Source organism: Ammodytes marinus, assembly GCF_949987685.1.
Source record: "Ammodytes marinus genome assembly, chromosome: 4".
Lineage (NCBI taxonomy): Eukaryota > Metazoa > Chordata > Actinopteri > Uranoscopiformes > Ammodytidae > Ammodytes > Ammodytes marinus.
Window position 1 is genome coordinate 25,168,746 of NC_137233.1, and position 65,024 is coordinate 25,233,769.

Here is a 65,024-nt window from a genome sequence, read left to right on the forward strand (position 1 = left end):
AGAAGTCACTTAGAAGACAATTGAAACATTTGGCATATCAAAAGATAGGCATGCCATACGGTGCAGGAGGCATTCCTGATGCTACATAGATAAAAGAATACCATTAATCTTGAATGTCTGGTCGTGTACATCCATCATCGCACCAAAAGATGAAAAAGACACATGTTATCTGTGACGCTTTCACCCATCAACCCACAGTGGATCACCTTAAAGGTGCACTGTGTAACTTTGGATGTGTCAGAAAAGTGAACATTTGGTATATTCTCAGAACTGAATGAACAAACTTTCCTCACAGGGAATTTGAATCTCTTGAACATTCTTTGAAGTTACTGTTTCACTGTTGTTGTTGTTGTTGTTGTTTACAGCAGCAAGGCCCACAATTTTGTTTCCAAACATATTCTAGTCTGATAGAGTCTAGATTTTTAGGGGCAGGTTCCTCAATATCATTTTCATTTTAATTTCTGAATATAGAATTATTCACTACTAACAATCATATGTAGAGAAAAATCTATTTTGTATATCAATTGTAGGCTCTGCAAGTCAAAGAAAAATACTCTTCCTCTAAAATGGCATAGTGAACCTTTAAACCCTTATATTGTGCATTTTTTACAAAGATACTGTATTTCTGCAGAGTTTACAGAACTTTTTCCCTCCAGGGTGGAAGTGTCCGATCAGCAGGTGGTGGCTGGTCTTGGGCGATTGACATCTGAGCGAGATGTGATCACAGATAGCGCTCTGTCTCTATTCCACCTGGAGCTGGGCCCCCACACACTCGTGACTGACAGCTCTGCTCTTAATAATTAATCCCGGCCCTGGGTGTCTGAAGGTCAGGAGCTCATCTGCTTTGGGCTTGGGCGAGCTGACGCGAGGTGGTGGCACTGTCATCAAATATTCATTGACCCGCTGTACTCCCAATACACTCTCAAAATACACAATCTCCCTGCGCTAAACACAGCACAGATTCACACCCAGCAACTTCGGCGGAAAAAGCGACAAAGCCGGTACTGTTTGTTGGCCTGTGTGGAGAGGGTTGCTGGTTGTGGGATACAAAGGAGTGTGGCCATGATATGATGACAGTGTCTGCATATGTGCTGCGTGAGTGTAATGAGTGATGAGTATTGTTTTGCTTGGTTCACACATGGATTATAATGAGTCAGTGAACAGATGTAACAACTGACAAGATGCCAGGGAGTTGTCCTTTTACAATTGTACAGATGGAAAATAGCATCAAACGTGCAGAAACTTGACATTACGATGCTGGTTATCCAGTATTTTTTCTGCAATCACAGAGAAAAAATAATTTGTCAATCCGCATAATGTTTCTCATATCTTTGTCCAATATCGTAATTTGTTCGTAACAGTTGTAACAAAGCATAGCATAATGGACACACACCAGGTTGTTTCCATTAGCCTGAAGCATTGCTTTCAAATTAGCTCATGTGTATGCTAGAGAAGTAGTAGCAAACAAGATATGGTGATTTGGCTTTTGAGTTTACCCAACTGCAAAAAAATAAAATAACAACGCTACATGCGGTGAAGTTTTAATTACTGCAATAATATTTTAAAGCAAGTCTCCAATTTAGGCTAATGCTCTACAACTGCCAATCAGTTTGCTACAACAGCCACTGTACATATGATTTCAAGAGAATGTACCTTCTGGTGGGGCTCAGCGGCAAGTTTTTTTTAAATTTATTTTGTTACATTGGAGGTATTTGGAAAGCTGTAGGAGGCAGATTCTCCCTGTCCGTATTGATTTTGTTCTTGCAAGAGTCTGGTTCCCCAAAAGTTTAAACAACAAACGGGTGAGTGAAACATTACCATGATCAAAGTTATCACAGACAAAACTATGAGAATATTTTGATAAATACTGGAATCTCCACATATTGACAACGTCTCTTGTACATTGGAGCAGCATTCAAGAGTCCATACACCGGCCACATCATTAGTCAATTTCATATTTGCTATCGAGAGAGTACTATAACAAATCTCCAAAATCTGTAGTCGATCATCATACAACCTGGAACGTCACATTTCTGGTTCCAATTCAGAGCAAAGTGCTGTTCATATGAAATATTTTGTGAGCAGCAAGAACCTCCATATGTGGACATGTCTCCGCCAGTCAGGCCCAAGCAGCTGTAGAGACGCCAGCAGAACCGATGACCTAATGCTAGTCCTGCTTCATCATGATCACTCCTGAAGGAACATACATGCGAACACACACACACACACACACACACACACACACACACACACACACACACACACACACACACACACACACACACACACTAACACACACTGAAACACACATCGCCTCCACTGAAGCCAAGGCATTACGCTCCACTCACTCCCAGATTTCAGGCAGGTGCTGCTGTTGTTTGCCGTAGCGTTTGGCAGCGCAACCTTGGATTGCAGCAGCGTTTCGGTGCATCTGTATCAGCTTGATACGAGCAATTACGTCTTCCTAGTGGTATGCTGTAGACTAAACTCACAGAGCCTTACTTGTTCCAATACAGGGTTTCTCAATCTCAATGAGAAGTCTACGAATGTTTCATGTCTCATCTGTTTGCACATGACACAATACTACTCTGCTTTCGATATACATGCGTGTGAGCACTTGTGTACGTAGGCTATGTACTGCCAAACTGTTATGGACTTATGTGAGTGTACTTACAGTGTGTATGTGTGTGGTCCTTCCGTGTGGCTATACCACATCACCTAGGTGTGAAGAAAAATAGTGTGTTTCCTTTATAGGTTTCCAAGAATGAGCTAAGCAGCAACATTCAAAGGTGCTTGCTGCTGCTTATAAATCAAATGGCAGAATATATGTTGATACACTTGGTTGTGCAACGGGAGGGAGTTCAAATCTCTAACAATTATAGTCAGCCTGTAAGGAGTTTCCATAGTAAATTAAAATGTTGGTTATTTATTTTATGCCTTAGGGCTAGACCGGGGTTGTTTACCTGCCTCAGATTGAGTGTACTCATGCGTGAGTGCTGAGTCATTTTCTCCCACTTAGAGGATAAATAGGTTGGTATGTTTGAATTGTGGAGGTTAATCTGTCCACAATGACACAGTCGGTGAAGGGCCAGTGAATGGAAGAGGGTTAGAAAGAATAGAGGAGAAAAAGAAAAAGAAGAGAGGAGAGGAGAGAGTATACTAGCTCCAGATGTCTCTTGTTCAAAAACACAACCCGACCTCACATAAATCTCTGGGGGCACACGTCTGCATATCTCTCTAATGCCTTTGATCAGCTCTCTAACTTGCGTACTTTCCCCCCACATATTATCACCAGCCAACACGTCCCTGCTTTACACCTCTCATTTAAATATATGTGAGGCAGGGTTTAGAATGCTACCTATCCTAGTCCCACTATTACATCAAAGAGTTGATGTTGCTTTGCAGTGTGTTTTAATGGGGATGACCTTTCAAATGCAGGCAATATAAGTATGATCTTTGTAACTTTGTCATATTAATTAGTCAAATAAATGAATCTGAAATGCTGAGATTACTATAGGCAGTGAAATTATTTTGTATTTGGCACCTTGATGTGGATGTCACAGCTGGAGGTAATAATACAAACAAACAAAGCCAAGCAGAATGATTTACAATAACCGTACATAACATAGAAATTGCTAGCTGGTACTTACAATCGTCATAAAAGCGCAATAATTTTTGATTAATTTTTTTAAGATATCTTTTTGGCATTTGTATGCGTTATTGATAGTGTAGAGACAGAGTTGAAATGGGGCAGAGAGGGGAGTGACGTGCAGAGAACGACCGCGGGCTGGAATCCAACCCGGGTCTGCTGCTGGCCGAGGCCCATGGGGGGGACGCCCTACCAACTGAGCTAAGGGCGCCCCAAGCGCTATCATTTTTAAGTCATATTAAAAAAAAGTAAGTATACGAATGCACACTATTGTACATCATACTTTCCTTTGTGTTCTGCTTGATGAATGTGTTTCGTTTATGTTAAGTTCCTATGGCAGACGTCACTCTGCAGCTCATGCCGTTCTCTCAATAATCTGACAAATTGTGGCGGCATTCAGGTGTCCGACCAAACAAGCATGACAAACGAGTGTGCATTGTGCGAGGATATGTGGGAGATGTGCAGCAGTTGTGTTCGGAGCTCAACGGATGGAGCCACAGGTGTTAAACAGCTAAGCGCTTTAGCTGCTCCGGGGGAAAAGATGTTATTGAACCAGGGAAGGCTTTTCTCAAACTGTCCCCCCCCCCCGCCCCCCCTCTCTCTCTGCAGGGCAACTGAAAGCCCCTGGGGTCAGAGGTCAGCGGGTAGCAGCGAGAGAAGCCATTTGTTTGGTTGTCACGGCTCAACAGGTGAGGGCCATGGCTGGGGGGGGGGTGGGGGGGGGGGCTTCTCAAAACATCTCACCCCGGCAAAAGAAGAAAAAAAAATAGCACCACAGGGCTCAGTATCAGGAATGTCCACCACACACGGTCACTCACTCACCACACACGTCACAACAAAACCTTGTTTACCCTTATTTCACCTCATGTTCACACCCCTCTGTTTGCTTTGTGAGGGAGAAGGCTGTGCCCCCCAGAAAAAAAAAGAAAAATGCTGAAACGCAGAGGGAAAAAATGGAAAGAACAACCATGGCCACCATCGGCGCACAGCTCACTGCTTGTTTTTGTTTAAATGTCACAGGGTCGAGTTTTTCTCTTTTCTCTTTTTTTATAGTTTAGGGAGACACCAGAGCTGCACCTGTGCTTCAAGTGCCTCCGGACTGGTAGCTGCTACCCCCTCTAGCTGGGCTTGTTTTGTATAGGATCCAGGCTAATCATCACACCGAGCGTGTTGCTGCACACATTCCTCCTCCCTTTTCCCTTCTGTCTATCTATTGTACCAACTGTGTGGCCAGTGAGGCATTTTCTATAGAAGCTGCACAGCTCATTTATACAGCTTTTGGGTGACTTCCATGTCTTCACAATGAGGCCTGATTGCTCGGCGGCCGCAAGTCATTTTCTAAAGCTAATTTTAAAATTTTCCGTCATTTATGAGCAATTGATTTGGTGTGAATGGTTACAGTGTCCAAGTGTATGTATTAGAAGGGAGTCCAGAGCTGTCAAGAGAGAACAGTTGAGCTGTGATGAAGTTACGTTGACAGACTTTTATTTTCAATATATGTACAAAGTAAAACAAATAAAATAAAATAAACAATTATAGCTATATATGTGTTTTTTTTTACATTGCTACTACTTAAATAGGTTATCTGAATAATTGTTCCACAATAGTGCCAGTGGAAAATGTATTTTCAGAAACACCTCATAGGCTGCCTATAATGGCTAACTCAACATAGCCAGTTCTGTCAGATAGCAGATCAGTCGACTAACAAGCGTGAAGTCATGGTCCGAGGCCGAACACGACAGCACATTATATCAATTATCAGAAAGGGGCTGTGACTATTTCAAAGCTGTATAAACAAGGCGGTACACACAAAAACATCTGTCTGTGTGTGTGTGTGTGTGTGCGTGTGTGTGTGTGTGTGTGTGTGTGTGTGTGTGTGTGTGTGTGTGTGTGTGTGTGTGTGTGTGTGTGTGTGTTACTGAGCTAGACTGAGTGAAAAATATGACAATTTCAAACCAGGACAAATACATGGAACTTCATCATCTCAATTTTCCAGCAGTATACCCAGGCTCCACACGCAGCACATATGCAAGAGAACACATGCGCGCACGGACACACACACACACACACACACACACACACACACACACACACACACAGATGTCCTATGTCGTCCTGTCCTGATGGGCTCGACATAGGCAATAGAGATAATTATGTTTAAATGCAGCCCATTTAAAGATAAATGAGCAATAGTAAGTAATGGTGGCTTAATTCCCATCTGTCCTCCTAGCATCGCTTGGGCAGCTGAGCCTGGTGAATGAACGTCAGTGTTCTGAATGTGTTCGGAACTACTTCAGAGAGCCTAAATTTATCCTCGCTCATTACATGTACGTATAACACCAGGCAGTTCAGAGGCTGTTTAGCGCCTGACTACGATTAAAAAAATAAATAATGATTCCACCTTGAAAGAGAAGATTGTTATTTTCATACGAAAGACAGAAAAGAAACAGAAAAGATTGGAGTTGTTGATCTTTGTTACCACAACAACAGTCTTCCCTGGTCGTGACTCATCATCGTGGGCCTGTAAAGCAGATAGTGAGAGGGAGAGTGTTTAAAAGAAAGAACTTAATGCTTTGCAGAAGAAGAGCGAGGGAGGCCCTGACAAACAGTCCGCACGCACACTCTCTTAACAGAATGGTTATACAGCTTCTTCCAGCAAAAGAGCGTGGGAGAAAATGGCCGCCTGGAGCCCAGAGCCACCTGCACACAGTCAGATCATGCGTTATTATTCTGTTTTCGTTTGCCTTGGTTTCACCCATTTTACCGTCTGTTTCCTTTAAATCTGTTTCCCTCCTTGTCCATTTGTTTCTTTCTTTCTCATGGCTTTTTTTTCTCTTCCTCCCATTTTTTCTTCTTCTTCTAATGCAAACAAACACACACACACACACACACACACACACACTCTCACACACACACACACACACACACACGCACACACACACACACACACACCAAACAAGAGTACGGCACGCAGGTGTGAAGGGTTGTGCATGTGACTATGTCCCAGGTGCGGATCAAATGTTACTGTGACGACAAACGCTGCATTGCATTTCCACATTCCAGCACATAGTTAACCTTCTGTCTCCTCGGAATCTAATTGTTTGAAAAGTCAGGCACTGAAAGAGGCAGATTTGAACATTTGATACATCGGTTGTTTATGTCATATGATACAGAAACTTGACAAGGTTAAGCTGGCTGTTGTATCTGTTTGGGGAAAAAACAGTTACTTACTTTTTTTCAGGTCAGTTAAGTTCGAAATGAAGCCTGGCTGTTCTCCCTCGCTACAATCATATCAAAACCTTGTATTGCAAAAAGGCATGCTATACTGGAAAGAGCACAGAATGAGCATTTTTTTGGAATTAGGTGAAATATGTGCTTAAACCACCTCATGGAGCCTGACGGGGGTTTGTGTCTACACAGGCTGACCTGCGTTTAGAGGAGCAGACCACGGTGTGATTGATCATCTCCTAAAGAGGAATTAGATGGAAGAGGTAAGCCTGACACATAGACACACAGACTCCCATATGACACTGTCTTGAGTCCATATAACTGTCACCAGAAGCAGAGCTTTCATTAAACCCTGTGGAGTTATGATGACATAATGGCACTAGGAGGAATAACTCTAATCACAGTTTAATGAGGGACAGTAAAAGGCAATATATTTATTAAAAAAAAATACAGGTGAAGCAAACCTATCTTTTTTTTGTTTAATGGACTAATTTCCTGCAGCATTCTTTTAAAACTCAGCATTAAAACGACAGGAACAGATATTCCAGATAGCACAACATAGAACAGTTGTTATAAGCCATGCTGCCAAAGTTTCTCTGTGGATGACAATCTCTGTCTTTGGATCCATTTTGGTTCAGACTGGAATATCTCAACGAGTGTTGGGTGAACTGTCCTGACATTCAGGGTATTCGTTCGTTTTGTTGGCCTCCTTTCTTGTAGTGCCACGAGCAGGTCACAATTGTTCTCTCCAATACTATAACTTGTTTCCAAATACCTTCAAAGAATAATGAATTAGCCTCAGCTGTAGGCTTCTTATGTTTAGTGGTATAGTATATAGCAAATATTAGCATGCTAACAAGCTAAACTAAGAAGGTGAACCTGCCTCAGCCATATGTTCCCTTAGTTTATGACATCTTCACCCAATTTAAACAAGACCTTTCTTAGTCCTTCCTTAAGTTTTGTCAGGTCATTCTTTTTTAAATTATTGTTATTATTGTAGGGTCATTTTTCCCAGCCACTTTGTTTTCATCTGTGAAAAAAACGCATGAAAAGCAGGTAGAATTATTTATTTTATTATAAACCGAGGTAACATAGACACTCTCCCTCACATATCTACTAGCATGGCTATAGAACCTTAGAAAAAAAACATACATGCTTCCGGTATTCACAACCTTTTTTTGACTTTTTTTTGTGCAGAGTCCTCAAAAATCTTCCTACATGCTTGCATCTTTTAATCTCTTCAATCAGACAGGGATTTCCTGTCCAATCTACTGTCAAAGAGAGCGGGGGAAGGCCGCTGATGGAGAGAGGCTGAGAGAAACCTTCAGGAACCGTTTGGTGTAGTTACCGCGGCAAATTGTCCGTGTCTGCAGGCACGCACACACACATATTCACACCTGCAAATGGGTCAGTAACCCGCAGACCAAATGTTCATTCGCATGCCTGCATGTAAAGCGGTACAGCACTCATGCATGTTGACATACACACACACACACACACACACACACACACACACATAACGGGGCAGGGCGTGTGCAGAAACCCAATACAGCAAGCATGCATGTCCATAGAAACCTGAAAGACAGCAAAAAGTAAACATACGCTCACTTTTGGAATCCTACTTTTTAAAACAATTTTTTATAGGCCACAAATAAAAGTCTCTTTTAATTCATTTTCATCTCCATCTAATTCATTCGAGCTAAAAATGACATCGCAAAGTAGGGGAGGCCCTCGCTCCAAACGGGTCCAAGACGAAATCTGAGAAGAGTGGCTTTAATCCAACACAATCAATCTTTCTCCCCTCAATGACTGCCAGACTTCAGCGCTCCGTATCTCACCTCGGTCCACCAGTTTGATTTCCACTGCAAATTTCCTGTTATGGTCATGTTTTAATCACCCTTGGTGTGTTTGACTTGGAAGCTCCTCACAGGTGTAAAAAAAACTGATCTCTCTGACTTCCCCCTGCATGAGGCGAAATATCCAGCAGAGGCAATAACGCACTTAAATGTTTGATTACCTCGCGGGGACCAGTGTTTTAAAGGAATTAAAATGCCTGTGTGTGCTGAGCGTTTTTCTGCTCTGTTGGTTTTTGAAATGGTGACTGTTCATTACATCATTAATGTAATATTATTTTCCATTTTATTTTGATATAGGGACGATGCAGTTTTACATAGTCCCATTATAAAGAATGTAACTGATGTCCTGCACAGAGAGTTTATAGCTTTCGCTAATTTACAATTACATTTCCCTGGGCAACTTAACTTAACTTAACATACAATCAACATACAAAGCCTTCATTGATCAACATATTAAAACCAAAGTACAATACAGAATACAACAGAATACAATAGAATACACATACAGCAACACGCACACTGTACTATATCATCACATTGCAAGACACTATAACCGGTGACCAACAGAAGTAAGCTAAAAATGGGTACAACCTTTGTTGTGAACAACTTTATATGTAGTATTAATTTGATTTCAACGGGTAACATGTTCCAGACTGTTCTTGTTGTTTACTTTATATAGCATTTAAAGGCCCATCATAGAAATTTCACTATTAGGATAGCAGGATATCAAGCAAAAAAACCAAGAGGGAGACAGAGAGAAATTGGGAGAGTCTGCTAGGAGTTAGACATGCGGAACTGTGGTGCATCTGCCTTGTCACGCTTCTGGCCCTAGAACTGCCTGAGGTGTCCATGCTAAATAAGCACAGCAAATTCAGCACAGGAGGGGGGCGGGCATGTGTGACTGTGTGTGTGTGTGTGTGTGTGTGTGTGTGTGTGTGTGTGTGTGTGTGTGTGTGTGTGTGTGTGTGTGTGTGTGTGTGTGTGTGTGTGTGTGTGTGTGTGTGTGTGGGTGTGGGTGTGTGTGTGTGTGTGTGTGTGTGTGTGTGTGTGTGTGTGTGTGTGTGTGTGTGTGTGTGTGAAACAGGAATGGAATGGGGAGGAATGGGGAACATCAGGGAAGTTTGACACGTAGCAGCACCTTACCAGCAAAACTAATCACCTCGTCGTGTCTGCAGTGCAAAAGGTTAAAGTGATCTGCAGGAGTTAAGTCAAGATGGAAGAGGTCCAGACTAGCGTGTCAGTTTGCCGTCAAGTGTTCGAAAATGAGCTAATGAGAAATACTGTATATGTAACCCCGTGCGTTGAATGACTTCAGCAGTGAAATAAAGTGATGTTCATAACATACAGGTCTCACGTGTCCATATCTCATTTTAAACTCCCATCTCCTCCTCCACAAAAAGACTCCCCATCCAGACATCTGCTCCTGCGTGTTTCGTATAGCAGCACAGAACCACAGAGAAACTTAGAATTGTGCACTTCTTGCATCAAGCCAAATGCTACCAGCTTGGATAGAGGATAACCATTTGGGAGTATGGCGTGCGGAAGAACATAGTCAAGATGATATGTAATGTTAGACGTAAAATGATTACATTTGACGCCATGGCAAATTGGATTTTTGCAAACTCTAGCATAGCATTTCCAATTGGTCAAGGCAAGGGTGCTAGAGTAATGTTAATTTACACCACATGGCCTTTATTCTTGTTCTTGGGATGATTTGAGTTTTTTTTATATGATTCTCCTCTAATGAGTTTTGCTATCTAAAAACTGTTGACAAGTCCAACAACTTGCATGCGGTATCTTATCTTTAGTTTTTGTGTGAGAGAGAGAATGTGTTAACGCGTGTGTCTATTCGATTGCACGCAGTTGTAGGCCTATGTATTTTGGCTCTGCACGGGAAACTCTCTTGAAGTGAGTTCGGTACACTGTGTTTCTCCAGCATTCTTCCAGCATCAGCTCCAAAGACTTAAAAAAAGTGGAGGTGCATGCTAAAATGTTATGAGTGTCCATCAAGAACTTTTCCAGCTGGACGCGAAAAAACCCTGACAGTTTCTGGCAAGGCTCTCCGCTCCACTTTATCTCCAGAGCTTGCTCTTTTTTTATTTTTTTTTACGGGGGAGAAAACACTAGCAGAGAGGGGGAATCTCACTTTCCCTTTCACTCATTCTGTGAGTCTCTGGTCATTTTTCCTTATACCTCTTTGCCTTATTGTGGTTTCACATGTGAATGCATTTCAGGGAGGAGAATGCCTCAATGCTCCGTTGCGTGGCGAGGGGTCCCCCTGCGCTGTAAAAGAGAACTGGACATACATCAGACAGACGCAGTGGACATCTGCTATGTAGTTTTAAACAGCACCTTCAGAATCTGGCCCCCAAAAACTCAGAGAAAGCCTCAAAATGTCTTTTGTTATTGCCCACTCGTTTTTCCAATAGACAGATGCAGATAAATTTAGTAGATTTTCAATACAATATACAGTAAATCAGGCTACATTACGCCATTTTCACCATTCCATACTTTCAATGTAAAAGTGTAATCCAACTTTTTACCTACCGTACTTTTACAGATACCTAAAAGTAGTTTTGTATGGATTAAAAAACTAAGATTATACAATTCAGTTTCACAATTTGAAAACCTTACTCAGTACCGTTTAAGTGTAAAGAAAACTCAACTCAATCAGGCTATACAGTTGTCATTAGTTTGGGCACTTAATTCCGACTACACAGTATGAGTTATAACCCACAGCACATAGGGCCACTCAGCTCAAGTGAATGGTGGTTACAGAAAATGTCTGCAGATGAGGGCTTGAGCTCCTTTTAATGGGCTGCTAATAAAAGCCTGAGCCTGAAAAATAGTGAGGAGGGCTTTCTCTGCGGTCTTCAAAATGCTTAATGCCCGAAAAATCCTGAACGTAAAAGCTAAGTGTGAGCAATTTTCTTAATTTTCACTTTGGAGGTGATGTAGAAATGCACTCCCTGTGTGATCCCTGCAAAGAATTTTACTTAGTTTTAAACACATCCTGCACGCCCAAATGCTTGACAGCGCAGGCACGACATACACACGCGCGCACACACGCACACACACACACACACACACACACACACACGCACGCACACACACACAGACACACACAGACACACACAGACACACACACACAGCCCCTCAGAGCTGCTCTGTGGGTCTTAAGTGTGCATAACATGGCAGCCATTATCCTATTAACAGCAGCAGAGGCCTGGGGGATGGCAGGGGGGGGGAGAGAACGAGCAAAGAAAATGGCATTTAAAAAAAGGAGGTACAGTCAATGGAAGGGTGGAGGGTGAAGTAGAAGAAGTCTATGGGTGAAAGAAGGGAGGCAGATATTGATGAAGGGGGGACGGGGGGGGGGGGGGGGTTGGAGAGGAAGGAATGAGAAGAGGAGCACAAGGGAGGAAAACAAGCGGACATAAGCTTTGCAGCTGTGGCTATAGAGCAGAGCAACAATGCCAATAGTACTGTGGAGACTAGAAAGACCAAGATAGCGATTAACAAGGGATGGATGGATGTGTGCAGGAAAAGGGATGGAGAGGGCAAAGGGAGACAACTGGACTTCCATAAGGACATGCCCACAAAAATGTCCAGATTGCCACCTGCATTATTAGAGCAGTGGGGGAGACCTGCATTATTAGAGCAGTGGGGGAGACCTGCATTATTAGAGCAGTGGGGGAGACCTGCTGCGTGGATAGCATCACTGCTGTACCAAGGCAAAAACTCCTTAAAGTACTTAGTTCCTATTTGAGCTTTAGCAGCGGCTGCCTGCCAAGTTTGATTTGGCCAGCGTCCCCCAGATCCCAGCTCCCAAGTCAATCTCCCCTTTGAACTGCCCCTACATTAATGACTTCTCCTATAGCGCTTCATTATAACATGCTAATTCTCCATTATGATTGATTAAGTTTAATTAAGTGTCTCTTCTTCTTCTTCTGACCGACCACAAGAGCCCTGTGTGCGCACAGTGGGGGCATAACGATGGGCTTATGCAAACTCTGTACCCTCTCTCGCCTCCAATACCCCCCTCCCTTTTTTATTCTTCCTTCCTTCCTTTCTTCCTTCCCTCCCTAACTAACTTCCATTCCTCACTCTCTCTCTCTCTCTCTCTCTCTCTCTCTCTCTCTCTCTCTCTGCATTCAGCTCTCCCCTGTTCAGGTTCCTTTTCACAAGGTCTCTATTGAAGCTCGGGGGGAAAAAGACTCAGCGGTAGCAGCTGGCCCACTCTTTTCTCCAGGGCAGGTATAGAGGGGCTGGGAGCTCTCTGCATGAGCGAGCCCCAACTCCTCCACTTCCATTCAGCTCTCGCTTTTGCCTCTCTCTGCTATTCACCCAGGGCCCTATACTTTGTCAAGGAGCAAAGGGGAGCACGGAGAAAAAGGAGGGATCACCCTTTTTCTCTCTCTTTGTACTCCACATAGCTATACAAGCGCTCCCAAAGCCTTCGCTAATGAGTTGGCCTCCGCAGTGTTGTGTGTGTGTGCGGAAAGAGAGAGAAGCAGGTCTGCGAGAGAGAGAGAGAGAGAGAAAAGGGATTGATTAATAATACGGGGTCCATTCTCTTCACTGATGGAATGTCAGGCTTGTGTTCATTTAGCCTACCGGGTGGTTTTTTGCTTTTTAAGTACACTTGTGTCGTGCATGCCCGCTTTAGAATATTTAATAGGGAGAGCCGGCCAATTAAAAGTGTTTTTATTATTCAATGTACAAGCGTCAATGCAGCGAACTGTTTTATTGAATCACAGTCATTTGGGTGGTTCAGAGGGACAACTTTTTTGTCCAAGCAGTTTTCCCAAAAAACATGCCACTCTGAAGATTTCCTGTTTTTCCCAGTTGCTGGCAAACACAAACACACACAGACACAAATGTATGCTAGCACAAACACACAGACACACAAATGCATGCTTGCATACTACACACACACACACACACACACACACACACACACACACACACACACACACACACACACACACACACACACACACACACACACTCAGCTAACGTACCATCTAATTGCCATTTCTCCACAGTTAATAACACACTTAAGATAATGTAATGATGCTGAATGAATTGCTTGTAAACAATATACAACACACACCAAGGGAGAGGCCATATGGCGCACCGTGCAGTAAATGGCTATCCAGTTACCTCAAATAAATTGAATTTTCCACCTCTGGCCTGCGGTGCCATTGAGTGTGTTTGAAGACCCCAATTGAATTTAGGCCGGCGGACCGTTCTGATTTAGCTGGCTAATTAAACCACTCTGTGGATGTCTAAACACGGGGTCTGTGTGTAGCCAACCATGAAATGTGACTGTTCAAAAGGTATAGGTCTAGTGATTTTATATTTCACGGCTTTAAATAAAGTAATTTTACTGAGTTTACTGAGGAAAAAAACTGGGGTGGTAAATGGCTTTTTTCTTGTGTTTAGAGTAAAAGGTGCATGGTTGAGTACAGAGGGGACACTGGGTTTAATCATTCTGACAGCAATAATTACATTCTATACAACAACAAAAGCTGTGTTCCAACTCCCTTCAGACACTCAAAGGAGAGCAAGGGTGAGCGACAAAGACAAAAGAGAGAATGAAATGCCTTCTTAGTACAAATGCATCCGCACTAGAAAAACGCAGAAACAAAGAGTGCTGGCAGACAAAAAGCTGTTTGGCTGCCACAGCCGTGCACCACAGAAGTCACCTTTCAGAGAGTGAAACAAGCACATTCCACTTCTTGCGCTGAACAAAAACTGTTCCAGGCCATCGCTTCTTTTATGAAATGCCCTATTGACAAGGCTTATTAAAACAACCATAGCCAAATACACAAGAGAGTCACCCTTCCCCTACCCTGCCTGTCAAAGATGCTGTAAACCAACAAGCCATGGCTTCAACTTTGTCTTTGCAGGGTGAGGATGTGAGCGATGTGGACACAAGCAAACACCTGTTGAAAGGACCTGGAAACTAACTGCCATTTTGGCCCTACTGTCAACAATGCATACCTTCATTGCGCCTGACACAGGGGCTTGATGTGTAAGCATAACAGACGGGGTGAGCACCTTGAACCACGCCTACCTCATGATGGAACAGGTTAGGGAGCTGGCATGGTTTGTCTCTAATCGCCTGCCGTTGGGCCGCCAAGCCACAAGTCTTATCTACTGACAGGAACTTGGCACAGCAGAGCCTGATTCACTCTCCTCTTTAGACAAACATCGATGAACATTGTCAATGTTAGCACACACTTTCAAAATAGATTTAAAAAAATAAAATAAAATAAAACATGGGAGAAGAAAAGCCCGAGCTGTTGTGTTTGGACACCTGGAGGTCATGTGATTAATGTTGAACACTAACAGCCACACCACGGTTGGCGCTTCTTTATTCAGGCATCACATTGTTTTCACCTCCTCCAATGACAGTTGTTTAGTTCATGACCCGGGTGAAATCTCTGGCCCTCGTGAGCAGTCAGTTCGTTTACATGACGTTAGAGAAAATCTATATATAAAATGTAGTCCGACATAAATCGTACTACATTTTATTTCTCAATCCTAAGCTAACACCCCCAGGTAATGCGATCGGGAGTCAAATTACTTCTGCATGTATACAGTCATTGTGTCCTCAACTGGCCTAGGCACTCTGCGCATGCCCTACAGGCTCCCGCCAAGGGCTTCGACCTTGATGTGGAATAGCATTCAATGCAAACAGAAAACAGAACAGCACTGTGAAATGTACAGAGCTTTAGAGATATCCATGGATTCCATACCACCACATGACATGATAACGCTACTGTTTGCTGCTGGCTAACCGTTTGCTACTTGCTAACAAGTAAGCCGGTCGCTAACTTTTTTGTCGATTGTTTGGTCTGTGACGTAATAGGTCAACTAGGAAAGGGTCCAAATGTCAGGAAAGATACGACAAAAAGTAGGAAACTCCTTGATGTAGTCTTACCAGCAGGCAGTGTTAGCAAGCTAGCATAGAACACACAACATGTAAATGCAACAATTTTGACCACAGGTTATCTTTTGTCATTTTGATTGCTCGTATGGTCTTATCTGATATGAACCTGTCAGAGTGCAGATGCCCATAAAAGAGATGAAGAAGACAGACGTGTTGTTTGCTTGAATTTATTTGTTGGTGGTGCAGCGTTGGATGAAGGTTTACCCTCATCCCCAAAGTGTTTTGGTTTAGTTTCTGGTGAGAGCGTCTACTGTATTTGTTTGACCTTTATGAATTATGGAAAGCTCTGCAAAGGATAAAAGGGACCAGAGCAGACGGGCCCCAACTACAGCTTCAGGTAAGGCCCCCATCCTTTTATTTTTGGTATCAACCAAAGGTCCTAAAGTAGTGTTGTGGCTTATCAGCAGATGGAAGGTATTTGTGGAAAATAAAATCAGCTAGACCTTACAACAAATCCTTTTTACTGGTCCCACCTGTGCCTTGACACCAGCAGTTGACTTATTTTGGCAAAAGATAGCCAGCACCCCCCCAACTCTACTCCGAAAGTACCCTTACTTGTCAGGTGGGTTATATGCCAGATGGCGGCAGGTATGTAACTATCGTGGCATCATAGCAGTGGGACACAGTGTAGCCATAAGCATTGCCCACAAATGAATTAAATTGAGAAAAAAAACAAGACACAAACGACAAAGGGCTGCACACAGACATTGTTCTCTAAATACAAAATGATTTACTCTTGCCACGGATATTACACAGCAGTTAATCTCTGACACGGAAATGACCAATAAACTGATTATAGTGTGTAGCTCCAACCTCTTGGGACCCCTGGGACCGCTTGGTACCCCAAGAAAAAGGGTGACCAAAATAGGTAGGGTATACGATACGCTTATTTTGGTAGCCTTCCGAACTTTCAACAGTGAAAACGCAAATAATTGTGTGCCATACTGTACCAAAACGATCTGTACCGCTCAGTGGAAACAAGCTCATGATGTCCATTATCCATGGAACCTCTGGTAAGGCAGGGAACACGATAACCCCCAAAATTGGGCCTGGAATTAACTGTATAGTTCCTTATGTTTGTTCTGATCAAACCCTGGAGGAGGCTTTTGATCCCATGAACACACCATGACGCCCAAAGGCAGAGGAAAGGAGTGAGTGTGTAAGGAAGATTGTGTTAGACAGAAGGATTTGTATACATGTATAAATTGGCCTCTTGCCAATCATGCTGCATGTTGTCTTCTCACATTTTCTGGCGTTCTCTGCATCTGTCTTGCTTTGCTTCTCCCCCCTTCGTTGCTCACACATTGCCCCTTGTAAGGCCACGCATCAAGCCACTTAGCAGCCAGCCGGGTATTGACAGAAAATGCCCAAAAAACTGTCCCTGCTTCCTATTAGCCAGGAATCTCCACGCTCCTGCAAACACCCGTTAGCCATCCAGTCCCAGTATGATGACTTGGCCGGGTTTCACGCCTCTCCATTTTATAGTTGATGAATAGCCACAGCAGATGGTTCCTTATCTTTGAAGACTCCAGTAAGACGAGCGTGATGAATCGCTCCAGGCCTTACGCATCCATCCGCCCTCTCACCATCCCCACCGCCATCAGGTTACACCTCAGGCACCAAAAAAAAAGTTAAATGTGAACAATGTGTAGTTGACTCGTCAAGTACACCTATGCAGCTTCTGCTTTCACTTTACTTATAGCAGCCCCTCCAAAAAACTTTAGACATGTCTGACACTTTCATTCCATTCCAGCTGTGTAAACAGCAATATGGTTGGTGTTAAAAACATCTATACAAAAGCAGAAAAAAAGAGGACAAGGGCTCATCTGGTGCAGTCATTATCCTCTTTACAATGCACTCTCATGACAGACTCACGTCCACTCGTCTCATCAGTCACAACTTCACACAGTGGAGAATGGGTGAGGGGTGAGCATGAGGAGCCGGAGCAGTTATGGTAGCAAGAGACGTTAATGCTTTCCTTACAATGTGAATTCTTTGTAGGGCTCACTGTTTCTCAGATTATAAATCAATCCATGCCCGGGGAAAAATATCCCTCACAATGGTGACATGGGAAATGTCCAAGCCCTCAAGGAAAGAAACCAGTTTATGAAAAAACTTAGCACACTTTGTGTGGCTCCGTGCCATGCATTCTTGGTATGACTTGATGGTGATAGAATGAAAATGTGCATGCTCAGTTTAATACAAGTATAAAAAAAAGAAGAAGCAAAACATGTTGTTCTGTGACACGGAAATTGGCATGAGCTGTTATTGCTTAATGCCAAACACTTTTGTGAAAAATAAATTCCTTGGCGTTTTCTATTGCATCAGTGAGACACTATCGGATTAACTACACTACAACATTTGAGAACAGTGGAAAAGAAAATGTCTATGAAAATATAGAAATTATATTCAAAATCCACTGATTGTAGATTAGATTTGTTTCATCAAATGTGTTTGTCAGAGTAAAAATTCAAATTGTGCAAGAGGAAATCGGTTTATGTTTATTTGACTTAACTGTCGAGCTAAAATAATTCCAACACACTGTGAAGACCCTCTGTTGGAGCTTGGTGTATTTGTCAAAAGTTTAACCGGGTATTTGCCTGCTGCATTAGTAAAGTTATTTCTGTGCCAAGTCGTCCAGAGCAGGTCATCCACCAAATGAATCACATTAAAAGACATGTCAACAGTCCTCTCGAAATAGGCCCCCAAAGTACCTGGTCCACATACCCCTATCTGTTGAAGGAAACATCAAAACGCAGGCTTGAACATATTCAGGATCGCTGCAACTGTAGACATCCTGTCACATGTGTCATGTACTGAAGAAGGTATGTGCAGCAGAACGAAGCCAAAGACCAAACATAATATAGATTATGAGGCAAGGTATACAAATACTGTATTCCTTAAAAACAAATTTAAAAAATATGTTATAAATCCTGACATGTGATTTAAAACTGCACCACACCATGTACTGCAGAGACATACAGTGTTATAATTATATAAACTACAACTAAACTTGTGGGAAATCTTGTCACACCAAATCTTCCTATCAAAGCAAGCATGAGTTAATAATCTCAAGAGCCTAAATGAAAAGAATGCACATCAATCAAATCCTGACAGACTGTTTTTGTTCTCATGTCTTAAAGTAATTTCAGGACAAACTATAGAAATTGTTTGTCCTCCATTACTCACTTTTCCATCACCAATGAAGTCATGTTTTAACAGGGTCTTATTTCTAAGATGTTTTTACTTGTGTCTATTGAGCCGGAGGCCTCACCTGTAGGCTACTGTGCTCACTCACTCACACACACACACACACACACACACACACACACACACACACACACACACATGATGCAATGCGAAACCTTCGCCTATTCACTGGAAAAGGAACGAGGAACTGTGCCACTAAAAGCGCCCGCAGTGCTGCAGGTGTGAATATCTTGAGTCCTCGCTACTGTGATTAATAGCAGTGAAATCTGGGCCTTCTCCCAACACCAGGCCATCACAATAGCTCTGACAAAGTCAATCAATCTGAGTTGTCAGTGCCAGGAAAGAAATGTGTTGAAAAAAAGAAGTGTTGATGGTGCCAGGAGGCTGACAGCCCCGCTGATTTAACACAGATGTGCCATTTTTAGGAGGACATGCGGACACACAACTTCAACATTTGGGAAAGATTTTGTGCTGTCAAGTGGCCATTATAGGGCACGCTCAATTGGTTAAAAAAAGATCAGTCTGGATGCACAAAACACACGGACATGCATGCATGGGTGTGCCTGTACGCATACGTGTACACACCTAGTTAGCACATAGTGGTGTACACAGATGCTCAGGCACACCTGCACAAAACATCTACTTTTGCTCAACACTCACAGACGGTATTGAAAGTATTCAGATCCTTTGCTTTAGTAAAATGTAATTTGGCACAAGATAAAGGTATATACCCCATTTCAAGGAAAAGTCCTGCATTCAAAATTGTACTTGAAATCGAAAAATGTAGCAAATGTTCAAGAGTAACATTATTCAATTGTAAAACAGAGTATAATTATACCACTATTTTCACCTGCATATCATTCCCGATGCAATTATTTGTAAATAACATTTTAATTGTGGTTTCTGTAATTAGGAGCCCATTTTAACTTTTATACGCAGTGGTGGAATGTAACTAAATACATTTACCCACGTTATTACTGTATTTTAGTACTTTAGCTTTAGTTCATACTTTTACTCATTTAAATTTTTTTCATTTTTGCCTACTTTTTTATCTATATTTTTTGACAGTTTCAGTTACAAGTTACTTTGCAGATTAAGTCCACCAATACAAGCAGATAATAAGTATAAGTATTATTATAGATTAGAGTATATAACGTAATACAACAATTTTCCTGGTATATTAATATTTTTGTATCGATAATCTGAAAAAAACCATAGTGAACAATATGTTTCACACTGAAATGCAGAGGAAAAGTAAACATAAATGGATCGACACAAATAAAGTAGGCTGCTGTAGCCTTGAACTGAAGCCTACTAAAAACGTAGGGTAGCCTACTTGGTTTCATGCAACAGTTGATACTTCACAGAGCTGATGATGAGTGAGGTTATAGAGTCAATTTGTTGAGGCACACACAACTCATGAATACACAAGTTATCAAGGACAGTTTTAATACAAATGTTAGTAGAATTAGGCCAAGAGACACTAGTTGCTTTCTCCTTCAAATTCCCCCGTGTGTGTAGCTTGGAGAAAACGTGGCGGACTGCTCACTGCTTCCTCTCTGACTTCTTCTTTTAGGCTACACGTAAATCTTGATTTGAGACTTACCAATAAACACTTTAAATGGCATTGTTGTGGCATCCAAACCAATTATGTTATTATGGCTTGTTATAATGCGATTACAGAGCTTGATCCCAGTGATTGTCTCTTTAAGAAGCAGTGAGAGTGAGAGGAGGTGGTGCGGTTTCACACCCCGGGGTGGGAAACACAGGCGGGGCCAGCGACCGCTGACTGACAGCCGCTCAAAGGCTCTCCAGCTCCGCGGTGCACGGAGGGGCCCGCAGCGGACCAATGAGGTGGGAGCTCGACCCGCCCATCAAGTCGCAGCAGCCAATCACGGCGAGCAATGGGAGGGCCCTGGAATCGCTGTTGTGCATCCAACGTGGGACTACGGAGCGATCGCCCAGAGGAGAGAAAAAAAAGGAAAAGTAACTCAAGAAAGGAAAAAACTCATGGTGGTGGGACACGGTCGGAAGGAGGGGGGACTCTATTTTGCTATTAATCGGATCGTCGAGATTTTGCGACCACAGACTGCACCTGATAAGCGGTCGGCGGAGCTCTCCCGGTGCGGACCTTGTGTATTTCAAAGTTGGATTTTATTGGTGTACAGCGGTGAAGTGCCTGTGAGATTGGGACGGTATGCAGCGCTCGGTTTGAGAGACCGACGCCGGAGTTGTCGGCACTGTTCCTGCGGGTCTTAACTTATTCGTTACACCTTCAAATTGGTGCTGGACATTTTAAATAACCCCGTCGGGACCGTGTAGCGAAGTTTTGAACGAGTTTGGCTGCTACTCCAACAGTTTTTATTTTTTTAGAGCTACCCGGGGCGCACTGTGTCCTCTAACATTTTCGCGTTGCATGTTTTCAAAACATGTCACCAAAAGCAGCTCTCCTATCAGAAAGTAGTTTTTTTGCCCTTCACGAACACATTTCTTCAACTTAAATCCAAGTTGAGGACGACAGGCAGGCTCACTGTGGGCTCTGCTGCTTCATCTGTGATTTTCTAGCCCGCGTCCGACACCACGGGAGAAAGTTGGGACCTGGGAACTTGTGTCCTATATGACTGTTGTTGGGATGGGAAACGGTGTGCAGCGCCACAGTCGTTCGTGCTAGCCCCTGTGTCACAAACAAGACATTTAAATGTTCCCCAAAGGGCGTTCAGTCACCCAGAAGCGACATTAATATTCCCAGTTTGTGGGTACGGTGTGAGGAGCTCAGCGGCCGCGCTATTAAAACTGGATACAAAATGGCGGCGTCCCTGGGACGATTTGGATATGTTTCTCGTTGTATTTTCTATTTAATTTTGTCGGTCGAACTGTTTATCGGCCATGGATTGTGTTCAGACTTGCCGTGTGCACAGAACTGTACCTGCAGCGGAGATTCAGTGGACTGTAGCAATGTGGAGCTGACAGCTACGCCTCTGGACCTTCCACTCCGGACTGTTTCCTTGTAAGTAAAGCGCTCACTCAGTTGCCCCCCCTTGCCTATTTATTGACCAGTCCATAACGGGGTAACAATGTCTGCAAAGATAGGAATAACGTGTATAACAGCGTAATAGCAAACCTTTCTCTCTCACACACACAACTAAGCGGCCACATTAGCCAGTTTACTACGGCTTTTTCTCTCGAGGAATCTCGTCCGAGAAGATTTTTGTGGTTATGCCTTTTAGAGTTGCATAATTGCCTATTAACTGTAACAGAGGGAGTGAGGCCAGCTGTCACAGTAAGTTCTGTCTAGGCCCTCTTCGGCTAACTAACCCAACTTTAAGTAAGTTTATTTTCTTTCAGGAGTGAAATTAAACTTTTCTCCACTTAGCCTATTGCCGGGGACCCCCTATAAAGCCCCCCCTCCCCCCACACACAGGTCCCTGCACCCCACTAACAAGCGACCAGCAAACCCCCGGCCCTGTTTGCTCACACAGTCCTGACACATCCCCCTGGTAACTTCATTAGGATTGTTTGTTTGTGCAATTCATGAATGGAGTTCTCACCAGGAAATAAGGCCAGATGACCTTAATAAAACTGATTTAATCAGGTCTGTATTTTACAGCAACAGGTGCAGAAGAGGGATGCATTGTATTCTGTTAGTGGACATCAATTATGTAGGGGTAACAATGCCTTGCTCGGGGGCACATTGGCATTGGTGGTATGCAAATAACAAATCTGTATTGTGCCTTCAACTTTTAAAAGTCTTGTGTGAGACTCCTCGTGTGTTAAGACTTCAGTGGCCCCTTGGAAAGCCTTGTTCTGTATTTTCATTATCATTAGATAGATAGATAGATTTCAGACATGTGCTCAAATATAACAGGCCACGACTTTAGACTTTTGTATCCGTCTAAAAAAAATGTTTCCATTCTTTCTTATGAACAAAATATCCCTTCAGGGCGATTTCGACAAATAGACCCGAACATGTCATAACAAATATAGCTCTGCGTTATATGCAGTCAGATTTATTGCAGGTATCATTACCCCAATTCCTATTTTTCTGTATCGCTATAGTCATAAGTTCAACAATTAGGTGTTCTTGTAAAGGAAGCCTTGTCCTCGGGATGTGAACCCTCTCTGCCAGCTCATGTAGGAGGTGATGGGAGATTTGGGGCGTTATTTTTTATGGAACATCCTCCAATCTTTATAACTATAGCCCTTTTTCAAATGTAATAATGATTTATTTAAAGACGACACAACTTTCTGCGCTCTCTCAATCAACATGTTTAGTTCTCAGCGCTGAACATTGCAGCCACTATGTCCACTAGTGGCACTTGTGAATCCTCAATTAGCATCTAGTCACAGAATCTTTAGCCTCTGTTTGTGTGAGTGTGTTGCTGGGAATGTGGGGTTAAAGACCAAAGACCCAAAGACTCCTCTGGCTCCCAGGTTCCTGTTTTAGGCGGTTTATCTCCCCCTGGGAAAGTGAGGAATGCAACTTTTAAAAAGAAAAAGTCCTTTTTAAAAACATGAATAACGGCACTTGTGCCCGGCTAGCCTCGTTGCCCTGAAGCACCACTTAGCCATGTTCAAGTGCGCTGTTTACCGTGCATGTCGTGTACGTGTGTACCCACGCTGCTGCTCCTGTCCTTATAACGGACAACTACAGTGGACCAAAGGGTCCCATCTGAAAGCAGCTGTTCTGAACCTTTTTGGTTTTTATGTGAAGATAGGGTCCTGTGTGTGTGTGTGTGTGTGTGTGTGTGTGTGTGTGTGTGTGTGAGCCCCGTCTGGCTCCAAGTTTGCTGCCATTATCTCCAGCAAACCTTATCGGTCAAGATTTAAGGACCCGCAATCTTGCTGTTTTCAAAGGGAATGGCTTTATGGCGTTTGAATTATCTTTTGAAACACCTAGGTTGCATATTTCCACACCACTTGAGATAGTCACATGATGTTGGCAGGTTAACTCAAAGGGAAGCCTGCTCTATACCTCTGGGGGTCTGTGAAGGAGCTCAGATTAGCTGATGATTACTGGAAACCCAACCAGCTTGTACGGACAATTTCACTTGTGGCCCAGCGACGATTCCAATTTTATATATACGCCAAGTCCTGTCCAATGGACTGGATGAAATGACTTTTTTGTGATGTTGGTGGAAAGTTGTGATTGTGGCTTTTGAGTGCTTCCTGTGCGCAATATTGTGTGTGTGTGTGTGTGTGTGTGTGTGTGTGTGTTACTCTATTATGAAAGGGAAACAGCAGTTTTGTTGCAAATGACAAGTTCATACAGCAATGGTTTTAGTACAGTTCAGTAATGCTAGTTGTATTGTTGTGTCAAAGGAGCTGAGTGAGACTGTTTTGCACAATGCCTTTGTTTTAGACAAACGTGCCTTTTTTCTCCATCTTTACTTTCTGGCATCTTTAAGCCAAGTGAAATCAGTGTTGGAGCAGACTGTGTCCCCCTATTATGTTGACCCCCGGGAGGGAGCAGTAGCTAGCAGCAGTGGGTGAGGTGGTAGGGAGGATAATATTGGTAGGTGTCGGTAAACACAGGCCAACTTTCCTCCCACTGCCCTGTTGAATAATGCAGATGTAAGGCTTGAAAGAATATCTCCACAACCTGAAACACCTGTAGGATGTAACTGTTACCAAGTAGCTCAAAAATGTGCGTGTGACTGCAGTTGTGAATCAAGAAGTCACACATGTTTGTTGGTCTTCTTGTACACATACTTACAGCCTTATAAAGTCCTCTATTCTGAATTCTGCTTTGCTATCTGTGAACTTGCAGTAGATCAAGCAAGAGAGGATTGAGAGTATAAATCCAGTTTAATTAAAGGGATTTTTCCCACCCTTTTGTGTGGGTGAAGAAGAATTGCGCTGTCATCATGTATTTGTTGCAATTATCTTAATACTGGCTCTTTTAATTGGGATTACAGTAATGATCCCAGCAGTACTACCTACCTAAGGAGCTGCATTTTATACAGCAGCGGACATAGGGACATGCTTCTCAAGGAGAGTAGTGGGGCGTTGCAGAGCTTTTAGGACTTCTGTTCTGTCCAGGCGGCAAATTATGAGATTGGCATCACGCTCACACTTTCTGGTAGTCACAGGAATATAAAGTGTCTACCTTTTCAAAAATTCAAATATTCCTTTTTTTTAAAAACAAATTTTCTTTGTTTCAATGAGAAAGTGCCTCTACAACACAGATTATTTCCCCAAATAAGTTGCATAAAGTGGCCGTTGGACCTTCACAGCCTCCTGCTCTGAGGCCTTTCTGTCGTTAGTCACTCTCAGAGCACTGTGTTGGAGTCATTGTGGGGAACCTTGATTAGTGTGTGTCCGGTGGGGAGATGGATAGCTAGAGGAAAGGTCTTGGCAGTGTATCCATCAGTAGTAAGTGCATGCTGTGGCTGTAGGTGAAGGTAAACGGCCCTAGTGTTTTCCACTTGTCCAAATAATCATCTCTCTTTTCGGGGCCCTCAGTTTAATAGTCCCCTGTGAGAAAGTGGCCTTGATGAGTAATCAAGTAAAATAAACACATTGGCACATCCTGGAAGACCTAACAAGGAGAGCTGGAGAATTATTAAGGGGGGGGGGGAGGCTAGGGTCCCTTGTTCACATACCAGTTTGTAGTTCACGTCATAGTCTTGCTGCTTTACATCAGTGCCTCTAACATTTAACAATGTGACCAGCAGCCTCCGATGTTTGTCCATTGTTTCTGATTGATGAAAAGCCTAATAACATTCAAAGTCAAGTTTGCTCTCCCACAGTCACATATTCCCTCTCAGGAGTGGCGCCTTATCTTATTTGCTGCCACGGTAATGTGTATAAAAAGCATTTTTGCCCACAGTGCCACGGGCGTAATGGGATTTTGCAAGTAAATAAAAGCATGGGCATCACTCATTTTGGCTGAGATTGTGGTGGTTGGATCGAGATAAAGCACATATGCTGGGTGTCTGTTTGCCAGCGTCTTTTGGCCTTTTCTCATCATGGGAGTTTTTTTAAGGCCTTTTTCGTTTTTGTGTTTTCGTGTTTTTTTATGGGGTTTGCCTTTTTTTATGTGTCAATGTTGAGTTCTTGTTCCACCCTGCTTGTAGCCACTCTGGTAAAAAAAAAAAAAAAACAAGAAACAGCCTGGATCTTGAATGGTTCCTTTTTAGTAACCCAGCATGTTTAGAGTGGTTTCCCAGGTTTCCCAATGTCCTGGCCATAATGTTATGGTGTGTTCACCAAACGTTTTACTGCGACTCAAACCCCAAAGCGGGGGCCTTAAAACGTTCCCGCTGCTGTTGCCCTTATTGGTAAACAGTAACACCACCCCCCCCAACAGTTACTTTTGGCTTCTGCCCTCAGGAAATGGGGTTTGTGTTGGTGGTTTCCTGGCAGAGGCTCAGACTGTGACTAGTGGGCAGTGGGTTGGGCTGCAGCAGGTCACCTGGCCTGGGGGAATATAGAATGTGTGTGTGTGTGTGTGTGGGGGGGGGGGGGGTATTTTCCGCCCACATGCATGGAAGTGTTTTGTCAATGTCACGGTCTGTTGCTGCTGCCTTGGGGCTGGTTCTACTAGTTGGTGAAAGTCTTGTGTCAGTGGTCAGAAACCTCAACCGCTGTCACACATGTTTTTTTAAAATACTTGACAAAACCCTAGCGGATGTGAAACATTACAGCAGCAGGACTGTCTGCTTGTATGTCACATATCGTCAAGACCAATGCTACACTCAATTGCTACAATAGGACTTTGCTTGCCCTTGGTTGCATGTGTTTTATCATCTATCACACTTGAACTTGATAGAGGGACTGGCTCAGGTATGAACAGGTGAACATTTCAACACTTTGGGGCAGAGAGGCAGAGGCAGCACTCCTTGTGGTTTCCAGGGCAATTTCTTGGTTACGCCGCCTTGTAATCTTGTGGTGTTCAGAGTGATTATACCAACGTTTGTTCAGTGTCATAGTTTCTTAAGCCTTTTTGACTCGCATGTCCTCTAGCAGATATTTTAAAAGTCATGTGTTTGGAAGGTTTTAGGATGATGTTATCATTGGCACTGATTTTTATCGCCTGCTTATCAAGTTTTTGTTCCCCCTTATCAGGCTGTTTGGTGTTCATTTGAACACTAAGGGAAAAGGGACTTCCTATATGGGAGTGGTAATCTATTTCTATTGTAAATTATCTTTTTATACTATTGCGGATAAACCATGCAAAACATTCTCATTATTAATTATTCTCAAAATTAGGCATGGATAGCTAAGGTTGAGCCCCTTCTCTACTAAGAACAGATAAGGTCTGACATTAACATGAAGACATGGAATGAGCTCATGGCCTCGCCAGTGGCGTTAATGACAATCAAACAGCTGCTGCCGCAAGTCATTCTGCTGGAATCCAGTACGCAGAATAGATGGGCCTTTTGTGTTAAGACACTTTAGAGCGCCAAATTTTTTTCTTTTCTTTTTTTTTCTTTCACCTTTCCCTCTCTCCCTCGAAGTCGGTGTCTACAAAGTGGGCCTGATCGATGAATCATCTGTGAATTCTCTACATCTGGTAAAGGTTTGGAAATCTGGAGAAGATGTTAAGAGAGAGAAAAAAGCGTGACTTGGACAGAGAGGCAGAGGTAACTGTGGTGCAAGTGGTGAAGCAGCGTCTCCCCTTTGTGTGTGTGCTAAGTTGGGCCAACCATGTATTTTTGTCCTCCCCCCAACCCCTCAATATTAGCCTCTGTATGTTCTGATACTGGAGAAAGGGAAGAGGTCCACTGTCTAGACAGCCACACACACTCACACGCAATGAGATTGTAAAGATAGCACAGTCCACTATTTAGACACCACTGGCCGGAGCGCAATTATTGCAGAATTTTGCGCTGCTAGTATAATAAACAAAAAGCAGGGGAAAAAATTTGAGTAACGATCCTGTCTTTTAGTTCACTTTGAAGCTGCGAACATAAGGTCAACTGTCTACACAGTCCTAAAACAATAGCCCCGCTAAACAGACATACAGTACTTATGTTATTCCCCCGGATTAATTGGGGACGCTCATTTCCTTTTACCCATAATGAAGTAATCTGGTGCCATTTGTAACAAATTGTTGTCACGCAAGAAACCAGTTTTCAATGCAAGAGCACAATCCTTTGTGTGTGTGTGTGTGTGTGTGTGTGTGTGTGTGTGTGTGTGTGTGTGTAAGAACAGAGTGAGCATAATCACGGCGTACATTCATAGTATGCAGTGTGAATAGCACAAGTGATATTGTGTGTTTTCTCATCTGGACTGTCCAGTCTGGCGTCTTGGGGCCTGGGCCGTATAGGTTGACACAGTGCCTGGGGCTAGTGCAGACCCTTCTCCCAACCTTCTCCCTGTTTGTTTGGACTGCCCTGCTCCATCCCTTTGCCTCAGCCCCAAACAAGCAGCAGCAGCATGAAGAATATGTGGGCGCACATGGCCCCAAGATGTGGCCCGCCTTCCTGCCTTCGGAAAAAACTTCAGAAACTGAGTCACGCTCCCTCCTAGCCTGACTGATTTCAAAGGCTAGAGCAAACTCCTTTGTTGAGTTGTGTGTGTGTGTGTGTGTGTGTGTGTGTGTGTGTGTGTGTGTGTGTGTGTGTGTGTGTGTGTGTGTGTGTGTGTGTGTGTGTGTGTGTGTGTGTGTGTGTGTGTGTGTGTGTGTGTGTGTGTGTGTGTGTGTGTGTGTGAGTGAAAGAGAGTATGTGTGAGGGGGAGACGGTGGGAAATTGTAATGCAAATGTGCAAATGTTGAAAATATGCTGATCCCCAATCAGCGCTCAGTTTCTATGATCTTGCACCTAAGTTCTCCTCAACCTTCCAAGATCTTCTATTGACTGGTGCTTTACTCGGAGCTCATCACATTTATCATTATTATTGCAGATCTTGTTCGGGGCGGCTTATGCTTTTAACCTTGTCAGAAAGTTGATAAGATACGGCCTTTGTTCTGCCCGTGGTTTCCTTCCTCTGTTTGGCTGCTGTGTAAAATGGTGGGTCTGGACGAAGCTGCCATTGTTTAGCTTTGTGTATACACTCTCACTGCAGTTGCCTGGCTATAAACTGGCTCCTTTTAATGACAGTGGTGTGTGTGTGTGTGTGTGTGTGTGTGTGTGTGTGTGTGTGTGTGTGTGTGTGTGTGTGTGTGTGTGTGTGTGTGTGTGTGTGTGTGTGTGTGTGTGTGTGTGTGTGTGTGTGTGTGTGTGTGTGTGTGTGTGTGTGTGTGTGTGACACTCGGGTTATTATTTGACTAGTTTTTATGAGGCTCTGAAAAGGAGCACATTAAAGGGCCTTTTGTCTTCCCATGATAGAGACTACACAAGGCTCATCAGCCCTGACATCACTTCACACTTTCGCTGAGCAAGGTTCACACACACACTGCGGGTTTATCTTTGATTAGAAATGGGGAAAGATAATGATGATGTATGTCTGTATGTGTAAGGCACTGCTCTCTCTTCCTCCCTCCCTCTCCCTCTTCCTCTCCCCCCCCCCCCCCCCCCACACACACACACACACTGACTGTGTGCTGACATACAGGCATAGTGTCATATGCTATGACCTCACCACTCCTGTACTCCCTGCTTTTCCTGGACTCCCACAGCACTCATAAGACAGCTATTTTTTAAAGGCCTTTAATGAGTTTTATATGTCAGATCAGCTTCATGGTCCAGTAGTGACGGCTCTACTGCAGGCCCTATTTGTCTTCCTTTAGACAGTTTGCTTAGTCAGACGGGCCCTTTCTTTTTATGAGTTTATCACATTGTCTTTCTGAAGAGCTCTTTTCCAGGCAGCCTCAGATTCAAGCTCATGTCTCCGTTTGCTCACGATTATGAGGTTGATCCAGCAGACATTTTTGTTACGCTGTAAAAAGTAAAGAAAAAAAGGACTATGATAAATGCCTTTCAGGAGTTACTACAGTGTTAAATAAATTCAAGTGTTACAAATAGCACCTGTTAGTTAAGTGTATTTTAATACATTTAATACTAAGCCCTTTTTTTTGCCTTGAGAAGCTGTAGTGTGCCACTAGTATACTCTCACTATGTTTCTGTGGTTAGTAAAAATGGTTTGTTTTTGAAACTAATAAAGGGATCGTTTAAATTATAATTTGTAAAACAAACTTGTTAAACGTCGTTCAAGATAATTAACATGACCTCATTTTAACAAGAAGAAGATTTTCCTTTGTAGCCATGATGAATAATTCAATGCCTTTCAAATGAAGGTGCAACATGCTCCCCATGCAGCAGTAGTGCACTGTAGTGAGAAGTCAGAATTCAGTGTGTGAGGGAAATGAGTATTTGGCTCAGGATGCAGCATTAGATTATCACACACTTTCTTAGGTTAAGTACCTGGCAGCAGGGAGTGCTTTGTGATTTTGATCCTGCTGACTAATGTCAAACAGGTCCTGCCCATTTGTAAACTAATTGTAGTGCAAAGGATACAAAGGAGAGCAGTGTTTCAAGCATTAAGGCAAACTGCTCTGTAGTGTTTGCCCTGGTCCATCACAGCCACTGTTCCGCCATCTCAACATAACACCCTTTTTTCCCCACTTGCTTGAATGATATAATGTAAACTTATGGAAGCCGTTCTCTGAGATATTGTATATTTGGTTATTCAGGTTATTTTGAAAGTTCTTCTCATTCTGACCTGTCTGTTTGAAAGATGTAGGCACCAATACATGCAGCAGAAACAAAGTGGAAAAACTCTAAAGACTTCTAAAGTCTAAGGGCAAACTCTTCCAGAAACAGCATGATTGTAAGGTCACTTTCTGGAAAGCATTAGCCATGCTTAGAACCCCCCCGCCCCCTACCACCTTCCTTTCCACAGGAGAGAGAGAGAGAGAGAGGAGGGTTAGGCAGGGATAGACCAGTGTTATCACCAACGCCTCATACAGTAGGTGTGAAAACACTGTGAAACTTATCTCATCTGATAGGTATTAGGCAAGAAAGAAAAAAAATGATTCTGTCCGATTGAGATGGTGGAGGAATAAAGACTTGAGTTGTGTAAACACCATAGCTGACTAAGAGAGAGAGAGAGAGAGAGAGAGAGAGAGAGAGAGAGAGATGCACTGGAATGCTTGCGTACACACATAGAGGACCAGTTTTGTTTGTTGCCGTGGCCTTTAGCACCAGTACGGCAGGTTTGGCTCTCAAACGTGACATGTTTTTTTTTATTGTTAGTCAACCCTTTGTTCTGTTATGCACTTTTTTCATTTCAAGCTGTGAGCCTCATGCCTATGAATATGCACATATACACAGCCAGTTTCCTCCACTTTTAAATGCTAAAGAAAAGCTCTTAAGAGATGTGATTTGCTCATTATGCAAGGTTCCCCAAGTATAAATGGCTTGACCCCTTTCTGTGCCAAAAGCGGCTTGATACAAACTAGTGATGACAGCTTCCAAGTTCATCTTCTCTTAGCTGATTGTGTGTGTGTGTGTGTGTGTGTGTGTGTGTGTGTGTGTGTGTGTGTGTAATTTGTACATATGTGTTGGCTTAACATATGTATCTCCAGGCACAGACAGACGGCCCATAGGAAAGCGGTGTGATTTTTCACTTAGCTTCAGCATAACGAGGTAATTGCCTCCTGTTGCAGGGGACGACAATTTAGTGATTCTAGTCCACAATGGGAGGTGCCCCCGAAAAGAATCATAACGTACTAGACACTCACAAGCACACCTCCCCTGTCAGACCTGTGCCTGGAGGGCAGACACATGCTCCGCTATTATCTCGTCACACACACACACGCACAGACACACACACACACACACACACACACACACACACACACACTAACTGCAGACGGAGAAAGCATTGGGGAGGGAGACTGTCATTATCTGCAATCAAGCAGGGAAGACAAGAAAGGGAAATCTGTCAAGAGAGACGGAGATTGAGATTGATAGGAATAGAAAGTATTAAAATGTAGAGTGTGTATGACACACACACACACACACACACACACACACACACACACACACACACACACACACACACACACACACACACACACACACACACACACACACACAGAGCGGTCTTTTAAGGCCATGAGGGAGAGGAATGTGTAGCATCAGGTAAAAGTGTCCCCAGTTCTCTGTGAACAAGCGTCCATCTCTGGTCCATGGGCCTGTGAAACATTCCTGGTCTGTCTCTCACGTCTGGACCTCTGGGCTGGCAGGGCGGGAGGCTCTGAGCTGTGGGCCGCCTTTGTCTGGCCTGGCCTAACCCCACCACCACACAAACACAAACACCACTCTGCACTGCTCTCTGCCAGCAGACAGGCGGCATGCCAGCCAGGGAGTGTGTGTGTGTGTGTGTGTGTGTGTGTGTGTGTGTGTGTGTGTGTGTGTGTGTGTGTGTGTGTGTGTGTGTGTGTGTGTGTTGTAGGTGTGTGTGTGACAGAGATGGCACTTGTTTATGCGAGAAAATGTAATTTATTTTTTTCTTTATTTGGATCCACACTAGCTTCCAGACAGAGTGGTCGCTATAGTCTACCTGGGGTCCACACACACACACACACACACACACACACACACACACACACACACACACACACACACACACACACACACACACACACACACACACACAGAGCAACAGCAATTAAAACAAACAATAATAACATCACAATATATATCACAACCACGCCATATTAAACAAACAATAGTAACTGACGGTAATCAACAAGCACACTTAGTGCAGATCTAAATGGGATTGTTTGAAAGTAACTGTGTTTGATGTGTCTGATTCTGATGGGGAGCCTATTCCAAGCAGAAAAAGCCCTATAGAGAACAGGTATCATCATTACATTTCTTAGTAGACTTGGCATCACCAAAGGACCAGTGTTGCTCATATGTGGGTTAGGTAGGTACACATACTAGCCACCTCCTCCTCCTCCTCACTCTTTCTCTGACGATGGTAAGGCTATATATCGCTGGACAAATCACTCTAATAAGCCCACAGTAGAAGTCAAGTGCCAGCTATTAAACACACGGTTAGGTTAGCCCTAAAGTGCAAATTGACTGCTGCAGATGAATAGCCTGTGGAGTTCATGTTTTGGAAAGTGAGCCCAGGAGAGAGAGGCACTCTGTATCCATGGTATCGATCCCAACCCTCTCCTCCAAAGGCCAGGCTGAATGGATGTACGGCACAGTTTTCAGTCACATACTTAATGTGGACGGATGAAGCTGTTTGTCAAATGACGGAGATAACTGTTGTTATCGATTTTGGACCCCTTACTTGCACTATACTGAAAACAAAATACAATAGAGGTTATGAGAAATATTGTTGCGGTGCTGATACTTTGATTGTTAATTGTTGTCCCCTCGTCCTGCTATGATGCCTTGTAACCTCTTTTTTTCATTTACCTCCTCCTTCTCCTTCTTTCAGAAACCTCGGCCACAACAAGCTGACCGCGATCAATGCTGAAGATTTTGACAACCTTCCCAACTTGAGAGAGCTGTAAGTAGTCCCCGACAGAATCCCCCCCCCCCCCCCCCCACACACACACACACACATACCCGTCGAGGCCACTTTTGCCTGGTTTTATCCACTAAGCAGCACAGTTTGGTCTGGCATGGTTCGGCAGGGCTAGGTAACTCCGAGATCTGGCTTGCGTTTCCACTGCCTACAGCACCCTTATTGGTAGGCAGGGTTGCCAAATGGCCTTGTTAGTCACTTTTGACTCTTAGTTTTTCATTTTGTAATTCACTAGCATCAATTGTGACACATTTTATCAATGACTCAACCTCTGACAAACGTCCACGGACACTCTTACTTCCTAGTAGCATCCTCGCATGTGTTGTCTTGAACTTAGTCCAATTGAGAATAAAGTGGTGGTTTTCTATATTAAGCCCTCCCCTCCCAACACTCGATACTGTGGCCAACGCTGGCCTTGTAAATATTTTATATGGTGAGGAGAGGGCTTGGCTCTGTGTCACTCAGAGCCCAGTACACAGGACCCCATACACACACACACACACACACACACACACACACACACACACACACACACACACACACACACACACACACACACACACAAACAAACACAAACACGCACACGCACACACGGGCTAACTGGTGATACACACACTGGTGACATCTCTGGCGGGCTGGCCGGCTCAGTCATACGCTCCTCGACATCTGTTTTACGGCCATGTTATTTTTGGTTTTTAAAAGGATGACTTGCTACTTGCTCTGCGGCCGACGTGACAAGTCCTGTTTTATAATCTTTTTGATTTATTGAAGGTTTCCATTTAAATCTAGCCCTGTGAAGGATAGCCCCCCTTCCCCGACGACACAGTTCAGCGAGCGTGTACTACACTTTGTTTGATAGCTGAAAAGAATGCAACATATAACTCACAACAAGTGTAGCAAGGGATCGAGATTTCAAATAAATATTTCTATTTTAATTTGTATTTAACAGTACGGTAGCTTAAACTTTAATTTCGAGTTTGTGCCTTTGCCTCCCATCTAACCTCATAACAACATATCATTCTAACTGTATTTGTTTGTGTCTTCCTCCAAGGCACAGTTTTGTTCTCTGACGTACCACTTACTGTGTGTGTGTGTGTGTGTGTGTGTGTGTGTGTGTGTGTGTGTGTGTGTGTGTGTGTGTGTGTGTGTGTGTCTGTTTGTCACTTTCAGGCGGCTGGACCACAATGAGCTGACCTCCATACCAGATTTAGGACAAGCTACTTCAAAGATTGTATCTCTCTACCTGTGAGTATACCAACCCCATTCATTTACTGCTGTACCATGGTCCCCGGATGATCTGGCACTCTGTTACTGTATTCTTAGGCCAGTGGCCTCTTTGAAATGCTCTTGAAATAGTCTCTTGACATCTATAGACGATGCTTATATGCCTGTGCTTGCTATGCTGCGTTAATGGGAAGTCAGCAATGAGTGTGTGACGCTCTTACACCATAAACTAGATCAAAAATCCCCTCCTCTCCACTTGAGTTCTGTTGGAATACATTTTGGAGCTCTTGTCCTTGGTGATTAATATGTGGTCATGTAAGTGACTAGTCTTATTAGCCGGCCATGTGGTCTTGTTCCACAGTGAGCGGTGCTGGCTGCCTGGAGTGTCAGCTCGTGTAGAGTTCCAACTTGGTTTCTCCCAGTTATGAAAGTGCCGGAGGGGGGTGGGGGGGGGGCATCTCCAGTGAGATGCCTGCGCTGGCATCTCACTGGAGATTTACTGCCCTATTTGGGAAGGGCGTGTGTTTGCTTGTGTATGTCACAAGTGGGAGCCCGGTAGTCCATCAACAGTCTCATTTATTTTGACACCTTTCCAGAGAAAAATTGTGGCAGGAAAGTGATTGATGTTATGACTATGGTAATGCAGGTGAAGTTCAGGGATGTTTTACATAGCTGGATGATGGTACATTCCAGAAGGTTTACTTAAAGAAATGCTACTTGAAATAGACAGACCTCATTATTTATTCAACATTTTTTTAGTTCTAAGTTTTCAGTGTTGTCCCAGTACCATGTGTTAGCATGATGCTCATTAAGATATAAAATAAAGCTAAGCACATAAAACAAAGTCAATGGGTACAGCGTTCCACCCATATAATCCGTTGGGTGGAGTACTCTTTAGTCTTTACTGCTAGTACTGCTAACCATTCCCGTTACTCGGGGTATCTCTTTTCACACCTTGCTAACATGCCGGCCCAATGACTGGTGGTAAAGTACGCAGCTGTGAGTTCCAGTTAATATTGCTCATCGGCATATAGGTTTTCAGTGGTGAACTTTGTTGGAGTCAAACACCTTCCGTCTCTGCCCCTGTGTGTCATCCGCCTGCCTCTCGGAAACTGATCATGAGGCACTAATGTGGTCGGAACATATCTATAAGCTGTCAACTCGTGACTTCTGCTTGCTCATTTTGTAATGTTTCCAAAAGGTTTTTTTTGAGTTGTTGATATCTTGTGTTGTTAGGTTTTATTGTTTGTTCTAGTAGTCTGTTCCATTTTTGTTATAAAACATATTGGAGCAAGTTCACCTTTTACATGCACAAGCTATGCAGTGTGGCAGGCAGGCCCCCTCCAAAATGATTGGGGGGGTGTCTTTATTTGGCCTGAGTTGAAGCCTGTTGCTAGGGGAAAAGCCTGCGGGGTCCGATGGGAGTGGAGGCCAGAGGGAGGGAGGGTGGGACCTTTTACAAAGCCACACAGCTGAAGCGAAGGCCCCGGCGAATGAAGCACTTGCAGCTGCAGCTGTCAGTCACATGGCTTACAGTAAAATGGGTGACAGTGAAGAGGGGAGGAAGGATGAGAGAAACAGGGTGGGAGGACGGGACGCGGGGGATTGTGAACGGTGTCAGATCAGAGTGACATCACCACAATGTGTCCACAGAGGAATGGTGGAGGAGGCAGGAGGAGGGGACGGACAAGCAAAGGAAGGGAAAACAAAGGGGAAGCCAGAGTTGAGCTCATATGCAGGGGTTCTTCCCAAAAGTACATCCAATGCACTGTGTGTGTGTGTGTGTGTTCCCCTGCCATTGGTTGAGATAGTCTGGAATGTCGTCTGACTACAAGTTTGTGTGAGACAGTGGTTTACACACACACACACACACACACCAACACAGGCAAATGGGGTAAGAATCTGTCTTAAGCCCCCCCCCCGCCCACACCCCAATCAAAACTGAACTGTAGAGAGGCTGAAAACCCATTCTATGTGGTTGCTACTGTCTGGCTATCCCTGAGTCTTTGAGTGTTTGATAGTTGTTGACAAAGTTTTCACCTAGAATTATACACAATAGCGAAAGTGGCCCTCTGCACGTTCAATTTGTTTTCAATTTCTGCAGGGTTGGGCAAAGTAGGTGGTGCTAGCGAAAGGACCAACATTTAGAATACATCGTATTATGTATTGCTATTATCCTACTATGTATGCTACACACTGCAGCAAAAAAAGATACACGCCTGTAGTTATGCACAGTATTTCTTATATCTGAAAGTGGACAGAGCAGCATGGTTACTCAGCAGAATGCAAAACACAGGCAGAATAAGAATTCTTTTTTGTTGTAAAGACATTTGACATTTTTGATATGATTTCAGTTGAAATTCAAACAGCGCTTTATGAAGTCACTATGATAGGATATTGAATACTGCTTGAAGAATTTCATGTTCCTTCTTCATCTGTCAGGATTGCTGATGATAAACTTTTGCCAAGATAGTCATCAGACGGTAATCTTATCTGCAGCACACGGCTATTTCTGATTCAGAAACAACATGTCTTTACTCCTATGGGAGTACAACATACAAAATGAAAAGTAGGCATGTATCCAAAATAATAATAATAAAAGGAATAGGTTGACTAAGAAGAGAAAGGCGAGAAGGCTGGACTCTACTTTCTCCATTCTTCTTCCCTCCTTATACCAATCACAACAGAGCTCTGAGATGCAAAACGAAAGTCACCTGATCACCTCAAAGCTCACCAAAAACCTAAAACCTAACCAAAGACCTTATGCCACGCTCCCCACAGTCCCACCCATACACTTGGCCGAGCCCACTGGCATCCCACAGACTCCCAGAATGCCTCAGCGGGATGGCAAAAAAAAAAAAAAAAAAAAAAGCAACGGAAGCATCAAAAAAAGTTCCAAAACAGACTGTCAAAGTGACAGCAGAGCAGCACAAACGTTCCCATTGTGCCCATGGCCTGCCCAGTCAGCATCAAAGGGGGTGGCCCTTTTAAAACAGCTCGGGATATAAATCATACGGCCCGCCGGATGATCTGCTTTTGAAATAATTCCCCCCTTTCTCCCCAGCGACCAACTTCAAACGGGACGGGCCAAACAAATCTCCCCCAAAAGATGACACGGGAGAGAATGGGAGCCTAAAAACCAACCCAAGCACTTTCCCGTGCATCAAAAAGAAGAGTGTCAAAATGAACCGGGGCTCATGATAATCAGACGGTCAATGGGGCAGGGTAAATGAGATTTGGAATGAAGTGGAATCAAGGGGAATAAAGCCCCCCCCCCCCACTCTGGACATCAAAGAGGAACAAGAGAGTTGAACCCACAGCAGCTTCTCTTCTCTCTACTAGAAATGTCCCGGCCTTTGCTGTATGATAATCAGTCTTTATATAAACGCTACTATTGTATGTGTGGACTTCAAACACGCCGAGCGCCGGGGCTTTATCTTGACTCTCACACGCAGCTGGGCCGTGCCTGTGGGGGGGGGGGAGGGAGAGAGAGAGGGAGAGAGAGAGAGAGGGAGAGAGGGAGAGAGGGAGAGAGAGAGAGAGGGAGAGAGGGAGAGAGAGAGAGAGAATTTGGTTGTGAGTGGTGGAAGGAGAACGGGGCGAGAAATAGAACGAGTGGGGTCAACCTCTCCCAACAGTTTGAGACTGATCTGTTTTTCCCAGCAAAGGTCACCAGCTGTTGACCCTAGTACCTCATACCCCTCCCCCACCCTCCCTTTTCCCCCCTCCCCCATTCCTTCCCTCCATCCTCACTGTAGCCACTGTCTGTTGCTCCGACCCATGTGTGCGCTTGTTGTTTTGTGTGTGTGTGTGTGTGTGTGTGTTTGCCCAGGCTTGCTTGCGTGGCTCATCCTTAACCATTTCTGCCACTGTTTATTCAGGTGGGCCACTGTGGTGTGTGACCCCGCCTCCTCTAACCAGTGTGTGTGTGTGTGTGTGTGTCCGCCTGTGTGTGTGTGTGTCTATCTGCTGACTGAAGGCTAGAGAGGAAGGAGGGACTGACCTTGTTTTGACGAGTTTGACTGGTGGAACACCTGCTCTCTCTCTCTTTCTCTCTCTCCGTCACACACACACACACTCTCACATACGGTCCTAGGAAGTTTCCTCAGAATAACAATGCTGAGCTTTCATTAAGAAGGGAAGCTTTGCATGTGGTCTTCTTCTCTCTTTTTTTTCAAATGCTGTCAAACTCTCCATAGGTCAAGTGAATTGATCTTAAGATGTGCGATTCAGTTGATATTCCTACTTGACAAAGAAGGGTCAATGCTCTGACTAGACAGTGAAGCGATACACTGACTGATGCATCTCTTGTCAGCGTCTTGTTCACATTTCTTGACATCGAGTAGATACATGTTGGAAATTGGGGAATAAAACCTGTGTTGTGCAAGAGAAAATAAAATGCCCCATTATTATTGATTAGATTTTTGTTAGACCGGTCGGGTAAATGAAAGGGATACTAAATGAAATTCTCGTCCCTAGTTAGCACCCAGGCATGCGTCAAATGCGTCACACAGCGAAGGCTTTCATGTCTGCTCAGATAACACTGGCCATCGGACTCTCCTAACACACTCGGCTTATATGGAGACACACACACACACACACACACACACACACACACACACACACACACACACACACACACACACACACACACACACACACACACACACACACACACACACACACACACACACACACACACACACCTTTACAGACATCCGCCTTGCTGCACCAGTGATCTATCTGTGTCTTGTGTTTAGTTGCATGTCTGCTTTGCATGTTACAGTACTTTTTGTAACATTTGCCTACTTGTCTGTTTGCAGTGTAGCTTTGTCTTGTTTGGGTTTCTACCAGACCATCGTACTTCATTTCATTTGTACAGAGGGTCTGGAACTGCTCAATTGACAAACGTTCACTCACTTGGAGGCGGGTGTCTGTTGAGGTTTAAAATGATTGGATCTGCCCAGTGCCACTCCGGATCTGCCATAATCAATCGCATAGCGCTTGGTCGTGACGTGTGTCTTGCGCCGGGACCGGGCGGAAACCAACACAACTCAGCAAAGCTTGTTCTTGCTCCGGCTTTAATTTATCGATATTCGGCAGCATTGCCACAACAGACTGAATAGCTTTTCTCGATCGTATCCTTATCCATTGTCTTCCTGTGATAATAACTGAAACTGGCGCACAACCTCGACGTCATCGTTCTCAGCCACTCCCTCTGTTTGCTGATTGGACCGGTAGAAATCTGTTTGAGCAGGAACTTATGAATATACCCCAGACCCAGACTGACTACTGAAGGGAAAATTAAATTTGAGCGGAAGTAGGTAGGCAGGCGGAGCCAGGCTACCCCTTAACAGGGCCAAGATAAAAACAAAATCTTCTGTCTTGCTTCTGACTCACCAGGCTAACTAGGCCCAAGAAAACAGTGCAGCTAAAAATGTGAAGGTTTTAACTAGAAAGGGTGATATAGTATTGCATTTTACTGACATCCTTGTGCAAAGAAATGTTAATTGTTTGCTTGTTAGACTTTTCTTTTTCTTTTTTTTTTGAGGATGGGTTAGGTTTTGTTCCTCTGTTATCTCTTCAATAGCTCCTTTGTCCTGGGTAGATTGGGACCCTGATAGTGGGCAGAACAAGAGTCACACAGCCATCTATCCATTCCATCACACACACTGAAGTGCTCCGAAATCCCCCTTTAAGTGTCTCTGGTTGATCAGCGAGGCCCCCCATCTATCTTCTAGATTCTGCGTCTAAAGCTCTGTTGAGAAGCACAGGTGTCCTTGGGATTTGTTTAAATAAGCTTGTGGAAGCTCTTTTATAAAGTTTGGGGTGAATGGAGAGCACTTTGCTGTGTGTGTACTCTGCTCTCTTTGTGCCTGAGAGGGCCTTTAAAGAAGCCTGGGGAGGATTTGGAGTGTCTTCCCTATAGTTGATGGGGTGAAAAAGGACACCGAAGCTAAGCATGCAGGGTAATATTTTCCAAGAGGCAGACATGTAGGTCTCTCTCACACCTAATGGCTTTTATGTGTGCGTCCTTTTCTTTTTTCCAGGCATCATAATAAGATCCGCAGTATAGACGGCCGGCGGACAAGAGGCCTGGTTTCTGTGGAAACGCTGGACCTGAGCAACAATGACATCACCGAGCTCCGAGGACACTGCTTTCCTGCCGGCCTCCAAATCAGAGACCTGTAAGTACACGCTGAATATAACACATGATAAAGATGTGCAACTAAACTTTAGGATTTCAATCAAATTAAATAAAATATTAGTAGAATGGCAATGAAGACAATAACATTTGTACGAACAATACCTCACTAAAGCTGCATATTAAAGGTCAAAGTCAAAGCACATTTAAAAACAACATCAGTTGTTGTCCAAAGTGCTGTACATTTTGCGTTGTAAGTGACCTTTAATGGAAACATATGGTGGGGAAATTGATTACGGCATACACAGAATTTGTAAAATAACTCAATAGACTGAAACAATGAGTAACAATGTTTGTTATTAATTGTCCATTGTCACAATGCACTGTATCTGTGTCCAGGTACCTTAGCAACAACAAGATCAGCTCGTTGGAACTTGGAGTGTTGGACCATCTGGGCTCTACACTACAGGTCCTGAGACTGAGCCGGAACCGCATCAGCCAGGTCCCCGTCAGAGCCTTCCAGCTCCCCCACCTCACCCAGCTGTGAGTATACTGCCCAACTACATCACTTAAAGGAATACTTCACCAATATGGAACTGGCGTTCTATTATTATACAAACGCTAATATAATAAAATGAATTAGGTTTTTCATCCCTCAGTCTTCCCTTGGCCCAGCTGTCCTGTTAATCCTAACCCTACATTTTACGGGAACATGTAGGGTTAGACAGTGAGACCACAAATGACTCTTTTCTGCCTTTTATCTGGCTACGATGAACCGATTTCTAAAATGTTTGCACATTTATAATACATAGGATCTCAGAGTTCAATACACCTCCACCGGTGAAAAAAGTCTTTAAACAACATAGTTAGTGTGTTGACAATGTAGCGTTAGATGTGTCAGAATAAGTTAAGAGCTACTAAAGCGATATATATATATTTGACACTTGTGTTCAGGCTGAAAAGGGAAGTTGTAGCCTTTTGGAAGGGGATCACAGAATTGAAAAGAATGATTGAGCAGTGGTTTTGTTGATCGAGCCCTTGTGTGTTTAACATTTGGAATGCTATTAGCTTGAGCTATACCTCTAGGGGTGGATATGCTCTGACTAGGTAAACACCGGAGTCGTATTATCGGTGATTTATTACCGCCTTTCATATCCCCCAAAGTGGTTGGTTCATTCCCGACAACACCGTGCTCCATTATCTTGGTCAAAGCTCCCTCCAGCGTTAACAGTGAGGGCGACCTATTTGTAGCTCAACGCCTCCATTCGGGAGAGCAAAAGGGACTCACGTAATGGGAGTACTCCCCCATTGTGGCTCTGCTAGTTTCCCCCCCAGGTGCCTTTTGTTGAACAGGTGGCCCCCAGTGACACTGTATCTGTGCACATGGTTAATGGTGGTGATGCACATTGGATACAAAAGAAACCTGTATGGATGTTGTTTATCTTCGCCAACCTGAGGGCTTTTACAGCCCACACACACACACACACACACACACACACACACACACACACACACACACACACACACACACACACACACACACACACACACACACACACACACACACACACACACACACACATACTAAAAGTACACTGTGTACTGCGGTTTCTATTCTTCCACCTCGTTGTCTTTCATACATCCTTTTAGTATTACTGTGTAATTCATAGGGCCATAACTTGTCCCCTTGTTTGTGAGCTAAAGCCTGTGGGTATACAGCGCTGGCCTCATGCCACAGGTGCAAAGGACACCACTGAGGAATGCCTGTTTAAGCTGGGGGTTTGTTAGCTACAAAATGCTCCCAACTGGAGCGTGCAGGGCTTTACAGGGATGGTTTTGACTTCAGTTCAGTGTGATGGATGTTAATTGTAGAATGAGGGCAAAACAATAGCCACATTCATTGTTTTTCTTTCCTGCCTGAATGTGAATGTGGGTAAAATATTTTGACGGTTTAAAGTATGATGAAGTGCTTGACTGATTTTTTTTCCATGATGATCAGGTTGCAATTATTCTTCTTTTTTTCTGCGTCCACCCTGCAGTGAGCTGAACAGGAACCGTATCCGTCAGGTGGAGGGTCTGACCTTCCAGGGTCTGTCCGCCCTGGAGGTTCTCAAGCTGCAGAGAAACAGCATCAGCAAACTGACCGACGGAGCCTTCTGGGACCTGGCCAAGATGAAAGTCCTGTAAGTGGGGGGGGGGGGGAGGATAACTGAAACTGTATCAATAAATAACATAACACATTTACATAACGTAGCTATCATACATTTATGTGACAGATTTCTTCTTTGGCACACGACACTCCACACATCAAAATCATCAACCAACTAATATCTTAAACTTTCCATCTGATATTTGGAGTTTGTCTTGCAGCACGTAGCTTGGAGAAAGCACTAGCTGACAGGCTAATCCTAATAGCACCAGATACTGACTTATTACAGGAATACTCACCTGCCCAACCTTGTACGACTAAGATCTTTTTCTATTTACTGGTGACCTGCACTCGCATACTATGTCAATTACATGCAAAATAACACAGTAATCGTTACAAATGACATAGCATTTCTACTGGAAACACAGCTGCAATTGTAGTCATTTCAGGGTGTAACATTTACAACCAAACGCCTGTTGCCTGAAACCATTGTGGCAAGTTCATCCAATATCCTAGTTCCTGATAATAATCATTTTGCCCCATGTTTGTCCCTCGCAGTCACCTGGACTACAACAGCCTGTCTGAGGTGAACAGTGGCTCTCTGTACGGCCTGTCCTCTCTTCAGCAGTTATTCCTCAGTAACAACTCCATAGCCCGCATCAACGCAGACGGATGGAAGTTCTGCCAGAAGCTAAGGGAACTGTGAGTACTAGCATGTTAATTAGCCTGAACATTTCAACTCCTTTTGCCAAATGTCCTCTTTGTAAAAAAAAAAAAAAAAAAAAAAACCTTTTAGTATACAGCCGTTAAGGGTTTCTGAAACCTGGAATGATAAGTGCCAGTGGGAAGGAGGTGGAGGCTACGAAGAACAAACAGTACGTTCACTGTAGTTCAACTTAAAATAGAAAAGTTGTGAAACTGCAAAGTGAAAATTTCACTTGATTTTTTTTTTTTTTTTTTTTTTTTTCAGTCTCTAAAGCCCTTGTCCTATACCCTGGGAATCCATCTAGCTGCCCCTAGGGTTAAATGACATTGTGCTTTAACACTCAATATGCAACGCTATTCACAGAAATAAGCCTGTTTATCCCATAATTAGAGCTAGGCTAAACCTCACTCAAAGCCGTTCGACAAGATTTTTTTTTGTGCTCAGGTTTGAAGCGTGGGGGGGCTTTGGCGTGTAATCCTCGTACCAGTTGTTTTGTGGTAATGACACCAAGGAATGGCCTTCACCGCCCTTTGTGTTCGGGGAAAGAGGAGTTATTATCTGAGAGTGTGTGCTGTTCTGTTGACTTGTCTCTGTCATATTGCTGCTGTAAAGTGCTTTGCTCAGCTGAGGCGTTGCTAACAGCGCAGGTAGCTCAACGGTATCTGCGGCGTCCATGTTTGTTTATGTGTAACAGAAGGGATAAAAGAGGCAGACATGTCGGTTTGCTTGCTCTGTGTATCTCAATGCCATTTCCCGTGCACACGTCCATGGATGACATATTGCCTCCAGCGCCATCCGCGAATCATCCCGCACCAGTCATATGTTATATCACTTTTTATGATCTAGTTAAATAGAAAGGGAGTGACTGGTCTTTATGAGGAAAGCCTGTTATTGCATTCCCCAATGGGCCAGCGCTGAGCTGGTCATCAGGGGAGAATCTCTGCACACATGGCTGCTCAAGCAAACCTGAGACGAGGACCACAGAGACAGACACAGACAGTGAGGGCCTCAGAGAGGGCAATGCACCGCACAATACTGCCTTTGACCACTGCTTGAAGGATGACATTATTGGATTTTATAATAAGGATTTATCTAAAGGGTCATTTCCACATATTAGAAAACAATTTGAAGTTTAAATACAAAAACAAAACATACATAAGCCTACATACAAATTTAAACAAGTTTGGAGAAAATAACATGGACCAAGATTTTTCCGAAGTCAGGTTCCATCTTGCTAGGAGTGGAGAGTATTCTTTCTTTCCAAATTCCTAAATGGAGTGAATGTGCTTGGAAATCCACCTTCTCATCCCATTTGGATTTCCCTCAGCTTTGTAATAATAAAAAGAGGAAAGATATGAAGGCTAGATATGGACATCAGTAATATAGTTTATGGGCTGCAGTACACAGGAGTGACAGAGTATTCTCCCTGGGGTTTACCGCATGCTCAAGTAGGCTTATACATGGAGGTTAGAAGACATGTAAAAGTCTCAACCGAGTATTCCTTCCACTCCCTGTTAAAACAGTTTCGGACCTCATTTGGAGCTCTGAGGTTGCTCTCTAAGCCTGCTCTCTGTTAATGTCTTGCGGTGAAGCGAACGTTCACAATGGAAAAACACATCACAGGAGTGGCAAATAGACATTGGAATCGGCCGTGAAATTTAAGTATAATGATGTAGCAAGCTGCCGTTAGCTGTTTCTGCCAACCTGTCATCTCCTTCCCAGACCTCACACAGTACATTCATCTTTCTTTTTTTTTCTCCCCATCCTTCTTTTTTTCCTCTCTCTCTCCGACTCTGTGTCTGCCTCTGTCCCCTTCTCTCTCTCTCTCTCTCTGTCTGTCTGTCTGGCTCTCTCTCTCTCTCTCTCTCTCTCTCTCTCTCTCTCTCTCCAGGAATCTGTCGTATAATAACTTGACTCGACTGGATGAAGGCAGTCTGGCCGTGCTGGGCGAACTGCACACACTGCGCCTGGGCCACAACTCCATCAGCCACATCACAGAGGGAGCCTTCAGGGGCCTCAAGTCTGTACGCAACCTGTAAGTACAACCACCTTACCCACTCCCCCCCACCATATAAAACCACCTTAACCCAAGCCCCCAAACGACCCCTTAGCTAGCTATACCCCACTCATTAAGGCTTTTGCCCAGCGCTGATGTTTATGGCCAAGATGAGCCACTCGGGAGCAGTGAAAGCCGAGATGGTTTAATATTGGTTTTGCCCCTCTCGGTGATATCTGATATTCAGAGGGCTTATACGTTGGTGCCTTCCTTTTGATTTGTTTACTATTCAGGTTGAGCTCATTTGCATTGGTGTCTATTCCATGCGTTTCAAGCTATTTCTATGGCAACTGCTTATCATTTTCTACTCCTTTCACACTTTGTTCCCCCCTTTTGTCTAGATTTAGTTTTGGAGTTTTTTTTGTTTTTCTTGAGCACTCAACACAAGACACTAAAGGTGTTCTGTGTCGCTCACTTCCCTCGAGATCCTTCCCCCCAGCTTTTTAAACTGATCCAAACAGGCCCATAAGGAGGGAATGAAAGGGAGAAAGTCAGGGGGATAAATCCAGAAGAAAGACTTGGGGGTCTTGGTTCCCTACCAAGGTCCTGTTGGCTGAGCCTCCTCCACAGTGAGAGAGAGAGCCAGAGAGGAAGGGTTTCTGCCAGAGGTTTACTAGACAAGCTCTCTCTCTCTCTCTCTCTCTCTCTCTCTCTCTCTCTCTCTCTCTCTCTCTCTCTCTCTCTCTCTCTCTCTCTCTCTCTCTCTCTCTCTCTCTCTCTCTCTCTCTCTCTCACAGCTGGCTGACAAGCCAAGGCACATAAGGCCTTCTGCTGCTGGCACACTGGGTGCTAGAACTAGCTGCAGAGGGAAAGACATGGTGGAACAGGGTAGCTGAGCCTTTGACTGACCTTATCTTGGTCCCTTTTTCTCATGCTTTTCTTAAAAGGTAGAGTCAGCAATTCTGGGGAACAATTTTCGGACAGGTAGCGGATAGTGAGGAGATATTCACTGAATTTGACAAGAAGCATTATCCAGAATGGCTGACTCCACCTTTAATTGCTTTTGGCTGTGCCCTCTTTATAAGCACGCTCAATGCCCATTCCTCTATCCTCAGTGTATCCTGTCATCTCCTTGTGTTATACACAATATACACACAGTATCTCCGTCTTTATTTTGCATGATCTTTTTCCCCCTCTCCTTCCTCTCTTTAACGCTCTTGCTCTGGGCGTCTTTGAGGCAGAGCCTAATCTAATCAGTGGAGGGTTGGACAGGCATGGGCCCGGGCCCTGAAAAGGAGCCGGGGGAGCTTTAATTGGGCCTGTGCTGCGGGACGTGCTGACATGGGGCTGGAGCCTGCATCGGGGTGTGAAAGCTCCAAACAAGCCAGCCTGCCCTCTAATTCGGCCACGGGGGTCTTTGGCTCATCGGGCCCCCCCCCTCTTTCTCCCCGCTCCACAGCCCCCACCACTGGCCTTGCTTTAACAAGGCGACGGCCATTCACATCCAGCCAGCCAGAAAGAGTTAGGAAATTGGCGGCCCCTGTCCAGTCCTCCCAACTAAAGACAGCATCCAATGGAGACTGAAAAGAGCCAGAGTGGGTAATGAAAGATGCTTGGAAAGCATTGGGAAGGGGAGGAGAAGAGGGAGCTATTGTGGAGGGTGTGGCTGACCGTCAACCTCAAAGGCCTTTCTGAAAGTGTTGAAAGAAAGTCTTTTTAATGGTTCCGACTGTGTTGTTTTTCTTTTTGGATTGCCATGTAGAGGGGTGGAGCGGTGGTCTCTTGCGCAGCTATGTCTTCACTTCCAGAGGTAGTTCTGAAGGCCTTGGAAGGGGGAAATAAAGTGCATTCAAGGCCGGGGGTCTTTTGTCTTCTATTTCTTTGCGTCTGAATCCAATTCATCTCTGCCAGGCCGCGGCCGAGCTGGCCTCCTACACTCATTAAGACTCACAGTTTTGGTTTTGGTTTTGGCTGTGCCGTTACCCGCCACCAGATCAGACCAACGGACCCAACTGTTTGGCCTCTCGCAAGGCATTATGTTCCCGCCAATCCCTCTCCATGCCGTCATGATTTATACATGTTTTTCTTCTTTGCCTCGACACAACCAACGCACATGCCCCTCCATGCTTACGTGCACACCAACCCCTTCTAAGGAAAGAATGCGCTTGGTTGGCAGAGCAGAGCGGCAGAGGGGCTCTTAAGGCCAGGTGCAGAGAGAGAGAGAGGGGGGGGGGAGTGTATGGGTGAAGGGGGGGTAACCCGTGACTTCCAGACCGTCCTCCTCTTGCCAGTGCCTGTGAAACGCTTCAGTGCTGGCAAGACCCCAATCCCTCTTCTCCCTCTCCTTCCCTCCTTTCTTTCTTCCATCTCTCTTATCCCACTCTTTTCTCTCTGTCTCCACAGGGAGCTGGACCATAACGACATCTCTGGCACAATAGAGGACACCAACGGGGCCTTCTCCGGACTGGACAGCCTCAACAAGCTGTGAGTGTCTCAACTCTTTTCTTTCTTTCTTTCAATTCCCCATCCATCCCTCCCTCCCTCCCTCCCTCCCTCCTGCCTTTCCTTTCTATGCTGCTCTTCAAAAACAGGACAATCAGACCAACAGAATATAGCGTTCTCGTTTTTCTTTGCTTCCAACTTTTCCCCACACAAATCCCCATTCCCCGCGTCATTGCCAGCTAAGTTTAGCTAGTCCACAATAAGGCCAGTGGGTTTGAGCTCTCTGTCCCCCACAGGACCCCACACTACACTTGGTAGGGAAGTTACAATGACGTAATATTTGGGCCCCACGTCCTTTTTTTTGTTAAACAAGAGCTTGTTCTTGAAACATCCAAGGTCATTCTTTTCTTCACTACAATCGTTCAGTGGAAGGCTCCGGCCAGTTCGGTCTGGCTTTCATCTCATGATTTCATTGTTTCCCCTGTAGTTTATGGCCAAACTGGGATTTTTCGTTGCTGCTAATGGCTGCAAAAAAAGAGGAGACACAGTGAATCATTTATCTGTTTTTTTTTATAAATCTGATTACTCATGGATGTGTTCATCAAGGCAGCCAGTAAAAAAGAAAAGAAAAAAAAGTTCAATGTCAGAAAATTTGGCGAGTGAGTGAGAAATTACAGCAGACGTGGCGCTTTCTGGCACAACAGTCCTCAAACCTGCAGGATGAAAAGATGGATGTCCAGCCAAGATGGTTCCCAGTGTGAACAGTGCTCAAAGAGAAAAGAAACCGGGAGAAAGAAGAGGGAGAGAAAGGGCTTTTTCTCTTGGCTGGCAGGGGTTCACTCCCCCCCAATAGGCTTATTTCTATTTCTCCTCCATGCCTCCCCTCTCTCTCTCTCTCTCTATCCCAGTCCTTGGTTGTTTGGAACTGAGAGAGGGTGAAATTGAGGGGCTGCATTCAGTCATCAAAACATCAAACACCCCCACACACCCCGCCCTCTGACCCGGCCCCTTTTGTCACGGCGTTTGGCGGAAGCGGCTCCGCTGCATCCCAACGCTGGCAAACAGAGTCATGGGAAAAAGAATCAGAGTAGAGGGGTGAGACATCAAAGTGTCCACCACACACACACACACACACACACACACACACACACACACACACACACACACACACACACACACACACACACACACACACACACACACACACACACACACACACACACACACACACACACACACACTGGGGGTTTCCTTGTGACATTCTGCCACATGCTAGAATCTTAAGGATAACTACTCTTAAACTTATAACAATTGGACAAGTGAAAGCGCTGGCCTAGTTCACTTACCAAACAGGAGAGCTATGTGGAAAGTAGGGGTGAAAAGCATCATACCAGACATATTGAGTTTGCAGCTTAACAAAAAGTATTGCAGTTGTAATCATGCATATTGCGAATAGATTTGTCTAATGTCTATACATACTGATTGGGAGGACTCATCAACCGAACACAGAGAGCACTTTTATTATGTTTACAGTATTTTTATTTATTTTTAATTTTATTTTCATTTGGTATCTCAATGAATCATGAAGCCAACTGTAGCCTATTAGCACCTTGCCTAGCAAATGGATGAGCAAATTCTTGAATTTCTATTTAGTTTTTTAAAATTCCTTCAAAATAAAAGTTTGAGACAATGACAAAGTAGCCTTCTCATGGCCGTGGCTGTGACAGGGACAGCCGTTTGTTTGTGTGTACATGCGGATGAGTTGGGAGGGACACTGGGGTCTTTTATGGGGAAGCAGCCAGCCGTGTCTCCTCTTCCTGTCAAGTGAGTGAAGGCTAGGAGAGGAGAGGAGATGAACGAGGGAAGAGAGGAGGGCTGGAAGATGAACAAGGGATTAGGGAGCACCCTGATCGGAGGGGAACAGCGACTCACTTCTTGGCCTACAGCACTCACAGGCTTGACAGACACGCTCAGTCACACGCTCACGTGGTCGCACGTATGTCCGTACAAGCTCACACACACACACACACAGCCCCCCGTCTGGTCATTGCTATTAAATTCTAATTAAGATAAAAGTGGTCTTTGAAGAGCAGCACAGAGCCCAGGTGCCCCCCCCTCTCTCCCTACACACACACACACACACACACATCCAATCTCCCTCACCCTTCCTCCAGGCTAATCTCTGCACAGTTCAAATTTCCAATACCTCAATCCCCTCACTCTTATCAGATTCAGCCTCGCTAATTGTGCTCCTCTCTCCCTCTCTCTCCCTCTCTCTCTCTCTCTCTCTCTCTCTCACCCCATTCTACCCCTCTTCTCTATTTTTCTCTCTCTCTCTTCATCAATCGACACCCTTCATGTTTGGAAACGGCAGGACTCTGTTTGGAAACAAGATCAAGTCGGTGGCCAAGAAAGCCTTCTCTGGCCTGGAGACCCTGGAACACCTGTGAGTATATCCCACAATGCTCGGCTTCCCCTCCTCCTCCCACACACAGAGAGAGAGAGAGAGTGAGGAAGAGAGGGTTAGCTGCTGCTGGTGATGGTGGAGTATTGCCAAAAGTAGCTGGCAAAGCGCAGGCTGCTAGCAATTTAATAGCGTCTTTGTAAAAGGAGAAGACAGAGGCCTTTTTTTTTTTTTTTTGCGAGCACCCCAGCTGCTACTCTCTTGTTAGCCTAGCGCAATCTCAACTTTGGCCTTTTTTTCCTCTTGCCTGCCTGCTTTTGCCGTAGGAACAAAGTCATTCAGCATATGGCCAACTCTGCCGAAGAGAAATGGAATTCCTATAAGCTCTTTCACAGGCCTTTTTTTTTTTTTTTTTTTTTTTCAAATGAGTGCAGGGAGGGACGGGAAAAGCTGGAAGGTTTCCTCAGACATGCGTATATTTCCGCCTAGGTTACAGGGTCAGATGCTTGTTAACCAAAGCCTGCAAGCGTATGTGTGTGTTTATGGCTGTTCAAATGTGTAAACCATTCATGAGACAATGTGTAATGTGCCCCAACAGGAGCATGGGGAACAATGCTATCCGCTCCATCCAGCCCGATGCCTTCAGTAAGATGAAGAACCTCAAAAGCCTGTGAGTTGAACCGATGCATTGACACAAATAAATCCACACGTGCACAAAAAAACAGCCGGCGGCACAAACACACGCCCCGAAAATCCCTCAGTGCTTAAAAGCATCTGCACTGCACTCACAGAAATCCATATTAAGTTACACATGCATTATACTTGATATATACACCACATGGACTTACTCTCCTTTTCCTCTATTCAGTCTCCTTCACAGTGACAGCTTCCTGTGTGACTGCCAGCTCCACTGGCTGCCCACCTGGTTGGTGGCCCGCGGTCTGCAGGACGGTGTCAATGCCACCTGCGCCCACCCAGAGAGCCTCAAGGGCACCAGCATCTTCCAGGCTCCACCCAGCAGCTTTGTGTGTGGTGAGTGTGTGTGTATGTGTGTGTGTGTGTGTGTGGTTGTTGTTGTTGAGCAAAAGCCAAATGGACAGCTTGGCGTTGTTCTTGTTATTTACACAGTTGCACTTATTTGTTTGTGTTTTGTTTTTTGTTTAGCCGTGACATGCTAATGGATCTTTATGTGTATTTTTTATTAGCTCCTTTAACGTCCGTTTACGCATTTCAAGCGGACACCTACCGAGATACATTTGTGATGTTTGGACATTGGACCACACATGTGGATCGTGCTTTTTCTTTAGCTCTTCCCCTTCAATAACTGGTATTCCAGCAAGTTGCCTTTTTAAAGAACTGGCTAAGGGACAACGGATGAACATTAGCACACACAGCTAACTCTGGCTTATTTACAGCATCCCTGTCTGTCGATTAATGAGCATTATCCCTATAAATAAATAACTAGATGAGATATGAAATGAAACAATCCTCACCCTCAAATAAAATCAAACTTTATAGCACTGTTCATACAGAGTGAAGGTAACACAAAGTGCTTTACAGTAGGCCTATATAAAATTCAAATTAAATAAGAAAAACAGAACAATACCACCCCCTCACCCTTCCCTTCCCACCCCAAATCACAGACACATTACATTCAGAAACAAAAAGTCTTTCTACAACTTGATAGGCACAGGCTAAATAAAACAAAGTAAAAAGCATGGATCATAAGAAACCTTAGAAACAGAAAGTGAATCTTGGACTTTTTCTCGCCCTGGCTATCAGACGACCTCCCCAAGCCGCAGATCACCGTGCAGCCCGAGACCATGGTCACAGTGCTGGGTAGCGACGTGCACCTGACCTGTACGGCGGCCAGCAGTAGCTCCTCCCCCATGAGCTTCGCCTGGCGTAAGGACCAGGAGCTGCTACGCCACGGGGAGACGGAGAACTTTGCCCACGTGAGAGCTCACCACGCGGGCACCTCCACCACGTCAGACCACGGCGGCTCGGGAGTCATGGAGTACACCACCATACTGCACCTGCGCCACGTCACCTTCGCCCACGAGGGACGCTACCAGTGCATCATCACCAACCACTTTGGCTCCACCTACTCTGGCAAGGCCCGCCTCGTCGTCAACGGTAGGTTTTTTTTTTTTTTCTTCTTCAAAGGAATTCTGTGTTGATATACTCGGTGACTCACATTAGATTTAAGGGCAATTCCGGAGAACGCTTGGTGACAAAATCCCTTTTTTTGTCAAAATCAGTGAATATGTCTTCTCATGATATGCTTCCTGTCAGGTACTGTGTGACCGCTGATTTTTTTTTTTTAATTTTACAGCCCAGGCTCTGTAAACTGTAAGTAAACAAAGGGTATGTAAACAAAGCTAGCAACATGCCCGTTTACAGAGTCTAGGCTGTGTATTTTTCAGCACTCACACAGTATTTGTAGGTAGCAGATAGTGAGGAGATATTCACAGATTTTTGACAAAAAATGATTTTGACAACAAGCAAAAAAAAACAAGGTGCTCCATTATCTCTGGTAATATGTGTGTGATCAGATCACCTCCTTACCACCAAATAAAATGACTGTTTATGTTTAGACTTATCGGAGTTTCAGTTGTGTCCGTTTGACAAAGGCGCGATTGAGATAAGTGGCCATGCTGAGTTCCTCTCTTTCACTTGAATAAAGTCTTCTCTCTTTGGCTCTCTCCAAGGATGGTATTCGGAACAAATTGATTTAGCTGCATGTCAGCGCTAACAGGGGGCCATCTCTTCTGCATGCTCTATCACTCTGCTTTTCTGAGAATGGAGAGTATGTTATCCAGTGTTAAGTTCCCTGTCCAAGACTGCATCAGACCTCCTATCTGCTTCTGTAGTTTGTGGTGGGACCACAACCATATTTTTGACTGTATCTTTAACGCACACATGCAAATACAAAAAGGGGGCAGCAGTTAACAGCAGGCATGGGCTCCGGAAGCTCCCGCTTTCGAATGCTATTACCAGCTGTTTGTGTGTGGGTAGAATAACTGTGTGTGTGTGTGTGTGTACCGCTTTGTAATCAGGAACAACTTCTATCAAGGGTCTTATCTAAAAAACAACAGGATTGCACAGACTTCACTTGACATAAACATCATCTCCATTTCTCCACAGTCCTCCCATCCTTTGTGAAGACTCCCAGGGACAGCACCATCCGTACGGGGCACACAGCCCGGCTGGAGTGTGCCGCCGAGGGCCACCCGGCCCCGCAGATCGCCTGGCAGAAAGACGGAGGGACGGACTTTCCAGCCGCGCGCGAGAGACGCATGCACGTCATGCCCGATGATGATGTATTCTTCATCATGGACGTCAAGCCAGAGGACATGGGCGTGTACAGCTGCACCGCCAAAAACACAGCGGGCACCGCATCCGCCAACGCTACCCTCACAGTGCTGGGTAAGGGGCTGGATAATCCTACTATGGGTATTCTCCTTGTTTAGTCAAGCTATTATTGGCCCTCGCGTTCGGTGTAACCCAGTGTTGATCATTTTCCCACATTCCCCCCCCAACCAAAAATATATCTGAGCTCTTGGAAATAGCCTCGGCCGGCGCTCAGTTGGGAATTGGTCAGTTTGTCTGAAGGGCTTGAAGCAGAATGAGAGGCTTTATATTTTCTTCTCTTTCTCTGCAGCTGTGGCCTTGCTGCAGGTCAGGGGTGAAAGGTCACAGTTGGGGGTCAAAGGATGGGGGGATGGTGGGGGACTCACAGAGGGTGTTTGTTAGGCATTCCCACCCTCCTCTCCCTTCTCCTCTCTCTCTCGGTGGGAGGGACAGTCATGGCTGCTTCACTGCAGGCCTCAGTGCTCCCACTTTATTGGCTGTTTTACACTGTTAAATCAAACATAACGCTCTCCTATAGCCTTCCTCTGGACATAGATCATCTTTGTCCTCTGTCTTTGAACTGAGCAGAAGCAGTCCCTTGTTGAACGGAGCTGAAAAAAAAAGTTTCTGGGGGGTGGTTCTAACACACAATAGTAAAAAGCCTTGAATTTTTCCTTTTAAGAGCCTGGAATACACTTTCTATATTTAACATGGTCAGACTGGCAGAGGTGGTATTTCAGCGATGCATTTTTGCATATCATATCGGTAATTTATTGCACATTGTGTGTGAGACTTCACAGCAGTTCAAGCAGGGGGCTAATCCAGCCAGCAATGTAAAATATTGCAGCGGCCATCAGCCTCTGGACTGAATGTGTGATGTTTGGGTTTGAGAGAGACGGAGGGGAAGGGCTGGGCTGAAGCCGAGGGGCCCCATGTCTGGAACCAGTGGCGGGGGGAGAGAAGGAGTGGGAGCCAAAAAAAGAAGTAAAGTTGGAATGGTGGGGGGAAGGTAGGAGAGAGAGAGGGATTTAGAGAAAAGAAAGAAGGGGGGGATGGGTGGAGGAGAGAGAGAGAGAGAGGGGGGGATTGATGGAGAGGGAGAACGTATTGATGGAAGAGAGCAGGGCCGACTGAAGTGGGTTAAGTGAGATCTCTTAATCTGTGTATGTCCCACTGTGAGGGGAAGTGCTCAGTCTGAGGAGGAGAGGCCCGTCTGCCCTCAACACACACATGCAGCTCTATGCAGCAGAATGGGAAAGTTGTCCCGGGGAAGAAAAAAAAACACTGAAAACATTGTTCTGGAGAGAGGATTCTGCCCTGATAGAAACCCTGTCTGTGGGCTGTCATTAAAATGTATCAATGTGTCAGCAGCAGCATTGCACACACACGCCCCCTCATATGTATAAATATGATTGTTGGATCATCAGTTGGTCTTCATGAGATATTCAGAGGTGTAATGACAAACTCAGAACACAACACTGTGTGCTCGGTGGATCCTGCTGACTCAGCAGCCTGTAATTAATACTGAGAACACACTGAGCCCGGAGAAGAAACCTGAGACTTCACTGCTTTGGAACAACAACAGATGAATAGGAAACGCTGGCCTCAGGAATCCCACAGTCTGAGATTAAGATTTGAGATTTATTTGTTTAAAATAGTGACAGTGCATATTGATGAACGTGTACTGTATGTAAATATGATTATAGACAGGGACTGATTTACATCTTTCGTCCCTTTGGCAGGTTGGTGTTAAGTTAACAAGTTCCAACACAGCAAATCAATAGGAAAAAATAACAGTAAAAGAGTACAATAAACAAACAATAGACAATATTGTTTTAATAAAAACCTTGAACCTTGAATATTGCTCAGGACAAACCAGGTTTGTCCTGAGCAATAATGTGGGAGCAGCACTGTCTGCCATCTGCATGAGGTCAGCCTTCGGTGATTGCACATGGATTTTATACATTCTGCTGTACGTCCAGGTTTTTCCTTAGCAGTTGAATCAACAACTGAAAGATTTCTTGGGCACTTATTGGATTTTTCTGAGCTCCTGTGCAAGTGTCTGGGGGCGACACCATATAATGTAAACGCTGCCATGCTGAGAAATACATAGCGTTTTGTGGAGCTTAGTCAACTTTGTGTCAACTTGTTGGGCAATGGCTTGAACATGACAAACGTTCATTTCTTTGAAAGTCCTATGGCATAAAAAGTTCTAAGTTTTAGAGCATGTCGCTTTAGTACACTAGTCTATACCACAAAGTGCTGATATGGATCAAAAATGCACTATTGCAAAATTCTCTAAACATCTGATGACTAACATCTCCACTCTCTCTGTGCTCTCCACAGAGACCCCCCACCTGGCCCAGGACCTTGAGGACCGTAGTGTGGTGGTGGGGGACACAGTGGCCCTGCAGTGTAAAGCTCTGGGCAGCCCTCCACCTCGCATCACCTGGCTGCGTAACGACCAGCCCCTCCGCCCGTCAGACAGACACCACTTCACCCCCGGCAACCAGCTGCTGGTCATCGGCACGGCGACGCTGGAGGACGCCGGACGCTACACCTGCCTGATGTCTAACACGTTAGGGACGGAGCGCGCTCACAGTCAGCTGCAGGTCAGCCAGAGACACAGAGCCTGTGTTACAGCACACACCGGGCCCAGCACGGTCACCATAGGGATCATAGTCATCGCCGTGGTCACCAGCATCGTGGTGACGTCACTGGTGTGGGTCTGCATCATCTACCAGACCAGGAAGAAGAGCGAGGAGTGCAGCGTCACCAACACAGGTGAGCACGACGCAGTGTCAGGAGTAGAGCAAAGAATGTTGGATTGTTTAAGGCAATTTGTTTCAGAAAAAAACATTGTAAACAGAAAAATATGTCCATCTGAGAAAAAAATTATTCCTTACAAAAGGCTGCACCTAAAAGTTGTTATCGGTTGATCCGTCCATTATATCGAGATGAAGTTATTCACAAGTTTGAAATACAGTAGAACAAAGCCAGAGGTGTAGTCTCACATTATCCAGTGCCCTGGTTGTAATATATTCTGTCCATCTCTTTGCTGTCTCCCAGATGAGACGATCGTGCCTCCAGACGTGCCCAGCTACCTCTCCTCTCAGGGCACGCTGTCTGAGCGGCAGGACGTGTGTATCCGCGTGGAGGCCGGGGGTGGCCCTCAGCCCAACGGTCACATCATAGACACCACAGGTACCAGCTAATGTTTGTTTGCTCCCCCAGCACTTTCTCCCACTTCAATGTGTTGCGTCACCATTCACAGGAAGCACTGCTGTATGCTACGGCCTGCTCTGCATCACATGTAATTACAGCAGACGCACTTACCACAGTGTTGACATACAGTTGCTGATTTTCCTCTCCCTCTCTCTTGCCTGCAGGTTTCGATGGCGCAGTAGTGTGCACTGATTGTATGGAGAACAGCAGCAGCTACTCCAAAGATCCAGACTATCTGACCCATGGCTACGGCCCGGCTGGAGGCATGGACTACCAGCAACACTCTGTCCCCCCACCACCACACTCTTACTGTCACCCAGGAGAACAGCATGACACAGGGCTATACACCCCCCCGCTCTGCAACGGCACGCCCAACGGCCTCCGAAAGGACACGCAAGGATTCCCCCTAAACCACAACACGTTACAACTCAACCAACACGATAGACAAGGTAAGGCCATTGGAGTTAGTAAGTGAGTTTTAAATGTATGTAAAGGTGGAGTGAGCAATACTGGAGCAGGCTTGATGACAAAATCACTTTCTGGCAACATCAGAAATATCTCCTCATGATCACAAGCTTTCTCCAGAATCGCTGACTTCACCTTTAACATGCTTGACAGAAACTTTCCAGGACCAGCACTGAAAATGCTAACAAATGCTAACAGCCCTACAGTATGCCATATACAAAAAAAAGACACCTTCTTTTATGGCCCTGCGCCGCCCCTGCTTTACTAGGAATATCATTTCTACCAGGCAACGCCATGATAAGAAACGATCAGCACTTCATGAACCCCTTGTCAAGGCAAAAAATCCTTTGAAGGTGATTGTTGACGGATGGGCTCCCTCCACCATTTGACAGTGTATCATATTTGCACGCCCAAAGCCCTCAGGATATCTCTGTGAAAAAGACTGTAACGAAGCACTGAGCTCTCACTGCTGCCAAACTCCTGCTGCTGCACGTCAGGGCCTGTTGCGGGATTCAGCTTCCTCAGCCAGAGAGTAATACCAGTGGAGTTGGCCCTCCAAATACCAATTCTCACCTCCACATGTCAACACAGCCCTATGCATAACATTCCACTGCCTCTGTATCCTAAAGCTGAATTAGTATAGTAACATATTGGGCTACATACTGTACATGTTAGGTCACTGACCTGGTGGTAGGATGGCCTAGAGGAAAGAGGCATGTGAGGTTGCTGGTTCGATCCCCCGGCACCAGACAGGAGGGTGTTAGTTGTAAAACTAAACTAAACTAGTGGTCATTACATCTACAGTGCCTTCCATCTCCACCATTGTGTCCTTGAGCAAGTCAATGGACCCCAAAACTGCCCCAGGGGTGCTGTACTACGGCAGACCCTCTCTGGACTGTGCTGTCTTTAGAGGGGTTATGCGGAAAGACAAATTTCAATGTCGCCTTGTGTCAGTTGACAATTAAAGCAACCTAACTAACTTAGCCGTTTGTTTTCCAGGGAGCAGAACGGGACAAACGCCCTCTCCGTCACTGGACGACTCCTTCCACAAGCCGGTGAGACTGGCCCCAGTGAGCAGCCACGGACACAGGGACAGTGACTGTGAGCCTGAGCTCAGACAGACTCTGCTGTCTAACGGACACGCCCTCAGAGCCTCTCAGAATGAGAGCGCCCCCCTAAGGAGAGCCAGCGACTAGCAGGCAACGCTCCGGCCAGCCCTAAACGTGGACTCAGCAGTTAGCGGAGTGGACTTTTTCTTCTTTCTTTTGCACTGGGAAAAAAAACTGCTACCTCATATGGAGGATTATTGAGCCTCCTGGATCTGGACTAAAGGGAGCAGGGGGGGCGGGGCATCCGGAGTGTGAAGGCGGAGCTTGTGTGGGTGGCGTCCCATCTGAGCGTATCAGCTGTACATAGTTTAAAAACCTTTCTTTGGGAGGTGGCCATTAAAAAAAGAATTCTAGCTCCAAAAAATGTGACTTGCATTTGAAGCATGTAAATGTAGGGAAGCTTGTACAGTATGTATGTATGTGCAGGGGGAAGAAAAAGAGAAATATACCTTTGGACATTTGACTGTACATAAGAGTTTTCTTATATTATATATTATATATCTTTTACAAAAGAGTATTTGAATTTATGTGCATGACAAAGAAAAGGAGTGATGGTATTTTTATTTTTATTCAAAAAAACAAACAAAAAAAACAAAGCCTTTTTCAGCTTTTACCAACGTTCAGCTGCGGTGCCTTATTGCATGATCAAAGACTTGTAATAGCATATATCCAGAGAGCTTTTTCTGAGAGATACTGGTACACTCTTTATAGCAAACAAAAACAAAACACTCGATTGCACTTGAATGTTTTTTTGACAAACGCGTGCCAACCATGGCCTTACAGAAACACACTGTCACATTCATTGTTATTATGAAGGAAGAGCTTTGATGTGAATTATTTGGTACGTCTGACGATTCAAGCTGGGACATTTGTGGGCGGTCAGTTAAAGCACTTTTTATATATATATATATATATACATAAATATATATTCACTTCATAAACAAAGCGGATTGTGTACATGATACCTACCAATCGGAATGCAGGAGGCTCCTCTGTGCAAGGACAAATTCCACTTTTCTTGGTCGACAGTACATACTGTACTTTTTTTTTTTTTTTTTTTTTAAGGCTCTTCCACCTGTTTCACAATACTGCAAGTTACTGCAAAAGCTGCTCGGATCTTTGTTATGAGAAAATATTCTTCTCTGTACTCTGAGGAGTTTCTTAATCTGTGCGAGAGAGTGACTTTGGCACAAGTTCTGCAACCACATGTGGTCAAACGTGGGCTAGCAGCTGTACAGTAAAGCTGTGAAGAGCCAGTAATGATCTGTCAGTATGGACACGGGACACCTGTCTTTAATGTTCTCTTGTCACATGCATATTGAAATCTACAGCCATGTGCACTCCAGCAGCGACATGTAATTGGCCGACTGCTTAATGGTACTATTCTATTCTTATGTTATGAATAGAAAAAAAAGATGGGAGAATCAGGGAGAAATATGTTGCATTGTGTCACTGCTGTAACGTGCCTCTACATCCACCGTTTGTGCATTCAGAGGCAAATGGCCAGTAATTCTGCCTCGGTCACATCGCCACAGTTTAAACCATAACTTTTTTTCTCATCATCAACTCACTACAGTGTGATTAACGGTTTTGTGTTTGAGGTAACTAAAGATGCTGTGAACGGTTGGGGAAGCTTGTGATATGGTGCTCTAACCAAACTCTTGATAATCAATGCAGTCCACCAACTCTACCCAGATACACTGGCTTAGGAAAAACAAAAGTAGTTACATTGTCTAAATAATGTATGCATGGGTTTCACCAGTGTGCCCCCATGTCCGAAACTGTGCTCTGTTGTTACCTGTGGCCTTATCAAGGTAAACCAGAGGACACGCGCCTCTGGTTACAACCTGATAGCACCTATCAGAGATGGTTTTACCAGCTAGACCAATCAGAGATCAGCTTCAGGTTGAATAGCCAATCCCAGCAAAGCATGGTCAAAGGGGCGAGAGGCAGAGAGGAGGTGCAGTTCATGTTGGGAGTAATTTATTGAAACAAACTGTCTGGAGAAAAAAACGTTGTACCAATGTCAAAGCTGAAACAGTAAAGGTGTCTAACATGGCATTGAAGTGTCTAATAAAAATCCCATTTTGCTATTATTCAAAGTGTCTTGCCTTGTTTCCTCAGCCTGTATAAAATGATAGAATGAAAATATGTTTCTTTGAGTGACAGCAGCTGAGTTAGCATGTAGCGCTGCCCACATGTCACAGTGGTTATGGAGAAGCCATCAATTCAAATGGAGCACGCAACCCAAGACATGAAATCCAGAGACCTTGATCTTCAAAGTGGTGAAGTAGCTTGTGACTGGGCCACAAACTTTAGACACACACACGCACGCACGCACACACACACACACACACACACAGCTAATCGTCCCAGCCGGAATGTGTCCTGGATCCCTGAAGCTCCAAAGACATCAGGCATATTTTTTTTTCCTTCTGCGGGCTGTTTAAAATATTTGCTATTGAGTCAGGGCTGACTGAGGGTCAGTGGCTAGCCAGAATGCGCATTCCAGATGGATGGATGTCACGGGATGATTGACATGCTCTCGGCCACGGCCTCCACCAATCACACGGCGAGCATTGTTGTCCAACAGCCTTAGTGACAAGCAGCATGACAAACACTCCCACCTGTGAGGCCATCCGTCTCCCTCTGCTCCAGACAGCACTCATCAAGTCTTTCAGTTTTTTACTGTCTGTACTGAACACAAGGACAGCACGGAGCTTAATTCCCTGAATACGAGAAGGGGAAACACAGACTGTAGCTCACTGTAGTTGCAGATGTCATTTAAATAAATCATCCTTCAATCAGGAGGAGTGGATTGATTTGTTAGTGTTTTCTCTTCTTGGAAATCTGTAAGCTCTTATTTTGAAGGAGAAGGAACCTCTCCATCTTTCCATCAGTCTCCCTACATTTGGCCGGTGCAGGAGACGAATGTATAAACCATTGAATGAGTCGTATCATGTCCTCTGTACGGCCAGTTGAGATTTACATGTGTAGCTCATGTTGTATTGTCATTACCACTGTTTTTTAAATCCATTTAGACAAATCACAAATAAATATGATTGTCCTCCCACTTGATCTAGTCATGCAGATCATTTGGGTTTAAGGCCTCGGCAACTGATGTCTCGGAAACTTGGCAAATACAATCAAATCCATCTGCACGGCTACATACCACTAAGCTTAAGTGGGAAAATATGCTCTTATTTGGGATTTGAGATTACTGAAACGCTGGGTTTGCTCACTTCTAGGGCAATTCCCAGTGAGTTTTTAAAATTTGATTTCGCTCCCCTATGATGTCATAAGGGGAGAAGCCACGCCCCGTGCCGTGATTTAGATGAGAAGATCTACAACATAGCCTACTTGTGTTTTTACAGTACAAATTGAGCTACAGTCTGCTTACTTACAAGTTCACCAATCAACATGTTAAATCTCATTTGTAAAATATGTACACAAAGCAAAGAGGAAAAACAAAGTTGTAGTTTACGGGGGGGGGGGGGGGGGTTATGTGACATCCTGCATTCTCAGCTTTTTTTCCCTCGCAGCGATGACAAGAGGTTTTGTTAAAAGAATGAAACACAATTATAATAGTTGGGCTTAACAACAAGATAACATTTTCCTGTCACCTAATAAAAATGTTTGACAAAAAACTAAGACAAAAGCATGTGCAGGGACGTGCTGGGGCTTCTAATAAAAAAGCGAAGCCTTGTTAATTGAACAAAGTGCTCCATTGTTGTAGTCGCCCTAAAGTAATAAATTAAAGCCCTTGCAGGTGGATGAGCTCAGTTTTGCTCCAGCGGGAATGTATCAATGGTGAGATATTACAGTGTCTCTCCCCGGTGGGTCTTTAAAGCAGGTGGCCCGGATTAGCTGAGAGGTATAAAAAAAAAAATGATATGGATAAAACACTAAAGTGATCCTGAAAACTGAGTAGAGTAGGCAAACCGGGCAGCCTTCAGGGACCCAAAGGAATCATCAAACCCCACTCAAGTGCATAAAAAGAGATAGTCTTTAATAATCATAATTCATGGGTTCACACACACACACACACACATCTAACAGTAAAGAACATGCTAGTCCCACGTTACAGGGTGTGGCTTTTGCCTTGTTTCCACTGAGCAGCACGGTTCGGTTCGGTGCGGCACAGTTCGGCAAGGCGCGGTTACTCTAGATCTGGCTTGAGTTTCCATTGCCAACAGCACCTTTACTTGCTAGGCGGGGTTAATGCTGGACGGAGATAGCTGCGATCAGAGAATAAACAGTGTATGGGTCAGAGCTGTTGTACGGCGCTGGTCGCTGCAACTATGTTACCATAAAGCAGCGGGACACAGTGTAGCCCGCGGAATAACTCCATAAAGAGGAAAAAAACGCCACGCGATAAACAAAGAGCTTAGCGCCGGTATTTCTCTATACACAAAACTCATCACTCTTGCCGAGGTGACTACCCACAAAGGTTTATCTATTGCACAGAAATTATGATTCTGTCGACCAATCAACGAAGCTTGGTACCCCCAACGAAAGTGTTCCGGAAATAGGTGCATCTCTGCTTGCTTATTGTGTTACTTTATTTCAACTTTTGGCAGTGGAAACGTAAATAAATGTGGGGCCGAGCCGTAGAGAACTGGACCGTACCGGACTGCTCAGTGGAAACAAGGCTTTTATGTCACCAAACCGCCGGTGCCGTTACAGAAGTTTGTACTCAGGCTGTTAAAGTCAATCTGCAGGGCACTGATGAGCAGGAATGTTGCACCCTGGGTAATGCGATCAAGACCGCAGACAACTCTTCCCCGCCCGTGTACCAGGTGTTCCTTCCTTCTCGGGACAGGGGGCGGGCCCTCAGCAGCATGGAGGTGCACAGGAGGCCAGCGCTCAGTTACAGTGGTAGGACGAGGTAGAGAGCTGCTATAGCACAGTGTTGTGGACTTTCTCATAAGCTCCCAGGAAGATGAAGCCACCCACACTGATGAAGGTCACCCTGGGTATGCTGCCCGCAAACAGCCTGCAGAAGAACAAGAGAGAGAGAGAGAAAGAGCGGAATGCATGCTATAAATGTTGAAATCCAATGACAACAACACAGTGGTGGGAGAATCCGCACACTTGACCGCGTTTCACCTGTGTTAGTCCAGTTTTCTCTTACAGCCTTAAAGCTGGGGTATACGATTTCTGATTGGTCAAAGTTAACATGAGCTGACACTATGACCAATCACAGCGAGGCTCCGATTTTCTGTTCTAATTGGCTGTTGGGATTGAGTGTCCATTCACTTTGGCACGACTTTGTTGGTGTGGAGCGTGTCAGGAGAACAAGTGGAGCGGTTGAGGTATTTGGATTTGAATCTCTATCCCAACTGCCATTTTCTCCCCAAATCCTCCACCCCAGCTTTAAAGTTCAACTGAGCGAGTTAATACCAAATACCAAATGATCTTTGTTTACTTGACAGCTGCTATGATCCAGGTCCACACATGCAAATGAGAAATTAATATCATGATTTGTATTGATTGAAATTAATAGTTCCTTCATTTCTTTTGAGATTTTATTATGTGTAAAAAAAGACAACATGGCCTCTTGGTTTAATGATGTTCTCGGCCCCGGCCTAGCTCAAGTCACCAAGACAAAATCAACGTGTCCACAGAAGAGGTGACATAAAAGAAAATGATTACAGGGACTGGAATAAACCTGCTACGGCTATGCAACTCTGCTGGCCTTAACATACTACTGTATTATGTTTAACAACCCTGCTACCAGGAATACAACCAGTAACACGCCTTAACAACTATACTTGTGTGTGTGTGTGTGTGTGTGTGTGTGTGTGTGTGTGTGTGTGTGTGTGTGTGTGTGTGTGTGTGGTGTGTGTGTGTGTGTGTGTGTGTGTGTGTGTGTGTGTGTGTAAGGGGGCATCGAGTTTCTGCGATCGAGGCCTGTGACAAGAAGTTGTAGACGTTGCGGGGGTCAGAGGATGTGATGAGCCATGAGAGAGCACCCTTCTCCCCACCCTCCCCTCCCCGCTACACACAGCTGTTTTTGGGATTAGGCTTCAAGCAATCCACCCTAGGGCCTCTCTGGAGCCCCTAATTCCTCCTTTTTCTCTCTCTCTCTCTCTTTCTGCGTGACTGATGGCCGGATGACATACACACATGTCCCTCTGCCTTCCATCCATCCATCCATCCATCCATCTATCCATCCATCCATCCATCTATCCATCCATCCATCCCTTTCTCTCTGCCTCTCCATCAAGCGTCAGCACCCTCAGCTGGCCTAGTCATTTGGGGATTTCTTGCTGCGTCATCCACTTCACAAGACACATGCTCACTACGTCCAGTCTGGAATATGCTTTTTTTTTTTGTGTTTCTTACCCTTCTTTTATTTTCCCTTCATTTCTCTCTCTCTCTCTCTCTCTCTCTCTCTCTCTCTCTCTCTCTCTCTCTCTCTCTCTCTCTCTCTCTCTCTCTCTCTCTCTCTCTCTCTCTCTC

General features: G+C 44.6%; 3 protein-coding genes across 3 annotated transcripts in view; 1 reads left to right on the plus strand and 2 right to left on the minus strand.

Annotated features, from left to right (window-relative positions):
• The window catches only part of kbtbd8 (kelch repeat and BTB (POZ) domain containing 8), a gene marked incomplete at its 5' end in the record, with an annotated part of 55,706 nt that extends 55,571 nt beyond the window's left edge, over positions 1-135 (minus strand). Inside the window, one exon of the mRNA XM_080026608.1 lies at positions 102-135. Coding sequence (XP_079882734.1) covers positions 102-135 — 34 coding nt within the window. The remainder of the gene's footprint in view (positions 1-101) is intronic.
• Positions 136-20,885: 20,750 nt separating this feature from the next.
• On the plus strand, positions 20,886-60,645 carry lrig1 (leucine-rich repeats and immunoglobulin-like domains 1). Its single transcript, XM_080026781.1, has 18 exons — positions 20,886-21,911; positions 33,251-33,322; positions 34,511-34,585; positions 40,615-40,752; positions 41,109-41,252; positions 42,749-42,892; positions 43,417-43,560; positions 45,456-45,599; positions 47,964-48,044; positions 50,377-50,448; positions 51,005-51,076; positions 51,275-51,438; positions 52,189-52,542; positions 53,554-53,835; positions 56,107-56,544; positions 56,830-56,964; positions 57,150-57,434; positions 58,450-60,645. The coding sequence occupies exons 1-18, from the start codon at positions 21,709-21,711 to the stop codon at positions 58,644-58,646; spliced, it is 3,144 nt and encodes a 1,047-aa protein (XP_079882907.1). The 5' UTR covers positions 20,886-21,708; the 3' UTR covers positions 58,647-60,645.
• Positions 60,646-62,640: 1,995 nt separating this feature from the next.
• Positions 62,641-65,024, minus strand: part of slc25a26 (solute carrier family 25 member 26) — a 63,616-nt gene continuing 61,232 nt past the window's right edge. The window contains exon 10 of the mRNA XM_080027058.1: positions 62,641-63,555. Within this exon, the coding sequence (XP_079883184.1) occupies positions 63,459-63,555 (97 nt within the window). The 3' untranslated portion in view covers positions 62,641-63,458. The remainder of the gene's footprint in view (positions 63,556-65,024) is intronic.

What these genes read in the sequence shown, in the direction of transcription:
- lrig1 (XM_080026781.1), top strand. Translation starts at nt 21,709, where the DNA reads ATGGCGGCGTCCCTGGGACGATTTGGATATGTTTCTCGTTGTATTTTC. An exon ending in CTGGAGACCCTGGAACACCT is followed by an intron (nt 50,449 to 51,004) that starts GTGAGTATATCC and finishes GTGCCCCAACAG; the next exon opens with GAGCATGGGGAACAATGCTA. An exon ending in ACCCAGCAGCTTTGTGTGTG is followed by an intron (nt 51,439 to 52,188) that starts GTGAGTGTGTGT and finishes CCTGGCTATCAG; the next exon opens with ACGACCTCCCCAAGCCGCAG.